At 46.6% G+C, this 60,948-nt stretch overlaps 1 protein-coding gene across 1 annotated transcript; it reads right to left on the bottom strand.

The window, feature by feature from the left end:
* Nucleotides 1-8,100: 8,100 nt before the first annotated feature.
* On the bottom strand, nt 8,101-41,516 carry LOC142312258 (uncharacterized). Its single transcript, XM_075351190.1, has 5 exons — nt 41,449-41,516; nt 41,244-41,367; nt 41,062-41,159; nt 28,149-28,239; nt 8,101-11,236 (listed from the first exon to the last, which is right to left on the bottom strand). The coding sequence occupies exons 1-5, from the start codon at nt 41,470-41,472 to the stop codon at nt 10,194-10,196; spliced, it is 1,380 nt and encodes a 459-aa protein (XP_075207305.1). The 5' UTR covers nt 41,473-41,516; the 3' UTR covers nt 8,101-10,193.
* Nucleotides 41,517-60,948: the final 19,432 nt, after the last annotated feature.

Genomic DNA, 60,948 nt, shown 5'->3' with positions numbered 1-60,948 from the left:
AATCACCTAGAACAAATTAAATAAATTCATACAGGGTGGTATCTGTTTCTAGGCAAAATGGCTCACATGATCCCTGATTATTCCCTTTTCTGTTGGAGAGTCTGTCTTCAGAAAGGCACACTGGGGCATGTATGGTGGTTAGGTTGACTCGCCCACCCGAGGGCTATGAGACACCCAGTGTTGGGCCGGACTAGTCCGGGGGTAGTCAGTGGTGGCGGGGCCCGACTCCGTGACCCTGGCGGGTCAACTAATATGGCTTCAGTGGGGGTGGTGATTATTAAAGTTTGTATTCGTGACGCCACCTGTGGTTTGCGGCTATTAAGCCGCCGCTGCTGTATGGGGCCTCCGGGGCTGGTGGAATGGCAGCTTGGGTGGTCAACTCCCCACAGGTGGAGCGGTGCCCCGGGGCAACCGTTGGTGCTTATTACAGTTTATGGTGCTGGGAAAGGGTGCAGGGCTACTCAGGACAGTGAAAAGAACCGACACAAACGACAGTCTCTTTACCTTCTTTACTTTTACTTGGCAAAACAGTCCAGTCCTGGGAGACCGTCACAGGTGGTGAAGGGGATCCGGTCAGCCTGGAAGTAACTGGGGTGATCTTCTTGGCCAGTCGAGTATTGAGGCCTACTCCCTGTTCTTCCTTCACTTCTACAGGACCCTGCACTTTGAGTTTAGCAATGGCCCTCTCGCTGCTGGGACCGGTGGTTCGTCCCTTTCTCCTAGGATAGGCTGCGCAGGCCCTCTCTGATGCTCCCCTGCGGGGGTCCACACCGGGCCCTGGTGATGCAGCTGTACCTTCGGATGGTTTTGGTGGCCAGGAGACTTGCAGTCCTCCTGCCCTTCGGATTCGGCTACCAGGAAAGGGTTTTACACCCTGGCAACCACAGACTCCGATGTCTAATTCTTCTTCTGTGCCTCTTTACAGCTCTTGCTTTCCTGGGTTGAGCTAATCTAGCTCCATCCCCAGCTCACAAGACTGCACTACTCCACGTCCTCTCCAAACTTCCCTAACAGACTGAACACTAACTCCTCCCTCAGGTCAGACTTAAGGAAGTGCTCCCTGGAACTCCAGGTTTAGAGCTCCCTCTGCTGGCCTGAGAGAGGAACGGCGCTGGATGTTGGTACTTACTGGCCAATGGACTTCCCCAGTTACCTCCAGGCTCAGCATTAACCCTTTGGAGGGGCAATGCTGTTGTGGCAACCAGATCCTGGGGCGCCACACTGTCCAAACATTATGGTATTTTGGGAGCAGGTGTTTGATCTAATTTCATCTGTAACTGGTCTTCATTTAAAAATGGATCCTCCACTGGCAATCCTGAATATAGGACTTGATAACTTCCCTGAAAATGTGAAAACTGTTATTGCTGATATACTGTATTTTTTGCTTTATAAGACGCACTTTTGTTCCCCCAAATTTTGGGGGAAAGTAGGGGGTGCGTCTTATAATCCGAATATACGGGTCCAGGGGAGGTGGGGGCAACTCTGGAGCGGTGCTGGTGGAGGCTGGTAGAGGCTTGTGAAGGCTGCTGGAGTCAGCAGGAGATCTCCTGCTCCCACTCATATAATATGCACAGCCGCTGTCCATCAGCATGGTGCTGAAACCGCACCGCGGCGATGGGCTGGGGGAGCGGTGCATATTATATGCGCCTGCGTCCCCCTTTGATCGCACATGTTCACCCCCCCCTCCGTGTTAGATATGGCCCCCATCCTGCTGCCCATCCTAAAATAAAAGCAATAGCAGGAGCAGATACCCTGCTAATTTACTACTCCATTTGGGTATGTTAAAATGTAACCTTTAATAAATTTATATAAAAACAGGGGAAAAATTCACAGACAATAAACACATCAAGTGATGATCCAAAAATAGGAAGTTGTGCATACAGCAAGGGTCTATATCAGAAAATCACACCAGAAGCCTGCTGACAATGTAAATTTGCAGTGGCTGGCAAAAAACCTATTAATATAAGGCATATAAAATGGAAAGGTCTCACCGGTATATCTTTTGTTCAACACCCTGGTGATGAAAGGTTCGCAGAGGGGGAGCTATTTAGTGCCTAGCTACCACAAACCCCTCAAGTTGAGATCCATTGAAGGCGTGCTCCAGTCTCCCTACGCGTTTCTTTATATTAATCTCATCAGGGGAGCTTTTCTGGAATATAGAGCCAAGGGTAAAACACCTCTTGTGCAGAGGTAGACGCCTGACCAGATTGAAGTGACTCAAAAGTTTAAATAGAGGCGGGGAACACCAATTGTGCTCTCATTGGCTGATAAGTCATGTGACCTCATCGGACACAAGGCATGTACTACGCATGCGCCCTCAGCGGATGTGTAAAGCTAAGGGAAATAGCAAAATCAAGACATATCCAAGATGTGGCGTGCAGGAGTGTATTGTATGCTCTATTTGGGAACTGTTGTGCACACAATAAGGCTAGATGAAAAACGGGGCTAATCGCGCGTGCGCACCCGGCCAGAGGGACGGGACGCAACAGCGCATGCTTACCCGATTAGTAATGGAATACATAGACAGCAGGGCCCGTGACAACACAAACACGTGGGACAATCACGTGAGAAAACAGCCCGTCCCATTGGGAGGTCCTACAAGGAAGACAATCACATAGTAAGCAGGAGGTACAGCGCATGCGCGCCCCACTCATCTGGTACTGCAATAGAGCAAAAAGAGGCAACCAAAATGTCATTACAACGTGAAGCGATCACGTGAATAAACATAAGACTTCTTGCAAAACAAGAAATGTACTATAATGTGCACAATGTGGTGCTGTAAAACCAAAGGGGTCACATAACAAGCAAATTGAATCACCCCTAGAAGGAAAAGACAGGCTAGCAAAAACAATATTTATATCAAAAACGGGTAAAAATCATGCCCGGTGATAACAATTGTTTATGGCCTGAGATGAACCAAAACAGAATTGGAACATAGTTGGAGCTCATGGGTATTATGGCAGGAAAAACAGGCAAAAGGGGGAGGGAAACCGAAGCGATATGATCGGTGTGAATATGGACCATGACATCAGGGAGACCTACAGTAGATGGGTCTGATAATACTACAAATAATGAGGAGGGTGAGAAAAGGCCCTAAGAAACAAACTATACTGGGCCCTAAAAAATACCCTATCTAACAACAGTGTTGACACATCCAAAAGTTAGCGATGCCCCCGTTCCGCGACGGCTCTCCCTAACTATACTAACACTGTCCCTAAATTAAAGGAAACAGCTATAGGTGAGGGTCTCATTGAGACCCAGTGGGGCCTGGGTCTTAAGTGTAAAGATCCACCTACTCTCTTTTTGCAACACCCTCTGGTCCCAGTTGCCTCCACGTAAGGGGCGCTTCACGAGGTCTATCCCCATGAAGCTGAGACCAGAGACGTCGCCGTTATGTATGGTATTCATGTGTGTCGCCAGAGGTGTGTCCCTTTTATTGGCTATATCTCTGAGATGTTCACCTACCCTTCTCCTCATCTCTCTGATGGTTTTACCAATATATTCCAAATTGCACTGGCATCTTGCTTGGTAAATTACACCTTTGGAGCGACAATTTATAAACGATCGTATATTGTATTGTCGTACTGTGATGGAGCTGAAAAGGGTTTTACCAGTCAAGATGCGGGAACAGGCAACACAGCCAGAGCATCTAAAACAGCCCTTAGGGCTACAGGGGATCTAAGTGGAGGGAGGGGGGGTGACGAAATGGCTATGCACCAAACGATCTCCAATCGACCTCCCTTTTCTAAAAGTACACAGGGGTCGATGGCCGATTGTATCTCTGATGTCATCATCCATCTGCAGCACCGACCAATGTTTAGTAAATATTGATCTGATGGTTGACGAGCTGTTAGAATAGGTTGTAATGAAGCAAGTACATAGTTGTTCCAACTTAGGTTTCGATGGATCAAGAAGACTCGATCTCTCTCTCAGGTTGGCTTTCCTGAAGGCTTTTTTGAGAACCCCATCCGGGTAACCTCTGTCCTTAAACCGACCTCTCAAGTGTCTCGCTTGGATGTTGAAATCAATAGGATCTGAGCAATTGCGTTTGATCCGCAAATACTGACCCTTTAAGATTCCACTTATCAGGGATTTGGGATGATTACTGTCCCATCTAAGAAGTGCGTTCGTTGCAGTCAGTTTTCTGAATGTTTTAGTTGACAGGGTACCATCGCTGTTCCTATTCACCAAAATGTCAAGGAATGACAATTCCTGTTGGCTACATTGGGACGTAAACCCAAGTCCAAGGGGATTGTCATTCAAAAGGTTCACAAAGTTGGTAAAGCTACTAGAGTCACCTCTCCAAATCACGAATACATCATCAATGAATCTGGTCCAGAAGACCACCCTATCCACTTCAAATTTGGAATCATCACAAAAAAACATCGTCTCCTCCCACCAGCCCAGGAGCAAGTTGGCGTAAGAAGACGCACATGGACTGCCCATGGCTGTGCCCCTGAGCTGGTGGTAAAAAGAGTCATCAAAAAGAAAAACATTTTTAGTTAGACAAAAATTGAGAAGTTGCAGGACCCAGTCACTGTGATTTCTAAATTGACACCCCCTTCCTTTGAGGAAAAAATGTGTTGCCTCAAGGCCATCCCTATGAGATATGAAGGAGTTTAGTGCTTACACATCGATACTCTCCATGATCATGTCATCTTCAAGGGATATACCCTCCAACTTCCTAAGAAAATCCAGAGTCTCGGGTATATGCGTTCAGAGCCAGAACAAAGGGTTGAAGGACCTCATCAATATAAATTCCAATGTTCTGACTCAGACTCCCAACTCCCGACACTATTGCTCTTCCCTTCAAGGGCCTCAGCCCTTTATGAATTTTTGGGAGACAGTAGAAAGTGGCTAGGGTTGGATGAAGGGGTAACAAGAAATCAAATTCCGTTTTGTCAATAAGTTTGTTGTTAAGACCTACGGTCAAAATGGACTTTAATTCCTTCTTGAATTCCGACAAGGGGTTGGAGCTCAACCTGCTATAGTTAGAATTGACCTGCAAGATGTCCAAACACAGTTGGCGATAGTGTTCCCTATCAAGTAACTCTATATTTCCCCCCTTGTCGGAACTCTTAACTACAATACTTGAATCTTGTGCCAATGACTGTAGGGCCTGCATTTCTTCTCTTGAGAGGTTATGTTTATGCGACTTGGTTTGCCCCAAATTCTCCAGGTCCCTAGTAACCAGACCAACAAAAACGTCAATAGCCGAAACATCTCCCTGCACTGGTGGCAATCGTGTGCTCTTATTTCTAAGGGAAGTGAATGGACCCTCCCCTACCAAATTAGGATCTTCATCTGACAAATGGTATAAAAACCGAATGTCTGGCAACAAGTCATCAGGGACACCCAAATCATGACTGAGGCGCTTTTGTTCTTGCTGATGAAATTTGTGCCATCTAAGCTTTCTGGCAAAAAGCTGGAGATCTTTAACTCCATCAAACACGTCCAGGTTAGAGGTGGGGACGAAGGAGAGGCCCTTACTGAGAAGGCACATTTCGACAGATGAGAGTGGTCGAGATGATAAGTTTATGATCTGTAACTCTCTGTCTGGTTGTGTGCCTGCTGGGGAACTAGTCTGTTCCTGAGTGAGTAACCCTGGTCTAAAAAACGAGGGTTATTAGTATTCTCAGTAAATCGTCCTCTGCCTCGCCCTCTACCCCTTTGTTTGCCCTTTCTTGCTTTGCATGACTCGTTATCTGAAATGTCAGTGTCGGTAGTGGAAAGATCAAAATCACAATTCGGTTGGGGAATAGAAGTGGTTGAAAAACAGTAAACATTTTAGTCCTTAAAATCTTGTGTGCCCCTCACAAAATACCTGTTCAATTTGATTTTGCAATGATGCCTCTTTGGAACTAAATTCTGTCTCACCAGAAAACTTTTTAGTGATCTCTATTTGTTCCTTCAGGCTATTGGTGAGGGAAACAAGAGTCTGTTTTTCTTCCTCGAAGAGAAATTTCATCAACCGCAGGGAACTAGCAGTCGCCTCTCTTTCCCAATTTTCCAAAAATGTCACACTTTTATAACGTACTCCTGGAGAAAGGGCAATATGCAAATAGCGGGGGACGATCTCTGCCTTAATATAATTCTCCAGGCTTTGTACCTCCCACCAGGATGTGATTTGATTTTTATAAATACGGGTAAGTTCTTTAAATGCTCCGTTAAACGTGGGAGTATATTTAGGTTCAACGAATGCCGTCAGAAAATACGTCCCTAGCCTCTGTAGTCCACCTCTCAGTGTCCAAACCAGTCGCAAGAAAACCTGCCATACCCAATTAAATCAAACAACAGCAATAGCAGGAGCAGATACCCAAATGGAATAGTGAATTAGCAGGGTATGTTAAAATGTAACCTTTCTTGCGAGTGAGATGGGAATATACAGTCATATGAAAAAGTTTGGGCACCCCTATTAATGTTAACCTTTTTTCTTTATAACAATTTGGGTTTTTGCAACAGTTATTTTAGTTTCATATATGTAATAAATGATGGACTCAGTAATATTTCTGGACTGAAATGAAGTATATTGTACAAACAGAAAATGTGCAATCCGCATTTTATCAAAATTTGACCGGTGCAAAAGTATGGGCACCCTTATCAATTTCTTGATTTGAACACTCCTAACTACTTTTTACTGACTTACTAAAGCACTAAATTGGTTTTGTAACCTCATTGAGCTTTGAACTTCATAGGCAGGTGTATCCAATCATGAGAAAAGGTATTTAAGGTGGCCACTTGCTAGTTGTTCTCCTATTTTAATCTCCTATGAAGAGTGGCATCATGGGCTCCTCAAAACAACTCTCCAATGATCTGAAAACAAAGATTATTCAACATAGTTGTTCAGGGGAAGGATACAAAAAGTTGTCTCAGAGATTTAAACTGTCAGTTTCCACTGTGAGGAACATAGTAAGGAAATGAAGAACACAGGTACAGTTCTTGTTAAGCCCAGAAGTGGCTGGCCAAGAAAAATATCAGAAAGGCAGAGAAGAATGGTGAGAACAGTCAAGGACAATCCACAGACCACCTCCAAAGACCTGCAGCATCATCTTGCTGCAGATAGTGTCAATGTGCATCGGTCAACAATACAGCGCACGTTGCACAAGGAGAAGTTGTATGGGAGAGTGATGCGAAAGAAGCCGTTTCTGCAAGCACGCCACAAACAGTCGCCTGAGGTATGCAAAAGCACATTTGGACAAGCCAGTTACATTTTGGAAGAAGGTCCTGTGGACTGATGAAACAGAGATTGAGTTGTTTGGTCATACAAAAAGGCGTTATGCATAAAGGCAAAAAAACACGGCATTCCAAGAAAAGCACTTGCTACCCACAGTAAAATTTGTTGGAGGTTCCATCATGCTTTGGGGCTGTGTGACCAATGCCGGCACCGGGAATCTTGTTAAAGTTGAGGGTCGCATGGATTCAACTCAGTATTAGCAGATTCTTGACAATAATGTGCAAGAATCAGTGACGAAGTTGAAGTTACGCAGGGGTTGGATATTTCAGCAAGACAATGATCCAAAACATTGCTCCAAATCTACTCAGGCATTCATACAGAGGAACAATTACAATGTTCTGGAATAGCCATCCCAGTCCCTAGACCTGAATATCATTGAAAATCTGTGGGATGATTTGAAGCGTGCAGTCCATGCTCGGCGACCATCAAACTTAACTGAACTGGAATTGTTTTGTAAACAGGAATGGTAAAATATACCTTCATCCAGGATCCAGGAACTCATTAAAAGCTACAGGAAGCGACTAGAGGCTGTTATTTTTGCAAAAGGAGGATCTACAAAATATTAATGTCACTTTTATGTTGAGGTGCCCATACTTTTGCACCGGTCAAATTTAGTTTAAATGCGGATTGCACATTTTCTGTTAGTGCAATAAACCTCATTTCAATCTAGAAATATTACTGAGTCCATCAGTTATTAGATATATGAAACTGAAATAGCTGTTGCAAAAACCCAAATTGTTATAAAGAAAAAAGGTTAACATTAATAGGGGTGCCCAAACGTTTTCATATGACTGTATTTGGTTTTTATTAAGTTGCGTAATAAATCTGCACAGTAATAGTTACCTGCACAAACAGATATCCTCCTAAGATAGCCAAATCTAAAAAACCCCACTCCAACTTCCAACAATATTAAGCTTTAATATTTATGAGTCTTTTGGGTTGATTGAGAACATAGTTGTTGATCAATAATAAAAAAATCCTCTAAATACAACTTGTCTAATAATTCTGCACACGGTATATGTTGAACTATGTTTGGGATTACTGACTGACCGTCAGCGTTATGAAGTTGTTTCAACTAATCCCACTAAAACATACCTTCACGAGCTAAAAGAGATTCTTGACAATGGTCTAGAAACAGGTGTCATAAATAAGTTTGAATATGATTTCCTCTATTGGAAAGATCCAGTAATAGCGACCTCCTATCATCTCCTTAAAGTGCACAAGGGCCTCCACCCTTTATAGGGGAGACCCTTTGTTTCAGGGATCAATAGTTTGACTTAAAATTGTGGGTGGAATTTACTTGGACCAGGTCCTGAGGCCATTTGTGATAGCATTGCAAACTTACGTTAGGGTCATCCCTGACCTTTTATGCTCCCTCTTATGCTAATTTATTCCTGGGCTGGTGGGAGAAGACCACAATATTCACCCATGAGATGGAAAAGGTTACTCAACAATTTTAGATTTGGGCCTGCTACATAGATGACATCCTAGTGGTATGGAATGGCCCTAAAGAGGAGTTGTCCAACTATGCAGCGGGCCTTGAACACAACAATATAGGTCATTTATGTCAGTATTAGAAGACAACACTCTTCTCTTTCTTGACATTTTGATACACAAAAACAATGCTGGAGGATTAAAAACATCGACATATCAGAAACCAACAGCATCTAACTCTTTGTTAATATGGGAAAGCAGCCACCCTATATATCTAAAGAGGGGAATCCCTAAAAGACAGTTCCTCCGCATTAGGAGGAACTGTTCCAAAAAAGGTAATTTAGAGACCCAAGCAAGGGAGTTACGTGATAAATTCAGAGAACGGGATTACCCAAATGATGTTCTAAAGAGAGCTTATCACAATGCCAGAAAGACCCCGAGGTCAAAATTACTGATCCCAAAAGCTAGGACATCAGTACAGGATGGAGTAACTAGGTTTGTCATGTTTTCTTCATGTAATAATACACAACTGACCACTGTCACTGTGTGATATATTTAATTCAGTGTATTATGTTTTTCTTATCCTTTTTTATGGGCAGAGGACCATTGTCCAGCTCCATGAGAGAGAACATATACTCATTGTTTTCTGTCTTTTGTGTTTGTATATTGTGTTTTTTGTATGAACATTATTAGTGGCTTCTCTAGTGACCCGTCGTCAATTATTATTCTGGACATAACAAATGGGATTTAATGCCTAGTTGATCTCTGTCTGCTAATTAGTGGGGGTCACTTTAAGAGCTTTATGGTGTTTTACTATTTGGAGGTATTGCTTACCTTTTTAATGCATATTTATTAAAGGTTAAATGTTAGTCATTTTTTTCTTTACTCCCTGATTGTAATGACTATTGGATACACTGATTGGTATCTGTGCTATTATAATATTCTGTGAATACATAACAATGTGAAATGTTCGATGCACATGCAATATTGCTTTTTATTTCATTTTTAGAAAACAAACGTCTATTAGTAACTGTATAGATTATAATTCCAATGTAACTATTAACATGTTTTCCCTTTCTTGTTCACTTAGTTGCCTTTACTTTTATTGTCTCTTTTATGTTTTCTATATTGTCTCTTATGTTTTCTTGTTCAGTTTGTCAAATGTATTGTTTCTCCAAATGTGAATTTTTCTAAGTGGTCAACAAATATTCAAGTTAAACATTTCTCACCTTCTAAGTCAGATGCCATTTGTGTATAAAATTTTTACCTCATTCTGAACATGACAAAGGTTTCTCCACCACGTAAATTCTTTGGTGTATAACAAGACTTGATTTATATGCAAAATATTTCCCACAATCCGATCATGAAAAGGGCTTATCCCATGTGTAAATGCTTTGGTGTATAACAAGTTGTGATTTTTGATTAAAATGTTTCCCACATTCTGAACATGTATATGGCTTCTTCCCAGTGTGAGTTTTCTGATGTGAAATAAAATGTGATTTCTGTGCAAAACATTTCCCACATTCTAACATGAAAAAGATTTCTCCTCTGTGTGAGTTTTCTTGTGTCTATCAAGATGTGATTTTTGGTTAAAATGTTTCCCACATACTGAACAGGAATACGGCTTCTCTCCTGTGTGAGTTCTCTCATGTATAACAAAATGAGATTTATGTGCAAAACATTTCCCACATTCTGAACATGAAAAAGATTTCTCTCCTATGTGAAATTTCTGATGTTCAACAAGAATTATCTTATTTATAAAACATTTCCCACATTCTGAACATGAAAAAGATTTCTCCTCTGTGTGAGTTTTCTTGTGTCTATCAAGATGTGATTTTCCGTTAAAATGTTTCCCACATACTGAACATGAGTACGGCTTCTCTCCTGTGTGAGTTCTCTGATGTATAACAAAATGCGATTTATGTGCAAAACATTTCCCACATTCTGAACATGAAAAAGGCTTCTCCCCTGTGTGAGTTCTCAGATGTGAAACTAAATGCGATTTATGTGCAAAACATTTCCCACATTCTGAACATAAAAAAGGCTTCTCCCCTGTGTGAGTTTTCTGGTGACTAACAAGATTTGATTTCTGGTTAAAATGCTTCCCACATTCTGAACATGAAAAAGGCTTCTCCCCTGTGTGTTTTCTTTGATGTGTAACAAGAAATAATTTACGTGTAAAACATTTCCCACATTCTGAACATGAAAATGGCTTCTCCCCTGTGTGAGTTTTTTGGTAACTAACAGACTCTGAAGAAAATCTTTTCTCCCCAGTATGAATATTTTGATGGATGTTTTCATATTCTGAATTAGAAAATGGCTTCTTTACTGTAAGAGCACTTCGATTTTTAATGCCTCTTCTGTGACTTTTAGTTTTCATAATAGTCTGTGATGAATCAGGAGGTATGACTTGTTTAATAGAATCAGATGATGAATCTTTGCTGTAAAGGGATGATGGTATATCTGGAAAAGTGGCATTCACTTCAATTATATCTTGTGTAATATCAAGGACGTCTGATTTAGAAATTGAAGATTTCAGTTGTTTCTCTAATGTCCTGGTACAGTCATCTGCCAAGAAAAAAAAATATTTTTAATTTATACAAATTTAAGGATCGAATTTATAAAATAGCTAAATAAATTGCAAGTTATGTCGGAAAATTCATTTTCTAAACCAAAGACTGTACACAATCTAACAGTAGCCCTCAGAGCAGGAACTAGTAGACCATGGCATTCAATCCTCTCTGTATATTTTGCCTCCAAAATATTGGAAGAATAAAGCACTAAATAATGTTTTATAAGCCAAAATAATACCCCCAAAAATCTACTCCATCAAAGAAAAAACGGAGCATCCACATCTTTGGCATTGCCACAGGTAAGAACTTACATAATTCACGGTTTGCGCGTCTTCTGGAACACAAGCTAGGCACTATGTGTTGGACAATAAAATGGCAGATTTGCAATTTTCACTATACACCGTGTGGAGAATTATTAAGCAAGTTGTATGTTAGAGGATTTTTTTTATTATTGATCAACAATTATGTTCTCAATCAACCCAAAAGACTCATAAATATCAAAGCTTAATATTTTTGGAAGTTGGAGTGTTTTTTTTTTAGATTTGGCTATCTTACGAGGATATTTATTTTTGCAGGTAACTATTACTGTGCAGAATTATTAGGCAACTTTTTTCTTTAAACTCTTTATTTTAAAGATAAACTCGTAGCAAAACAAGGTATCTCCTGCTCCACACGGAAAATAGGGAGGGGGGGATGGGGGAAGAAGGGGGGCAAAGAAGTGGGGGGGTGGGAAAGAAAAAAAAAAGGGGGGGGGAAGGGAAGGTGGGAGTTTCTCCTAGAGCATCATGACCCCTGTGGAACAGAGAGCAGTCTATCATATTCCATTATTAGGCAACTTAATAAAAATCAAATACAGTTAGGTCCAGAAATATTTGGACAGTGACACAAGTTTTGTTATTTTAGCTGTTTACAAAAACATGTTCAGAAATACAATTATATATATAATATGGGCTGAAAGTGCACACTCCCAGCTGCAATATGAGAGTTTTCACATCCAAATCGGAGAAAGGGTTTAGGAATCATAGCTCTGTAATGCATAGCCTCCTCTTTTTCAAGGGACCAAAAGTAATTGGACAAGGGACTCTAAGGGCTGCAATTAACTCTGAAGGCGTCTCCCTCGTTAACCTGTAATCAATGAAGTAGTTAAAAGGTCTGGGGTTGATTACAGGTGTGTGGTTTTGCATTTGGAAGCTGTTGCTGTGACCAGACAACATGCGGTCTAAGGAACTCTCAATTGAGGTGAAGCAGAACATCCTGAGGCTGAAAAAAAAAGAAAAAATCCATCAGAGAGATAGCAGACATGCTTGGAGTAGCAAAATCAACAGTCGGGTACATTCTGAGAAAAAAGGAATTGACTGGTGAGCTTGGGAACTCAAAAAGGCCTGGGCGTCCACGGATGACAACAGTGGTGGATGATCGCCGCATACTTTCTTTGGTGAAGAAGAACCCGTTCACAACATCAACTGAAGTCCAGAACACTCTCAGTGAAGTAGGTGTATCTGTCTCTAAGTCAAAAGTAAAGAGAAGACTCCATGAAAGTAAATACAAAGGGTTCACATCTAGATGCAAACCATTCATCAATTCCAAAAATAGACAGGCCAGAGTTAAATTTGCAGAAAAACACCTCATGAAGCCAGCTCAGTTCTGGAAAAGTATTCTATGGACAGATGAGACAAAGATCAACCTGTACCAGAATGATGGTTAGAAAAAAGTTTGGAGAAGAAAGGGAACGGCACATGATCCAAGGCACACCACATCCTCTGTAAAACATGGTGGAGGCAACGTGATGGCATGGGCATGCATGGCTTTCAATGGCACTGGGTCACTTGTGTTTATTGATGACATAACAGCAGACAAGAGTAGCCGGATGAATTCTGAAGTGTACCGGGATATACTTTCAGCCCAGATTCAGCCAAATGCCGCAAAGTTGATCGGACGGCGCTTCATAGTACAGATGGACAATGACCCCAAGCATACAGCCAAAGCTACCCAGGAGTTCATGAGTGCAAAAAAGTGGAACATTCTGCAATGGCCAAGTCAATCACCAGATCTTAACCCAATTGAGCATGCATTTCACTTGCTCAAATTCAGACTTAAGACGGAAAGACCCACAAACAAGCAAGACCTGAAGGCTGCGGCTGTAAAGGCCTGGCAAAGCATTAAGAAGGAGGAAACCCAGCGTTTGGTGATGTCCATGGGTTCCAGACTTAAGGCAGTGATTTCCTCCAAAGGATTCGCAACAAAATATTGAAAATAAAAATATTTTGTTTGGGTTTGGTTTATTTGTCCAATTACTTTTGACCTCCTAAAATGTGGAGTGTTTGTAAAGAAATGTGTACAATTCCTACAATTTCTATCAGATATTTTTGTTCAAACCTTCAAATTAAACGTTACAATCTGCACTTGAATTCTGTTGTAGAGGTTTCATTTCAAATCCAATGTGGTGGCATGCAGAGCCCAACTCGCGAAAATTGTGTCACTGTCCAAATATTTCTGGACCTAACTGTATATTCCCATCTCACTTGTATATTTTCACCAGGTAAACCGATATAACAAAATTTAGAAATAAACACTTCTGACATGCAAAAACAAAACACAAAAATTAGTGACCAATATAGCCACCTTTCTTTATGATGACACTCAACAGCCTACCTTCCATAGATTCTGTCAGTTGCTTGATCTGTTTACGATCAATATTACGTGCAGAAGCCACCACAGCCTCCCAGACACCGTTTTCCCTCCCTGTAGATCTTACATTTTATGAGGGACCACTTATTCTCTATGGGGTACAGATCAGGTGAACAAGGGGGCCATGTCATTATTTTTTCATCTTTTAGACCTTTACTGGCCAGCCACGCTGTGGAGTAGTTGGATGTATGGGATGGAGCATTGTCCTGCATGAAAATCATGTTTTTCTTGAACAATACCAACTTCTTCCTGTACCACTGCTTGATGAAGTTGTCTTCCAGAAACTGGCAGTAGGTCTGGGACTTGAGCTTCACTCCATTCTCAACCCGAAAAGGTCCCACAAGTTCATCTTTGATGATACCAGCCCATACCAGTACCCCACCTCCACCTTGCTGGCGTCTGAGTCGGAGTGAAGCTCTCTGCCGTTTACTGATCCAGCCTCTGGCCCATCTATCTGGCCCATCGAGTCACTCATTTCATCAGTCCATAAAACCTTTGAAAAATCAATATTAAGATATTTCTTGGCCCAGTCATGATGTTTTATCTTATGTTTCTTGTTCAAAGGTGGTCATTTTTTAGCCTTCCTTACCTTGGCCATATCCCTGAGTATGGCACACCTTGTGCTTTTTGATACTCCAGTAAGGTGTCAGCTCTGAAATATGGCCAAACTGGTGGCAAATGGCATCTTGGTAGCTTCACGCTTGATTTTCCTCAATTCATTGGCAGTTATTTTGCGCCTTTTTTGCCCAACACACTTCTTGCGACCCTGTTGGCTACTTGCCATGAAACGCTTGATTGTTCGGTGATCACGCTTCAAAAATTTGGCAATTTCAAGACTGCTGCATCCCTCTGCAAGACCTTTCACAATTTTGGACTTTTCAGAGCCCATCATATTTCTCTTCTGACCCATTTTGCCAAAGGAAAGGAAGTTGCCTAATAATTAAGCACACCTTATATAGGGTGTTGATGTCATTACACCACACCCCTCCTCATTACAGAGATACACATCACCTGATTTACTTAATTGGTAGTTGGCTCTCAAGCCTGTACAGATTGGAGTAGGACAACATGTATAAAAATTATCATGTGATTAAAATACTCATTTGCCTAATAACAGTAAATTTGACTAAAGCAGAATACGGTAAATGCTATTTATTGACTATATGTTGTGGTATCACTATTTGTTTTAAGAGCTTCCAAATGCAATGTTTGAACACCCCTAAGGCCATGTGCGCACGTTGCGTTGCTTCTTGCTTTTTGGTTGCTTTTTAAACTGCACTGTGTCAATGACAAAATGCATGCGTTGTGCTTCCCCAGCAAAATCTATGAAGAATCAGAATTTCCATCTGCACGTTGCTTTTTTTTTTGTAGGCTGCGTTTTGTTTGACAAATATTTGACAAAATCGTTAGCTAAAAATAAAGCAGCATGTCAGTTCTTCCTTGCGTTGACTTCTCAATATCAAAACGCACTGTTTAAAACACGGCAAAAATGCATTGAAATTGCATGCGTTTTTACTGCGGTTTTTTTTGTTAAATGCAGTGTTACATTTGTCAAAATGCTGCAGTTTAGTTGTCAATAAACAAAAACTCCTAAAAGTTACACATTTTATTTAATATAGTTAAAAACTCAATAAGTAGATGTGAATAGAGCACTCCAAAAAAAAAAGAGGCGAAAAGGACAAAAAAAAAGTGAGATAAGCAAGGATCTCAGTACACCTGAAGGGCCGTACCGTTGTCCCTACAATCTTACCCTACTTTGCCGCGAAGTTTGACATCCTAATAAAGCGCAATTGGCGCCCCCGCTCACCGATGACTCACCCTTAAGGACCCCGATGAGTCCCTAAACTGGGTCCTATCAGAAATTATCCACAAAACCAAATCTGATCAAATAAGTTTTAATAACCAGGCTCAAAAGAGATAACAACAGTGGTGAACACTGTTAATATGCCATGCTAGATCCTAATGCGGGCGTCACACGGTACGATCTATCGTGCGATCGCACGAGCGATCGTACCTGCCCCCGTTGTTTGTGCGTCACGGGCAAAATCGCGGCCCGTGGCGCACAAAGTCGTTAAACCCCGTCACACGCACTTACCTGCTGAGCGACGTCGCTGTAGGCGGCGAACATCCACTTCCTGAAGGGGGAGAGACGTTCGGCGTCACTGCGGCGTCACACAGCGGCCAGCCAATAGAAGCGGAGGGATGGAGATGAGCGGGACGTAAACATCCCGCCCACCTCCTTCCTTCCGCATAGCCGGCGGGACGCAGGTAAGCTGTGTTCATCGTTCCCGGGGTGTCACACGGAGCGATGTGTGCTACCCCGGGTACGATGAACAACCAGCGCAAACAAGAATAAACGATTTTTTCAAAAATTAACGACGTGTCAACGATACACGATTTGTAACCGATTTGTGAACGTTCTGAGTCACTCGTAGGTGTCACACGGGATGATGTCGCAAACGATGCCGGATGTGCGTCAAGAAAACCGCGATCCCCGACAACATATCGCATGATAGATAGTCGTGTGATGCCCGCATAATAGATACCGCATGCAACAACAAATCAAAATGCCAGGGCTACTGGTATACACCACAGTTCCCCAAAAAATGAATTAAAGAGCCCACAATATAGGTTATAAAACAAAACAAAGATCAGAAAAAATGAAGAGAAAAGCCAAAAAACACTTCCCTTGTAGATGTCATCATTCACAAGTCAATTGAGAGCGAATATGTCTGACTCACTCTGTATATATAGTAGGTGCCCAGAAAAAAGTAAGAATCAATCAAACAGAAATAGCTCTGGCACATTGAAATAATTGATAGCATGGAGAAAAATTCTTAGAATGCTGAATATATTTATTTGTGCAAAGGATAAGTGATAATTCATCCGACGTTTCGACCATATAACTTAGGTCATTATCAAGGACAAAGTTATCTATATGGACAATGGGAAGGTATGTGTTCCATTGCATATGGACTTCGCCAATAGGTAATAGAAGGACAAGTATGAGATCCTTATGCACTTGAGAATGGTAGTAGAAACGGTAGCAGAGGTCTTTATCCAGAACTGGAAACGATATATAATTGTGGTTGATTCTGAAATACTATGTTGTGGTCAAAGGTAGATTTTTAGGAGATGGAAAGGAACGATGTGGTTCCCTGGGGCCTATACCCTATACCAGCGCCATAAGATCCATATCACCATACTCTGCATGACGGTGTTCTTTTATTCACATTAGTACCTTCCAGGTTTCTCATAGAGTCCTGCAGGGACACTTGCTCCCTTATTTATGGCATCAGTGGCTGTTGGTTTCTCCCTTATGCTACATAAAGCATCTATGTCTCTTGGAGGCAACTGAGAACCATTCAGTGAGGGAACCACATCGTTCCTTTCCATCTCCTAAAAATCTACCTAATGGACCTGATGCCACAGTGAAGGGCTGTCACTGCAGGCACCTATTGCCTAGAGATCCTTCCTGGTACCATTATGTGGAAGGAGCTTTCATTGTAACTCCAGAACTTAATGGGGGGCACAGAGTATCAACTGGACCCACATAAGGACCACACAGGATTTTCATCTTATGGAGAATATAAACAACGAGGAGATTGATGGCCTAAACAGATTAGAGATAATTTGATATATCTATATCCCCTGATGAACCCCAAGACGTTGGGGGGAAACGCGTCGGGATCAAGTTAGTCCTGGCAGGATAAGTACTAGGACCACAGGTCCATCATCTTTTGTGTAGACCCCTTTTTCTCATGTATCTTCCCAGTTTCATAGCCATACAGGCAATTTAAAACTGTGATTTGAAATCCCTAATTTGCACATGAGATCTGGGTTTATTATTGTAATTGGTATGACTTTTGACACATGACTGTTATGCACCACTGCACAATCCACTTGGTGGTGGGTTAGGGTCAGGAGTAGTAACAGGGGCAGTTAGGGCTAGCCGCCGAGGAACGGGGGGCACCCAAAAAAATTAAGGTGCTTACCGTGGTTAGGTAGGGAATAACATCAGGGATTATCAGACCCCCTATCCCACCTCATAACTATCAGCATATTAATTGAATTTAGAAGGCGGTGCACACCCCTTGTCCCCTGTCCACCTTCAAGACCCCACTTAGTTATCACTAAGCACGACTTGTTGATGTCTTTACTTCTGGATATTATTCCAGAATTCAGTATTAATTTAGTATTTTAATAGTATTAATAAAAGTGACGTTTTAGAGAGGATTTTTTTCTGGTTTGCATAAGGGAGAAACCAACAGCCACTGATGCCATAAATAAGGGAGCAAGTGTCCCTGCAGGACTCTATGAGAAACCTGGAAGGTACTAATGTGAATAAAAGAACACCGTCATGCAGAGTATGGTGATATGGATCTTATGGCGCTGGTATAGGGTATAGGCCCCAGGGAACCACATCGTTCCTTTCCATCTCCTAAAAATCTACCTTTGACCACAACATAGTATTTCAGAATCAACCACAATTATATATCGTTTCCAGTTCTGGATAAAGACCTCTGCTACCTTTTCTACTACCATTCTCAAGTGCATAAGGATCTCATACTTGTCCTTCTATTACCTATTGGCGAAGTCCATATGCAATAGAACACATACCTTCCCATTGTCCATATAGATAACTTTGTCCTTGATAATGACCTAAGTTATATGGTCGAAACGTCGGATGAATTATCACTTATCCTTTGCACAAATAAATATATTCAGCATTCTAAGAATTTTTCTCCATGCTATCAATTATTTCAGTGTGCCAGAGCTATTTCTATTTAATCATTCACAAGTCAGCCCCATTTAGTTGTCAAGCCAGAATGCAGACATGCAGACATATCCTTATTGTGAATTTTTGACAAATTTCTGATTTTTTTTAAATAAGCGGAAAACAAATTAACCTAAAGTTACAATGAACATTTTCATCCAGTGTCTCACTCCAGGGTCTTTTTATTAAAACATAGCTTGTATTTGGCAAAATTTAAAATTAGCCATCATGCACGTGTCCGACGGACAAAAAGATGCCTTATTAAAACTTAAAAGCCTCAGACCACGCGTCTCAACGTATAGAACATCTTCATCATGGTCTAAATAAAAAGTGATCCACCACTATTTTAAAAAGGTATCTAGACCAGAAAGTCTAGTTGTGAAATTAACTAATTAAGTGTGGGTGTATCAGGTAAAAGCTGAGAAAAGGAAAAAGGGTAGGATAATATCAGTTGGAGTAGTGGCTATTAGTTCAAATGAACATCTACACACATAATGGTTGGTCTATGTACTATCATCAAGATGTTTAAGGGTTAGTTAAGTTATATTACTATCAAGATATTATTTTGTACAATATTAATATATAGTAACATAGAAAATGTATATTAAAAAACAATGGAAAAAATACACATTAATAGATTCTTGATTGGGGTAATCAATGTCGGAAGCAGTAAAAATGAGATAGTGTTTTATTTTAGTTTTAGGATCCCCAAAAAAGAAGACTATGGGAAAAGAAAGAAAAGTAAATAAATAGAAATTTTTTATAATGACATTAAAGTTTTCTAGATTTTTGAAGACAAAGGTGTGACAATTTCAAATGGAAAACCAGGATATTTAGACTTGTTATAGTCATTCAGAAAATATGAATATGAAGGGGTTAATAAATAGATAATTCTAATAATTCATATCAATAGACATTTATATTGTCTTAAAACAGGCTGTTATCAAGAATTAATATTGAGTAGTAAGATCTTGTCTGTGGTTTAGCACTTCGCTAATATGCATGGTGGGGATCTATCCAGCTGATCTTTTGCGGGAATTGAAAAGAGTTTTAGACCTGTCCATGGAGGAGATCACCAGAGAAAGCTCTTACACAGAGGAAGTAAATGGATCGTCACTCTGGAGACCAGGACACCATTAGTGGCCACGTATGACACGGGCGTCATGTGCTGCCCCTGCCTACACGCTTGTCAGTTGCCGACATGCCAGCGTCGCAGGAGGACGCTGGGGGAGCGCAGGGTAGGTGAGTACCTGGCCACTAGTCGCACAGGGCCCCTTCCGGCAGACAGCAGATGGGGGGCCGCAGGGAGCAGCAGTTCACGGTCAGTTGCTGCTCCTCCTCTGCACAGGCTCCAGCCCCGGACGCCCTAGCCTCCTGTGTGCTCTGTGTCCTGTCTGCTCCCATCTTCACCACACAGAGCGGGTGGAGGGGCACCTGTACTGCTGCGGCCGGAGAAGCTGCTTGTCAAGACCCTCTGAACTCCAGGAGGTGAGTATAATGTGAATAATGTGTTATGTGCTGTCTGTATGTGTCATGTATAAGATATGTTTGTCCTGTATAGTGTGCAATATGTAGCTGTCTGTGTATAGACTGTCTATCTGTGTATACTATTTGTTTGTCTGTGTATACTGTCTGTGTATACCGTCTGTCTGTACATTATCTATACATCCATCTTAGCTCTCTATACAAAATCCCATATGTCTCATTATGAAAGTGAACACATAGTACAAGTCGTTTATTTTTTTTACTGCGTGTGGTGCGGTACTGGGCGATATATGGCATAGTGGGGGCTATATACCAGGAAGAGGGGGCTATATACCAGGATGGGGCCATGATGGTGCCATATATACAAGGATGGGCAATGATGGGGACATATATACCAGGGTGGGGCCATATATACCAGGCTCTAGCCATGATCGGGGTCATACACCAGGATGGGGCCAAGATAGGGATATATATACCTGGATGGGGCCATGATAGTGGACATATTTACCAGGATATAGCCATGATAGGGTTGTACACCAGAATGGGGCCATGATGTGGACATATTTACCAGGAAGTGACCCAGGATGGGGGACATTACTACACAATAAAAGGGGGAGGGGTGGGGCAACCTGCATGTCTTTATAGGATTTAGAATGCTACAATGGCCCATACATTTGACAAGGGGGGTGTTACGGTTGCTGTGGCACTGGAGACTATGTTCGGATTTCTTGCTACTGCACATGTGCAAGCGCTGGAGACTAAGTCCTATCTTGCAGCCATTGCACAAGTGCGGGTGACATCATCGCTGACACAAGGTCACATGTCTCTGACACCTTCTAAGCTGATTGGCCGCTGGTCATGTGCTTGTGACACGTGGTCACATGTCTCTGACACCTTCTATGCCGATTGGTCGCTGGTCATGTGCTTGTGACGCTTTGCTCGGTGATAGTCCAGCGTGATGTCATTGCTGTCATTCTAGCAGCGGATTGGCTCTGGTGTCCTCCATCTTGGATGAGGCACAGAGTCTGTATAAGACCCTGACGCACGCCGCCCTGCGCTCAGTCCTCTTGGTTCATGCATGAGAGTAGACGCTCTGTGCACGTCCCTCTAGGCATCTCTCTGTCTATGCTAGGTGAGCGCTACCGGCAGGGTAGCGTTCTTATACCTTACAGCTTCGGCTGCGGTCCGTATCCTTACCTCTTAGTGGAGCGGACATAGGCAGGTGCCTGAGGCACATGGTCCGGCTGGGCCTTGTGATTCTACTCGTAGGTGGACATTGCCGCTAGGGTAACGTTCCTTATACTGCGTCTGGCAGTTGTTCGTATCCTCGCACACTAGGGGAGCGAACATAGGTAGGAGCTTTGTGCGGCTTATGCTGCTGTCCGTCTCTTTTGCACCACTAGTGGAGCGGACCTAGGCAGGTGCCATATCTAGTGGTTCGTGTCCTCGCACACTAGTGGAGCGAACGCAGGTAGGAGCTTTGTGCGGCTTACGCTGCTGTCCGTCTCCTGGCACCGCTAGAGGAACGGACCTAGGTAGGTGCCATTTCACACTCACTGCTTTTGTCTCTGTGACCATTAACAGAGACCATACCACACACCCTCCAAGTAAGGGAGGAATTGCTTTATTTTCTAATTATATTCCTCTGTGAGTTTAACAGAGGTATTGCACTCTGCACTTGTGCTATTACTATTTACAGTGGCACACTTATATACCCCTTATCCTCAGCCATAGTCTGCAGCAGAGTCTTTGCACGGTGGACCCTGACTGTCTGATATTCCTTTGGGTTTTATTATCAGACAGCCCCCCGTAACATTAGGACTGAGCCAAGGGTCTGGCAGTTATGGCAGAATATCAGCAGTTACACCGTTACATACAAGTACTTGAGTCGCGGCTCAAGACTATTGAGGATAAACCTCAGACCATGGTGACATATGCACATGATCCTCGACTTGCTCTGCCAAACAGGTATTCTGGTGATGCCAGATCATGTCGTGGTTTCATTAGTCAGTGTCAGATACACCTAGAGGTCAACTCTTCTTGCTTCTCTACGGAGAGGTCCAGAGTAGGCTTTATCATATCCTTACTTCAGGACAAAGCCTTAGAATGGGCGACTCCCATACGGGAGCGCTCTGATGTGATTACGCTGAGACATCAAGACTTTCTTGAAGCTCTTAAAGCGGTATTCATGGGTCCGCAGGTTACCCATGATGCGGCCCTGAGACTGTTAGATCTATCTCAGGGTTCGTTATCCACTAGTTCTTATGCCATTGCTTTTAGAACTCTGGTGGCAGAACTAGATTGACCAGAAAAGGTGTTGATTCCTATCCTCTGGAGAGGGTTGGCAGGCTATGTCAAGGATGCCCTTGCTACTCGTGAGGTCCCTGCTTCTCTGGAGGACTTAATCACTGTAGCAACAAGGATCGACGTACGCCATAAGGAACGTAGACTCGAGGTCTCTTCCTCACGCCCTAAGCATCGGGCTATTCCAGTTGTTGAGGGTCCACTACCATCTTCCTCAGCATCTGAGACCTCTACCACTCCTATGGAGTTAGGTCATACGTCCTCCAGACTACGCAAGTCTGGTCCTCCTATATGTTACGTATGTCGTCAGGCTGGGCACTATGCCAACAAGTGTCCTAGCCGTCAGGGAAACTCCCAGGCCTAGTAACCATTAGAGGCGGGTTACTAGAGACGTCTTCTGCACCCTCTAAGTGTAGTATCCCAGGTCGGCTCTCATTCTCTGAGAATATATGGCCTATTATGGCTTTTGTGGATTCCGGAGCTGACGGGACTTTTGTGTCCTCAGGATTTGTAAAGAGACACAATATTCCCTCTATCATGTTAGAGGCGCCTATTCCTGTCCGTGTTGTTAATGGGACTATGTTGTCTGACCCCATTACATTGAGGACAGTTCCCTTGCGCCTTTCCCTGTCTCAGGGTCACATAGAGGAGATTTCTGTTCTTGTTTTGACTGAGGGTATAGACGACGTTCTTCTGGGTCTCCCATGGCTTTGGACCCATGCTCCTCTAATTGACTGGGAGTCCGACAGAATTATTAGTTGGGGTTCGAAATGTCAGTCCCGATGTCTTCCCTTACCACCTAAGGTCGTTGCGGTTGCATCAACTGATCTCTCTCCCATACCTACACCCTATTTGGATTTCACTGACGTGTTCTCCAAACAAGGTGCTGAGGTTATTCCACCCCATAGGCCGTATGACTGCGCCATAGACCTTATCCCAGGTTCGGTTCCACCTAAGGGCAGGGTTTACCCCCTGTCAATACCTGAGTCGGAGGACATGTCGACCTATATAAGAGAGAGTTTAGAGAAGGGGTTCATTCATAAGTCTGTCTCTCCCGCGGGAGCTGGGTTTTTCTTTGTTCGGAAGAAAGAGGGTGATTTGCGTCCCTGCATAGATTACAGGGGTCTCAACGCAATCACAATAAAGAACAAATACCCGTTACCTTTAATTTCGGAGCTCTTTGACAGACTGAGGGGAGCTCAGGTTTTTACGAAGTTGGATCTGCGGGGTGCGTATAACTTGGTACGAATTCGAGAGGGTGACGAATGGAAGACCGCTTTTAACACCCGAGACGGTCACTATGAATACCTCGTCATGCCTTTTGGTTTATGTAATGCACCCGCAGTATTTCAGGACTTCGTAAACGATGTGTTCAGGGATTTACTGTTATCCTCCGTCCTGGTGTATCTGGACGACATCCTGATTTTTTCTCCTGACCTGGAGACTCATCGTCAGGATGTCGTTCGTGTCCTTTCCCGTTTAAGGGAGCATTCATTGTTTGCTAAACTCGAAAAGTGTGTATTCGAGCAGTCATCCTTGCCTTTTTTGGGTTACATTATCTCACAAGAGGGTCTGGCTATGGATCCTGCAAAGCTCTCTGCTGTCCTGGAATGGTCCGAACCTCATTCCTTGAAGGCGGTGCAACGCTTCTTAGGATTCATAAATTATTACCGGCAGTTCATACCCCATTTCTCCACTTTGGTGGCCCCTTTGGTGGCCTTGACTAAGAAAGGTGCTAATCCAAAAGTCTGGTCTACTGAGACATCCCAGGCTTTTGAGGCAGTAAAAAGACACTTTTCAAATGCTCCCGTTCTTCAAAGACCCGATGAGAATAAGTCCTTCCTCTTGGAGGTTGATGCCTCTTCAGTGGGTGCTGGTGCGGTCTTGTATCAAAAGAAAGGTGTAGGTAGAAAAAGGCCGTGTTTCTTCTTTGCTAAAACCTTTTCACTGGCAGAGAGAAACTATACCATTGGGGATAGGGAACTGCTCGCCCTGAGATTAGCCTTAGAGGAGTGGCGTCACTTGCTAGAAGGAGCGAAACATCCTTTCCAGGTCTATACAGACCATAAGAATCTGACGTACTTACAAACCGCTCAGCGTCTGAATCCTCGCCAAGCCCGCTGGTCCTTGTTTTTCTCTCGCTTTCACTTCTCCATCAACTATCTGTCTGGGAGTGAGAATAACAAGGCAGACGCCCTGTCTCGCTCTATGGTTTCTACCCAGGAAGAGATTGATGAACCTAGTCTTATCCTTCCCTCCAGGGTTTTTCATACGCTCTCCCCTGTGACGTTAGACCAAATCCCACCGGGCAAGACCTTTGTTCCGCCGGATCGACAGAATGATATACTGTCGTGGGCCCACACCTCAAAGGTGGGTGGGCATTTTGGTATTAGACGGACACGAGAGTTACTCGAGAGGTGGTATTGGTGGCCACACTTAGCCAGCCACGTCAAGAGATATGTCGGTTCCTGCTACTCGTGTGCTCGTAACCGTCCGTTACGGCAAAGACCGTCTGGGCTCTTGCATCCTTTACCAGTGCCAGATAGACCATGGGAGGTGGTAGGCATGGACTTTGTGGGTGATCTTCCGTGTTCACAGGGACATAGATTTGTGTGGGTCATTACGGACCATTTCTCCCGGATGGTTCATCTCGTACCGTTATCGAGAATCCCATCTTCCAGGGTACTAGCCAAACTATTCCTCAAGCATGTCTTTAGGCTTCACGGGACGCCAGATCGTATCATTTGTGATCGAGGCTCGCAATTTGCTTCCCGTTTCTGGCGAGATCTTTGTAGCCTTCTGCAAATTGAGTTGAATCTCTCTTCGGCATACCATCCGGAGACCAATGGTTTGGTTGAGCGTACCAATCAATCCATGATTATATACCTTCGACACTTTGTTGCTGAGAACCACGATAACTGGTCCTCCCTCCTACCCTGGGCAGAATTTGCCCTTAACAATTCGCTGGCTGAGGCCACTGGGCAGACACCATTCGTACTCAATAATGGGCAACACCCTAGGGTACCGGTACAGTTTCCCGCTGCTGCAACTCCTCCTCTTGTGGCCGACTGGGCAACTAATGCCAGAGAGGTTTGGGATCGGACTCAAGAGTCGATCCAAGCAGCTAAGGACCGTATGAAGACAGTGTCCGATCGGTTTCGTCGCCCGGCTCCTGTCTTTTCTCCAGGGGACTTTGTGTGGCTCTCTGCAAAACACGTGAAACTTAGAGTGAGCTCTGTCAAATTTGCTCCTCGCTTCCTGGGTCCTTATGAGGTTCTTCGACAGGTAAATTCTGTAGTCTACCAATTGAAGTTACCCGTCCATCTTAGGATCCATGACAAATTCCATGTTTCACTGCTAAAGCCGGCTATTTTACCTCACGCTCATGAAGTGCACTCTCCTGCCTCTGATTCCTCTCGCTCTAGCTATGAGGTACGAGCCATAGTTGGTTCTAAGATGGTTAGAGGGCGCAGGTTCTTCTTGATAGATTGGGAGGGCTACGGCCCGGAACATCGCTCTTGGGAGCCTGAGGAGGCTGTCCATGCTCCTGACTTATTTGCTGATTACCTGCGTCGCCGGGAGGGGGGCCCTAGAGGGGGAGGTACTGTTACGGTTGCTGTGGCACTGGAGACTATGTTCGGATTTCTTGCTACTGCACATGTGCAAGCGCTGGAGACTAAGTCCTATCTTGGAGCCATTGCACATGTGCGGGTGACATCATTGCTGACACGAGGTCACATGTCTCTGACACCTTCTAAGCTGATTGGCCGCTGGTCATGTGCTTGTGACACGTGGTCACATGTCTTTGACACCTTCTATGCCGATTGGTCGCTGGTCATGTGCTTGTGACGCTTTGCTCGGTGATAGGCCAGCGTGACATCATTGCTGTCATTCTGGCAGCGGATTGGCTCTGGTGTCCTCCATCTTGGATGAGGCACAGAGTCTGTATAAGACCCTGACGCACGCCGCCCGGCGCTCAGTCCTCTTGGTTCATGCATGAGAGTAGACGCTCTGTGCACGTCCCTCTAGGCATCTCTCTGTCTATGCTAGGTGAGCGCTACCGGCAGGGTAGCGTTCTTATACCTTACAGCTTCGGCTGCGGTCCGTATCCTTACCTCTTAGTGGAGCGGACATAGGCAGGTGCCTGAGGCACATGGTCCGGCTGGGCCTTGTGATTCTACTCGTAGGTGGACGTTGCCGCTAGGGTAACGTTCCTTATACTGCGTCTGGCAGTTGTTCGTATCATCGCACACTAGGGGAGCGAACATAGGTAGGAACTTTGTTCGGCTTATGCTGCTGTCCGTCTCTTTTGCACCACTAGTGAAGCGGACCTAGGCAGGTGCCATATCTAGTGGTTCGTGTCCTCGCACACTAGTGGAGCGAACGCAGGTAGGAGCTTTGTGCGGCTTACGCTGCTGTCCGTCTCCTGGCACCGCTAGAGGAACGGACCTAGGTAGGTGCCATTTCACACTCACTGCTTTTGTCTCTGTGACCATTAACAGAGACTAAACCACACACCCTCCAAGTAAGGGAGGAATTGCTTTATTTTCTAATTATATTCCTCTGTGAGTTTAACAGAGGTATTGCACTCTGCACTTGTGCTATTACTATTTACAGTGGCACACTTATATACCCCTTATCCTCAGCCATAGTCTGCAGCAAAGTCTTTGCACGGTGGACCCTGACTGTCTGATATTCCTTTGGGTTTTATTATCAGACAGCCCCCCGTAACAAGGGGAGGGGGGGCCCAGGCTCAAACTCTGCACCAGGCCCATCAGACTGTATTGCGCCACTGCTCATAAGATCTCCATATCTTGTCATATTGAAGAGACGAACTATAAGGTGGTTTAGAACTCCCAAGCGTATTCAGCACATGTTCCCTGGTACATCTGATAAGTGTTGGAGATGTGATTCAGCTGTGGCAATATGATCAATATTTGGTGGCCAACTTTGGGACTCAATTTTTGACCTCTTTAATAAACCCTTTGGTACAACACTACAGAACTCTCCAGAAGCAGTGCTACTGTCGGTATTTCCAATTTCGTCCATCAAGAAAGGTCTCTTCCTAATATTTTTGACAGCACTGAGGCAAGTCATCCCTAGACACAGGAGATCATCCTCTCCCCTCTAAGCTGGATTGGGTTGCATCTGTGGACTTTTTTTATCTAGATGGAAGATTTAATAATTTCTGATGATTGTCTCCGTTCTGAGCCTTATTAAAAAGGAGGACATGGTTACCCCGCTCTTCCTTTAGCTCTCCTGACTTTGCGACTTTGTAATGACCCGATCAGCACATTTAGCAAAACAGAAGGGAAGGAAGGAAGATTCATCAATAAGATGCCGAAATTCTAGGAGGTCACCAGCATCATTACCGTCCGCTTTCTCTTAGGGGTCCACCAAACAGATGATATTTTTCTTCCCATGATTTTATAAGTTGTCTGCACAGTCTACATATGCGCTCATTTGGCTTTGCAGATTAGAGATCTGGGCAGCTAAGGGTCATCATTTTCTAATTTCAGGTGATAGGATGGATCTTATCTGTAAGATCTGGCTGAAACAAATCTCACTGCAACAGAAGGGCGTCCAATGCCCAAAATAAGCCGGAGACTGAGAAGTATCTGTGACTTCTCTGCATTTAGTGGTCACTACTCACCTGGGCGGTCATCTGTAGGAATCTCCTCTTTACACCACTCATAACCCCTCACATATATCTCTGTAGTATTAATATGGGTCAGATCTTCTCCCTGAAACAAATATTGTAAAAGTCACAGACAGATGGAGAAATCACATCTATAATCAGCTCTAATCCTGCCATCTCCACCGCTCTCATTACACAAGTATAAAACATATAATACTGGTGGATAAAAATCTAAGTTATTTACTGGTAATGGTTTTTTTTCCAGAACCCATTACAGCACCACTAGAGAAAGAGTTCCACTCATCTTAGGAAAACCCACTGAAATAAAAAGGGCGGCACCTCTCCTCCGCATCAGTTAGGTTACAGAGCCAGAGAGTAATACCAGAAAGCATATTCATTCATACCATCGAGAACACACTACACTACCACTAAACTTTGGCCTACAAATACCCAAGTGTAAGTCCTCGGAGGGGGGAGAGGTATAGTGGTGCTGTCAAGGGCAACCCATTACCGGTGTCTCTAACCATGGATGATTGTTTCCTGAACCCTGTGATTATCTTTCTCCCCCTTGCCTCCAGATGAACAGAATACAGGTGGGGAAATGCATTGAGGCCATGCTAGCAAGATTTTCATCACTTTGCAAAAAAACTATTGGTGCATTAAATCTGCTATGTTTGCACATTCTGTATTTGAGTCCTTCTGACATATTTTTGTCTGTAATTTGAAAGTTGACTATTTGAACCCTACTTAGTAGAGATGTGCTTTTTTATCTCCATTTGCAGCTTATAGGATTCTTTGGATATTTAATCTTTCCTAATCCAATAACAGGGAGTACACCACTGAGTTATCTAAATTTGTACTTTATTAGGTTACATGTGTACAGTTCCTTATTAGGATAATATGATGTAGGTACATTTTTTGTTAGAATAAGTGGTTTGCACTTTATCTTTGGTTGTTTCATTTGACCAATTTTGCAATAGGCACTTTATGGGTGTGATTATATCTTTTGACTTTTATCGGGCAAAGTGTAGTATTCTCTCTCCCCTCAGTTCATAGTCAACATCTCAAAATACTGTTGCTATGCATCCAGTAACAATTGTATTAGGTAGGGTATGTGAAAAAGTTTTCATCTTACCTAGAGTGGGTGCCCCAGGACTTCACAGATGGTGCACAGAAAGCCTCCAGTCCGGCCAAGTCTGGTGTAGCGGTTAAACAGGAAAAGGAAAAAATGGATCCAGCACCAGAGTTTAAGTATAAAATATAAAACAAAAATGTATTGATACATTAAAAAAATGGCATCCCAAGATGTAACGACATCAGGCATACAGGACACTAACACGTTTCGGACAACACACACTAAGGACGTTTTTTAATGTGTGTTGTCCGAAACGCGTTAGTTGTCCTGTATGCCTGATTTCGTTACATCTTGAGATGCTATTTTTTTTAATGTATCAATAATTTTTTTTTCTATTTTTACACTTAAACACTGGTGCTGGATCAATTTTTTCCTTTTCCTGTTTAACCTATATTAGATTATACCAAGGTAAGCCGTTGAGAAACGTTGCCAATTTACATCAAGCTGTCATACCCTCCAATGGTAGGAAAATAATCAGTTATAGGGCAGTATCAGGGTCATTATTATCACGTTTAGTCATCCTTGGTGTTTGGCCTGTATTTCCTGGTTATAATATATATTATATGGTATACATATTGTGAGATGCCGAGGGGAGAAGTACTAGAGAACAGGTATGTTTCCCCTCGGTTCATTTCATATGCCTCCATGTACTGACTGTGGAGCAGTCAGCCCATGCAAATGGACTGGGAAAAGCTGGGAAAGTTATATCTGGCTCAGCAATAAGTTAGTCACTGAAGCCTGTTTATTTCAGTGTATTTTGGGCTCGTTTTTTTCTGGAGTAATCAGTAGGAATAGCAGTGGGACTGGTTGCTCCCTTCTCCACATTCAATCCAGGTTTTGATTCCTCACTAGATCAGCTGAAATAATCAGGAGGCATTCAGTACAAGGAGACTGCTGAGGAGAGCAGTACAGGCTCATGGCTGCTGGTGCTGAGGCTCCATACCTCCACTTGCTGTGCTGAGGAACCGACACAGTAAGAGAATACTGTTTTGTTTGTTACATAGGTTTATTTTGTAGTTAGCATTCTGTTAGTTAGTGGCCAGACGGCCTTAGACGTTTATTTTCCTGTTTTTGCATGTGTAACACTGAGAGATAAGTGTACAATAAACACGGCAGTGGCCGTATCTGTGTGGAACCTGCCAGTATGCCGCTGTCATCTGTGAATCCATAGCCACTCGCTTGGACCAAAGCAAAGATCCCAGCTGAGCTATATCCCCTGTCTCACAATACACACACCTGGGATCCATGAAAGGTCTTGGCCACTTTAGGCAAATAAGCCGGGTCTATTCTTAGGACTATTCTATCGTGTAAGATCCGGGTGTATTGAGGATTGACTGATATAGCCTGCAGATCACACATCCGTCTAGTCGAGGTTACTGGTATCAGCAGGACTACTTTAAGGGTAAGGTTTTTTACTGAAACCAGAGAAAGGGGTTCAAAGGGGGACCCTGTCAGAGAACCTTGTACTAGATTCAGATCCCAGAGGGAATCCTTAGGGAAGGGACAGGAGGTGGCTCTCCGACATGATGTAATGACTGCCTCCTGACCCACCTGTCCCCTGCCAGGATGTAATTATAAAGTGCTCCTAAGGCTGAACCTGCATATTCAGTGTATTGACCACCAGGCCTAAAGCCCGCTTTACACGCTACAATATATCTTACGATGTGTCGGCGGGGTCACGTCGTAAGTGACGTACATCCGGCATCGTAAGATACATTGTAGTGTGTGACAGGTACGTGCAATTGCGATTAAACGTTAAAACGTTCATCGCATACACGTTGTTGAATCCTGGCAAATTGCACGTCGGGTTGTTTAATGTTCCCGAGGCAGCACGCATCGCAGTGTGTGACACCCCGGGAACATTGAACAGATCTTACCTGCGTCCTGCGGGACCAGCCGGCAATGCGGAAGGAAGTAGGTGGGCGGGATGTTTACGTCCCGCTCATCTCCGCCCCTCCGCTTCTATTGGCCGGCTGCCGCGTGACGTCTATGTGACGCCGAACGTCCCTCCCACTCCAGGAAGTGGATGTTCGCCGCCCACATCGAGGTCGTATGGACGGGTAAGTACGTGTGACGGGGGTTAATCGTTTGTGCGGCACATTCAACAAATTGAACATGCCACACATACGATGGGGGCGTTGCAAATCGTATACGATATCGTATGTGAAATTGCAACGTGTAAAGCAGGCTTAACTCTAACCCCTTCTGAAGGAACTCAAGGATGGGACCTACTGGGACCCTCCCCCCACCGGCCTTTCCCCGAAGAAGAGAGACATTTTTTCCAGCTCCTCCCATAAATCTTTGTGGTTGCTGGGTTCCGGCTCTGCAGCAGGGTAGAAAGTAGATTATTAGAAAAACCATACCCTGCTAACAATTCCATCTCAAATTCAAGGCCATCAAATGCCAGCCTGAAACCTGAGAGTGAAGAACTGGTTGCTGGGAGAGATGGTCCGGAATCTCTAGCAAGATCCACGAGTCTCACAAAGACATTTTCCTTAGTCAGTAAAACCGAGGTCTTTTGGGCCAGAATGGGGCAATGAATATTATCCTTGCCTGAGCCTCCTGGAATCTTCCTTAAAGAAGTTGTCCAGTTACCAAAACTGATTTTTTTTTTTCTGATAAATCTTGCTAATATGTGCCCCTCAACACATCTATTATGTTTTTTCAGCAAAATTACCTTTTATTGTGCACCAGCAGCACATGCTCATTTCTGGCTCCAGCTCTGATGGGGTTAATCTCTCCTCTGACTTCCTGTGTTCAGTTCCTACAAGTCCCAGAATTCTTTGTGGCTCTAGGGCGGTGTCTAGCTTATCTAACACACCCACTGTGTCTAATACACCCACTCTGCTCCCACCCAAACCCTCCTCCCTGCCTCTTCCCAGTGGATGCACTGAGAGCAATCACACAGAGACAGCAGCAGCTCTAGACAGCCAGGGGAAGAAAGTGTGTGTGCGCGTATATACAGTGTATGTGTATGTGTGCGCGTATATACAGTGTGTGTGTGTGTATATACAGTGTGTGTGCGTATATACAGTGTGTGTGTATATACAGTGTGTGTGTGTGTATATATACAGTGTATGTGCGTATATACAGTGTGTGTGTATATACAGTGTGTGTGTGTGTATATATACAGTGTGTGTGTGCGTATATACAGTGTGTGTGTATATACAGTGTGTGTGTGAGTGTGTATGTGTGTGTGTATGTCATACTCACCTGTCTGCAGGGTCCCGGTGCCATGCCTGCTTCCAGCCCCTGTCTCGGTCCCGCCGCTCTGGCTGTGTGCAGTCTCCCCGGGGCACGTACGAAGCTTGCAGGACCTGGCGGTGGATCACCTGATGCAGTCACCTGACGCATCAGCTGATCGTAATTCTCGCGGTGTTGCTGGCTTTTTCGCGCCCGGCCGGCTATCAGCTGATCCTGCCGTTAGGGGACTTCATCAGCTGATTACCGGCAGCTCCTGCAGTGATGGGCCAGGATCAGACTCTCATCCGATCGCTGCAGGAGCTGCCGGTAATCAGCACAGACGTGAGTATTTATTTATTTATTTATTTTTTTCTACTGATGCATCAGCTGATTGTATAATCGGCTTTTATACAATCAGCTGATGTGTGATGTGATTCACGTCCTTTAACCTGACACATCATCTGATCGCTTTGCCTTCCAGCAAACCGATCAGATGATATTGGATCCGGATTGGACAGCGCGGGACCCTGACCCAGGATTACTGCGGAGGGGGGTTTATTTCAATAAAGATGGAGTCACTAATTGTGTTGTGTTTTATTTCTAATAAAAATATTTTTCTGTGTGTTGTGTTTTTTTTTTTATCATTACTAGAAATTCATGGTGGCCATGTCTAATATTGGCGTGACACCATGAATTTCGGGCTTAGGGCTAGCTGATAATATACAGCTAGCCCTAACTCCATTATTACCCAGCTAGCCACCCGGCATCAGGGCAGCTGGAAGAGTTGGATACAGCGCCAGAAGATGGCGCTTCTATGAAAGCGCCATTTTCTGGGGTGGCTGCGGACTGCAATTCGCAGTGGGGGTGCCCAGAAAGCATGGGCACCCTGCACTGTGTATTCCAATCCCAAGCTGCCTAGTTGTACCCAGCTGGACACCAAAATTAGGCGAAGCTCACATCATTTTTTTTTTTAATTATTTCATGAAATTCATGAAATAATTAAAAAAAAAAAAGGGCTTCTCTATATTTTTGGTTCCCAGCCGGGTACAAATAGGCAGCTGGGGGTTGGGGGCAGCCCGTACCTGCCTGCTGTACCCGGCTAGCATACAAAAATATGGCGAAGCCCATGTCATTTTTTTTTTCTTTTTGGGTAAAAAACTGCATACAGTCCTGGATGGAGGATGCTGAGCCTTGTAGTTCTGCAGCTGCTGTCTGCTCTCCTGCATACACTAGTTCTGCAGCTGCTGTCTGCTCTCCTGCATACAATGAACATTTTGAATAAGGAAATGACATCAGACCTTTTTTTTTTTTCATCAACAATCTTTAATGGCATTGTGCACTGATTAAAAACGCAGTGAGCAAAAGCGCAGCAAAAAACGCACCAAATCGCGGCAAAAACGTGACATGCAGCACCGCAGGTGACAGAGCAGAGCAAGTTGGTGACATGCTCTGCTCTGACACATAGTGTGCTGCATGTCACTGTATCCACTCTGGGACTTGTGCAGGTGACCGGATGCTACATGTCACTAACTGTCTCCACTATGGGACTTGTTGTGCAGGTGACCGGATGCTACATGTCACTAACTGTCTCCACTATGGGACTTGTTGTGCAGGTGACAGAGTGGAGCAGATTGGTCCCATGCAGCGTCCGGTCACCTGTGCTGCTGGTGGGAATATATGATCACACTGCCGACACCGCCCGCTCTCCTGCCAGCTGAGCACAGCGGGCGGATGGACAGTGTGATCACATACTTGCGTGACAGGGGGGATTTCAGTGGAGGAAACCCCCCTGTACTCCACACTGGAGCCCGTACTTCCCACAGCTGACGGAGGGTAAGAGCGCACTCTGCCTTCACCGCTCCACACTGGCGTCCTCCGGCTCCTCCCCTCGATGCTGTGCTGTGACGTGCGGTAGTCACCGCCCACAGCCCAGTCAATCAGTGAGAGTGGCGCCGGCATCCTGTGACGTACCCGTCTAGTTTGAGAGCCCGGAAATGCCGGGACGTCAGAGGATGCCGGCGGCCACAGCTCCAGGCGGTCATGTGACAGGCACTGAGCGTGCAGGATAGCGCCGCTCAGTGCCAGAACTGGAAACAGAAGACAATGGAGAAGATGTATACAATGGTAAGTGATAATCATTGGGGAAAAAAAAAAAATGGGTGAACCACCCCTTTAAGACTGCTGGAATTAATACCAGAGGGGGTAAGGCGTAAAGCAGACCTGAATCACAGGGGATCTGGAAGGAGACTACTGACCATGGATTCTCGAGGGGGTTTAGGGAGCAGAACCTGTCCACCTTTTTATTCTCCTTGTTGGCAAAGAGGTCCAACACCGGAGATCCCCAAAAACCCACTATCTGGTCGAAGATGTCCATTTCCCCTGCCGTATCTGGTACCGACTCAGGAAGTTTTCCGTAGTGTTCTCCACCCCCATATGTGTAGTGCAGAGAGGGAAGAGAGATGGCTCTGTGCTCGGATAAAGATGTTCCAGGCTGTGCTCATCAGAGAGGGAGATCTCGTGCCCCCCTGGTGATTTAGGTGCGCTACAGAAACCCTGTTGTCCACGAGAATGCAAAGTTGACGTCTGACTATCAGTGGTAGAAAAGAGTTCAAGCCTCTTCCAATCGCCTATAGCTCTCTTAAGCGGGCTTTACACGCTACTAGATTTCTACAGCGATCTCATTGGGGTCACGGATTTTGTGACGCACATCCGGTCGCTGTAGCGATCTCGTTGTGTGTGACTCCTAGGAGCGATTTTGGATCGTTGCAAAGAAAAAAAAAAAAAAAAAAAAAAAAAAAAAAAAAAAAAATCGCTCCTCGTTGACATGGGGGTCCTCTCCCAATTATCGCTGCTGTCGCGTGGGCGAAGTTGATCCTCGTCCCTGCGGCAGCACACATCGCTACGTGTGACGCCGCAGGAACAAGGAACCTCTCCTTACCTGCCACACGCCAGTAATGAGGAAGGAAGAAGGTGGGCGGGATGTTCGTCCCGCTCATTTCCGCCCCTCCACTTTGATTGGGCGGCCGCTTAGTGACGTCGCTGTGACACCGAGCAAACCGCCCCCTTAGAAAGGAGGCGGTTCGCCGGTCACAGCGACGTCGCCGAGCAGGTAAGTACGTGTGACGCTGCCGTAGAGATAATGTTCGCAACGGCAGCGATCTTCACATATCGCTAAAACGATAGGGGCGGGTGCTTTCACGATCGCCATCGCTAGCATCGGCTAGCGATGTCGCAGCGTGTAAAGCCACCCTTAGGCTTGGAAGAGCTCCGTTTCTCCTGGGAATTCCATACCCCTGGGCCATGTGCTTCCTTAGGTAAGTCCCCCAGTCTGACATGCTTACATCTGTAGTGATTATATCTGTTTCAGGTGAAGTCCAAGGAACCCCCACTGACAGAGTCCATGTGTCCTACCACCACTGAAGGGAGTCTAGCACCAGTGAGGAAAGTTCTACTCTTTCTTCCAAAAACCCTCTTAACTGTTTTTTGCACTTCCAGCACCTCCCACTGTATTGACTGTGTATGGATTTGCATCCAGAGAACTGAGGAAATACATAATGCCAGGGACCCCCAACACGTACATGGCTTTCCTGAGGGTCTAAAACGGATTGTTTGTTGTGGAGGATACTAAGGCCCTTACACTGCAGACCTTCTCTGATGGTAGTAGACACAGTTGGGATTGTGAATCTAAGGGGTACTTTGCACGCTGCGACATCGCAAGCCGATGCTGCGATGTCTAGCGCGATAGTCCCCGCCCCTGTCGCACATGCGATATCTTGGTATTGATGGCGTAGCGAACATCACAGCTTCACATGCACTCACCTGTCCTGCGACGTCGCTCTGGCCGGCGACCCGCCTCCTTCCTAAGGGGGCGGGTCGTGCGGCGTCATAGCGACGTCACACGGCAGGCGGCCAATAGCAGCGGAGGGGCGGAGATGAGCGGGACATAAACATCCCGCCCACCTCCGTCCTTCCGCATTGCAGCCGAGACGCAGGTAGGAGATGTTCCTCGCTCCTGCAGCTTCACACACAGCGATGTGTGCGGCCGCAGGAACGAGAAACAACATCGTACCTGTCGCTGCACCGGCATTATGGAAATGTCGGACCCTACACCGATGATACGATAACGACACTTTTGCGCTCGTTAATCGTATCAAAAAAGGATTTGCACACTACGATATCGACTGCGACGCCGTGTGTGCGTCACTTTCGATTTGACCCCACCGACATCGCACCTGCGATGTCATAGTGTGCAAAGCCCGCCTAAGTCAAGGCCTAAAATGATCTGTCTTGTTGAAGGCTGTAACCTTGACTTTTTCAGGTTTAACATCCAACCTAGGATCTGGGAATTGCAGTGTTCCTCTGACGTCTCCACTATCAGAAAGTCATCCAAGTATGGGACTATACATGAGAAGGAGATTCTCATGTGGGCCATCATTTTCACAATCACCTTGGTAAAGACTCTTGACACCATAGCAAGTCCAAATGGAAAAGCCCTGAATTGGAAATGCATTATTACTCCTCCCATAGGAAGGACTACCCTCAAGAATCACTGAAGCGAGGCGTGGATCAGGAAATGGTAGTAGGTATACTTGAGGCCCAGTACCCCCATGTAGCAGTTTGGGAATAACAATCTTATCACTGATCTTACGGATTTCATCTTGAAATTCCGATGTATTAAATATTTGCTCAGACCCTTCAGGTTAACGATAGTCCCCAAAATCCAGCTGCTGGACGAGATGCTTTTCCAGGCGTGGAAAAAAGAAGAGAGTCTTCCTCTCACCTGGATACTGATTTCATTGGTCTGGTCTCTTCCCCTACTTGGAAGAACCACTCTCTTCCCCTCCATGGAAGGACCTCTGAACATAAATCCATGCTGTCTTTTCTTCCAAGCTTCTTGCTCCTTGGGGGCTTCTTACTGGTATATCGTCTCCTCCGGAAGGGATGAATCCTGAATGGGGTAGATGGAAAAGAACAGAAACCTTTCTTCCTATTCCCCGCTTTCTCCAACATATCATCCAAGGTTTTACCAAAGAGGAATTTCCCTTCCCACGGGATGGAATACCGCTTCAATTTTGACTGGGAATCGCCCTGGCAGCCCTTAAGCCACAGGACTTTCCTGGAGGCATTGGATAATTCTGCCAACTTCATGGTCATTGTCATGGTGCCTGCTGAAGCATCTGCCAGAAAGGCTGCTGCGCCCTGTGCCAGGGGTAGGGTTGAAAGGATCTTCTCCCTGGGGGCATCCAACTTCAACTGCCTCATCTTGCTGGAGCCACAGCATAAAGGACTGTTCTACACATGTGCCCACAATGGCCAATCCCAATACCCCCGCCAACGTTTCACAGGTAGCTGTCCGCTCTCCTGTCTAGTTGGTCCTTGAGGCTACCTAGGCCCTCAAAGGGCAGGGAAGATCTTTTTGCCACATTAGCTACTGCTATATCAATCTTGGGGCTTCCATCCAAGAGTAAAGTGTCCTCATAATCAAATGATGAGGGTAGGGTAGTCTTTTTGTCCAGCTTCCTCCATTGCTCTTCCACCAGTCTCCTGACCCGGTCATTACCGGAAACGAGTGCCTCATTTTCTGTTCTAGCCCCTTGAACATAAGGTCTTCTAGGGATTCGAGACCCTTGGTGTCCACTAGCCCCATGGTAGCTCTGACCGCTTTGACTAGGCGGTTGACTTCAGCTCCAGGAATACAAGGCCTGCCTCTGGGTCCTCATCTGATGAGGTAGATGGAGAGGAAGAGGTCCCTGAACCTGAGTCCAATATTTCCCCAGAATCTCAGTCTTGCTCCCTGGCCCTACTCTTCTCTTCTTAACCTCTGGTTAGGAGAGGCCTTTGAAAGACTCCCTAATCTCTGCCCTGATTATTGCCCTAAGGCTGGTAGCGAAGTTGGGGGTCTCCTCCCTAATCGTCCTTTGGATGCAATTACTGCACAACTTTTTCTGTGACCCAGTTGGTAATGGGGACTAAAGCGGGCTTTACACGCTACGATATATCAAACGATATGTCGTCGGGGTCACGTTGTTAGTGACGCACATCCGGCCTCGTTTGACATATCGTAGCGTGTAACACAAATGAGCGACTGTAAACGAGCAAAAATACTGACCTTATCGTTGCTCGTTGACACAATGCTCATTTTCAAAAAATCTAACGTCCTTCTGTGCTCCGGTTGTTCATCGTTCCCGAGGCAGCACACGTCGCTCCGTGTGACACCCTGGGAACGATGAACTGCAGCTTACCTGCGGCCGCCGGCAATGCAGAAGGAAGGAGGTGGGCGAGATGTTTACGTCCCGCTCATCTCCGCCCCTCCGCTTCTAATGGCCGGCCGCTTAGTGACGTCGCAGTGACACCGTACGTCCCCCCACCTTCAGGAAGTAAATGTTCGCCGCCCACAGCGAGGTCGTTCGGGAGGTAAGTACGTGTGACGGGGGTTACTGACTTTGTGCGACATGGGCAACAAATTGCCCGTACCGCACAAACGATGGGGGCGGGTGCGATCGCAAATGCGATCGCACGAGATATCAACATGTGTAAAGCAGCCTTTACACAGAGCACATTCTTTGTTCTTTCGTTTCGCCGTCCTCTTACTAGGCCTCTCCGAGAGAGTGCCACATTCTCTTCTTAATTGATTACAGGGTTGGACCCTCTCCGAGCACCAATTATAAGGACGGGAGTGCCGTATTTCTACAATAATAATCCATTTCATAGAGAATACAGAATATAAGGAAACATCTATTAGTGAGTATACAACGGAGATCACTAACCGCTCCGCAGTCAGTGGAGGTACCGAATGTGGTGCCTGGACGGTCTCACAGAGCTAACTCCTCCGAGAATCCCTGGAACTTTGGCCAGTCCGACCGTCACTCATACTTAAATGACTGCCTCGACTGCCATATTGCTGCTGATGATTTTGCTGCTGCTGGTGTCACTCTGGGATCGGATGATCCTACTGGTCCATCATAGCTGGAGCAGGGCATGAGTGTCCATTACCTCACCATGCGCTCCTTTATGGCTCTGGTCCTCCAGGTCGCATTCTAGTGATGGGCAGTGTCATCTTGTGGGCCCCGCACATGCGCCATGTCTCTCACTCCACTTCCAGTTGCATAGTGCTGACGTCATATGGCTGAGACTGCAGATGCCGGCACATGCTTCTGGATCTTCGTCCGGAGTGCTCAACTGCAGGGACAGCGAAGGCCGCTGAGCACATACACAGAACCGGACAGCGCTAGGCAGAGGATGCAGAAGCCTCCTGGAATCCACCACTCTCGAAGCCCGCGCTCGCCACTGCAGGGAACCACAGCCCTGGGTAGACGCATCGAAGGGGAGCTACGACACCACGACAGGTAAGCTGTTCTTCTGGGCGCCGATTCAGCCTTGTGATAAGCCACCTTCACCATGGCCATACCACCACCGGTGTCATCTGGGTTTCCCATCTTGGGACAGGAAACCAAACTGATGCAGAGGAGAGGTGTCATTCTTTTATTTCAGTGGGTTTCCTGTCCTAAGATGGATGGACCTAGTGGCGTAACTAGCGTTTGATGGGCCCTGTTGCAAAGTTTGGACCTGGGCCCCCCACTCCATGTACACTGACACAGCATGCAGCCAGCCCCCCCAGGCCTCCATGTATCATGCAGCCAGCCCCCCCCCAGGCCTCATGTATCATGCAGCCAGCCCCCCCCAGGCCTCCATGATTCATGCAGGCAGCCCCCCAGGCCTCCATGTATCATGCAGCCAGTCCCCCCCAGGCCTCCATGTATCATGCAGCCAGCCCCCCCCAGGCCTCCATGTATCATGCAGCCAGCCCCCCCCCCCAGGCCTCCATGTATCATGCAGACAGCCCCCCCAGGCCTCCAAAATTCATGTAACCAGCCCCCCCAGGCCTCCAAGATTCATGCAGCCAGGCCTCCAAGCCTCCATGTATGATGCAGGCCCCCCCAAGCCTCCATGTATCATGCAGTTTCCCAGGCCTCTGGCTACCGTGTACTCACTGATTTATAAAAATAAAAAAGTACTCACCTCTCTACTCCTTCCACCGCTACTCTGTCCTCACCTCTCCTTGTTTCACCGCTGTTCTGTCCTCACCTCTGTCCTCGTTCCCCCGTTGCTCCGGTCACCGGTCAGTGTCCTCCTGTCCTGCACTCTGTGCTCTCAGCACAGCAGTTGCACAGGAGTGACGTCACCGCACAGGCACAGGGGGAGAATGATAAAGTATGGAACGGCGCGGGCCACTCGTTGCTTTATCATTGCTGTGTGCGATGACGGGGGACGGGGGCCCTGTGCTGCCACCACGGACATTGAGCAGGGGGGCCAGGTGTCAGCGGCGGAGGCACCTGGTCACACAGCGGCCGTGTGGTCTGCGATAGAACAGCGCACCTCCTGTCTCACAGAAAGGAGTTGGCTGCTGAGCTTCAGGGTGGCCGTGGGCCCCTAACCTGCTGAGCCCGGTCGCAATGGTGATCTCTGCGACCGCGGTAGTTATGCCCCTGGGTGGACCTCTCTCTCTCTGATGGTGCTGCCATGGGGGGAGGGAAAACAATAATGAGCACAAGACATTTACAGCCGTCTACACATCATAGGGAGATTTCATGGCACCTTCTCTCCATCTACCTGATGATCCTGAGGAACGTCGGGATCTTCTTGTTTACAGTCCTGTGGGAGAAGAGGACGGGGACATCTCTCTGGTGTTGTCCTCTTACTGTATAGAACTGGAAAAAAACACATATAGGGACTGAATTCATTCCTTACATACAGATAATTATAGGCAGTGTGTATTTAGTCCTGTCTATTACCTGGTGATGTGAGGGGCTGGGGAACCTCCATCATGACGTCCTTGTACAGATCTTTGTGTCCTTCTAAATACTCCCACTCCTCCATGGAGAAATAGACGGTGACGTCCTGACACCTTATAGGAACCTGACACATACAATGATACCGTCACCCCCGATCCCTTCATAGCGTTACTGTATAATGTCCCAGCATTCCCAGCAGTGTCACCTCTCCAGTCAGCAGCTCAATCATCTTGTAGGTGAGTTCTAGGATCTTCTGGTCACTGATGTCCTCATGTATCGGGGGGTGAGGTGGAGGCCCCGTGATTGGGCTCAGGAGTCTTCCCCATCCCTCAGACACAGGGGCCTGACAGCGCTCACTAGAGGTCTTCTTCACTACTGTGTAATCCTGGTTATGGAGAGACACAGTAAGAAATCTCACTCCAGACATTTCCAGAGTCCTCACCTCTCCAGTTCTGTCCATCTGTTATTCCCATAGATAAGAATGGTGTAATGTGACGTCATCAGAATCTCTCACCTCTCCAGTAAGCCGGAAGAGGATCTCTAGGGTGAGGTGTAATATCCTCTCCGCCATCTTGTCCCTGTCCATATCCATCCTTCACGGGGCAATCAGGAGAATTCTCTTCTATAGAAGATCTCCACTGAGAGGATCCGATATTGTAGGGACCTGAATGGGGAGAAGATGACGATGTAACATCATAGAGAATCCGCTGTAATAATACAATTACTGGAGAGAATAAGGAGAAACATGAGAACATTCTGGGGGAACATTATACTGTGTGGGTGACAGAAAGGGGCCAAGGACCTTCGGTGACGGCTTTTTTGATGGGCGTGACGATGTTTCCTTCCGTCCACTATACTCATGCAGGCTCCGCCCCCATCTGCAGCTCTTACCCCCAGACCCCGCTTCTATTATAATCAACTCTATTGCGATGTAGACTTAGGCTATGTTCACACTAGAAAAATGATTTTTCTTAAGAAATTTCTTAAGAAATTTCTTATGCATCTTCTTGGTATGAGCAATGTCGTGGAGGCCACGCCCCTTTCTGGTCACATGGGCGTGACGTCAGCAGAGGTCCCTCTGGCCACTGGGATTTAGACTCTACCCAAATATATATATTTGGCAGCTCTGTGCTTCCAGGACCTGTGATGATGTCACATGGAGGGGAGGAGTCAGGGGTCACATGATCAGCTCCTCAGTGTATGCAGGACTCTGCTGTGCTGGGTGTCAGGTGCTGGATGAGGGGAAGGTTATGTGTGGGGTCAGGAGGGGTTTACAGTGTGGATGTAGCAGAGCCGTGTGTGTATGAGGCGTACGGAGCGGAGCCGTGTGTGTACGAGGTATACGGAGCGGAGCCGTGTGTGTACGAGGTGTAGGGAGCGGAGCCGTGCGTGTACGAGGTGTACGGAGCGGAGCCGTGCGTGTACGAGGTGTACGGAGCGGAGCCGTGCGTGTACGAGGTGTACGGAGCGGAGCCGTGCGTGTACGAGGTGTACGGAGCGGAGCCGAGCGTGTACGAGGTGTAGGGAGCGGAGCCGTGCGTGTACGAGGTGTAGGGAGCGGAGCCGTGCGTGTACGAGGTGTAGGGAGCGGAGCCGTGCGTGTACGAGGTGTACGGAGCGGAGCCGAGCGTGTACGAGGTGTAGGGAGCGGAGCCGTGCGTGTACGAGGTGTAGGGAGCGGAGCCGTGCGTGTACGAGGTGTAGGGAGCGGAGTCGTGCGTGTACGAGGTGTAGGGAGCGGAGCCGTGCGTGTACGAGGTGTAGGGAGCGGAGCCGTGCGTGTACGAGGTGTAGGGAGCGGAGCCGTGTGTGTACGAGGTGTAGGGAGCGGAGCCGTGCGTGTACGAGGTGTAGGGAGCGGAGCCGTGCGTGTACGAGGTGTACGGAGCGGAGCCGTGCGTGTACGAGGTGTAGGGAGCGGAGCCGTGCGTGTATGAGGTGTACGGAGCGGAGCCGCGCGTGTAGGAGGTGTAGGGAGCGGAGCCGCGCGTGTAGGAGGTGTAGGGAGCGGAGCCGCGCGTGTAGGAGGTGTAGGGAGCGGAGCCGCGCGTGTAGGAGGTGTAGGGAGCGGAGCCGCGCGTGTAGGAGGTGTAGGGAGCGGAGCCGCGCGTGTACGCTCCCTACACCTCGGAGCCGAGCGTGTACGAGGTGTAGGGAGCAAAGCCGAGCGTGTACGAGGTGTAGGGAGCGGAGCCGAGCGTGTACGAGGTGTAGGGAGCGGAGCCGTGCGCGTACGAGGTGTAGGGAGCGGAGCCGCGCGCGTACGAGGTGTAGGGAGCGGAGCCGCGCGCGTACGAGGTGTAGGGAGCGGAGCCGCGCGCGTACGAGGTGTAGGGAGCGGAGCCGCGCGCGTACGAGGTGTAGGGAGCGGAGCCGCGCGCGTACGAGGTGTAGGGAGCGGAGCCGCGCGCGTACGAGGTGTAGGGAGCGGAGCCGCGCGCGTACGAGGTGTAGGGAGCGGAGCCGCGCGCGTACGAGGTGTAGGGAGCGGAGCCGAGCGCGTACGAGGTGTAGGGAGCGGAGCCGAGCGCGTACGAGGTGTAGGGAGCAAAGCCGAGCGCGTACGAGGTGTAGGGAGCGGAGCCGAGCGCGTACGAGGTGTACGGAGCGGAGCCGTGCGCGTACGAGGTGTAGGGAGCGGAGCCGTGCGCGTACGAGGTGTAGGGAGCGGAGCCGTGCGTGTACTAGGTGTACGGAGCCGAGCCGTGCGTGTACGAGGTGTACGGAGCGAAGCCGTGTGTGTACGGAGCGGGGTTTTTGGCCATTGGTGCTGGATACCTCATTAAGTGGTTTGTACAGACAGGAAGGGACTGCAGACGTGGAGCGGGGTCACTACTATCCTCAGGGTGTAACCCCCGCTGGTGAGTGGTGTCAGTGAGGACACGTTATATCCTCTACCCCTCACTGGTTGGGTCTATTACGCCTCTCTGCCCTGGGCTTCCCCTTCCTGTATAGACACACCCGAGGTGACAGGCAATGCTTCACAATAGAGAGGATCTCTGGAGATTTGTGTTGGGAGCTGAGGCGCTGTTAGGCTATGTGCGCACGTGTGCGTATTACATGCAGTTATGCTGCGATCTGCACCGCAGCGTAACTGCATGCGTCCTGCGTCCCCTGCACAGTCTATGGAGATTATGCAGGAGCCGTGCGCACGTGGCGTATTAGAACGCAGCGATTCGGCTGCTGCCCGAAGCGCTGTGTTCTAAGAAGTGACATGTCACTTCTTCCGTGCGGTTTGCATGCTGTCTATAGGGAGAGGCAGCATTCAGAGCACACGTTCTCTGCCGGCACCATGCGCTTCAGAACGGAGCTTTTCAGCTGTGCTCTGAAGCGCACCTTTTAGGTGCGGTGCAGAGCGCACATGTGCGCACATAGCCTCAGGGTTAAATGACAGAAATGAAACTGCTCTATTATTACAATTGTTTTTTTTAATTTTCTTTATGATCTATATTCTGTAATATGTTGTATCTCATGTCCTCCATAATTACTCTTCTCAAGCCTTAGACTATTTTATTGGTGTTTTTAATTTGTCTCGGAGAATTAATTTATTAACCCTTTCATGACTGCACCTATTGTGCGGCCTGTCAGGTGTTTTGATTTTTAAATTAACTATTTCTCTATTTAACTGTCCAACTTATGTTATAAGTCCCCTTACAAACAGCTAGACTAGACTGGCTTGCAAAGTCTCCATAAGGAGTTATATGTAAAGGATTGTTAAAAATCCACATTTAACTTTTAGGATCTCTACTTCCAACAGGTAGCGCTGCGCAGCCTGCGCTAGAGTTTGTCTCCTGTCCTGGAGAGACAATTTCAACCTATGTTAATATTTAAACTTCAGTTGGTCCGGGGAGCTCACAGGGAGTGGTCGTTTTCTGTGGCTGTTCCCTGTGTCAGCTTCCAATGTAGCAGAGCTGAAAGCGTCGTGGGACCTCATGTGGATTATGTCAGACCTAGAGGGGTGTTTGGGGATTAATAAAGTGGTGAAAGAGGGCGTTTTTTTTGTCTTTTTTTTCCAAATAAAGGATTTTTTGGGTGTATGTGTTTATTTTCACTTACAGATTAATCATGGGGGGTGTCTCATAGACACCTGCCATGATTAACCTAGGACTTAGTGGCAGCTATGGTCTGCCATTAACTCCTTATTACCCCAATTGACAATGCACCAGGGCAATTCGGGAAGAGGCAGGTAAGGTCCAGGGACTGTCGCATCTAATGGATGTGGCAATTCCGGGCGACTGCTGGCTGATATTTTTAGGCTGGGGGGTAGCCTAAAAACGATAGGCCTCCCCAGTCTGAGAATACCAGCCCCCAGCCGTGTGGCTTTATCTTGGCTGGGTATTTTTTGGTGGGAGACCGCACGTCGGTTTTTTTCCTTCAAATTATTGATTTATTTATTTTACTGCCCGATCTTGACCTACCGGTGGCTGTGCTTGGTTGCAGTGAGACAGCTGTCACTCAGCGTAGGGGCGTCAGTGGGTGGGGGAAGCAGTGAATAGGAGCTGCCGGCATTTTCAAAAGCTGGAGAAGCCGCCAGAGCTTTGTGACAGCCGTGCAGCGTCACGCCGGTGATCGGTGAGTATGCAAGAGAGGGAGAGACCGAGAGAGACCGAAAGACCTGCGTTTTGTTTGTCAAAAAATCATGCAGAACACAACAAAATGCAGTGCAAACACACAGCTAAACAATTTGGTTTCATTTTGACACACCTCATTCATTTCGATGGGTGCAAAATGCAACCAAAACGCACAAAAGAAATGACATGCTGCTTTTTTAATGCATCGATTTTGTCAAATATTTGGCATCCAAAATGCTGCCTAAAACAATGCAACGTGCGCATGGAATTTGCTGACTTCTCATAGACTTTGCTGGGGAAGCACAACACATGTATTTTGACAATGACACGCTGCAGTTTTAAACGCAGCTAAAATGCATGAAAAAACAAACACAACGTGCGCACACAGCCTTACACTTTAACACAGTTTTTCACAGTTGATGGACTAATGGTGTATTGTAACTGTGAATGGCCTCTTTGAAGAACTGAATCAAGAGTATTTTGTTGCAGATTGGTGGTTGTTGACCAACTCCTCCCATAGAAATGTGAAAGCAGTGTTGCTTCACAATGGAAATATGAAACCATCAATCCCTATTGCTCGCTCCTGTCATCTAAAGGAAAGTTATGAAAATGTGTCAGTTGTTTTGGATGCTATATAATATAAGCATCATTTGTGGAGGTTTGAAAGTGATTGGTCTGCTAATGGGAATGCAAGGAGATTTCATAAAATATTGTTGCTCCTTGTCTTTATGGGACAGTAGAAATACAGTAGAGCATTGTTCATCGTGATTGGGGGCAGAGAAATATCTATGCTCCAAGTAGAGACAATCTTTAGTATAATCCTTTAGTTGCTCCAACAAAAATCTTTTTTCCTCCACTACATATAAAGTTGGGATTGATTAAAAACTTTGTAAAAGCCATGGCAAAGACAAATTCACAAGGGTTCCAGTACATTTCTCAGACATTCTCCAGCATTTCACCAGCAAAACTGAAGGAAGGGTATTTGTTCGTCCTCCGATCAGAGAGCTTGTACTGTATGTCACAACCTCACTACCAGCAGATCCAGGAAGGCGGAGAGTGTCCGAGAGAAGAGTGGAGCCACTGGACCACAGGGGGAACCCGGACGTACCCTATAGCAGATGGAGGGGTTTGACTAAGCGCCCGCCGCAACGCGGGAAACCATGTGCCACTACCAGGGCAAGAGACCGGGACTCTGGCGGATGAGCAGGCCAGGGTGACAGTCGGACTGGGGAAGCAGAAGACAGAGCAGGGACCTGAACAGGAATGAGCAAGGTAAGCACCAGCAGACATCAGGCACGAGACACCATGAGTAGGATGTCAGGCATGGGTCCACAGGCATAGGTCATGGACTTCGGGTCAGGCTCCAAACATCGAGCAGAGGTCATCAGACACCGCACATCAAGTACAGCAAGCACAGACACCAACAGGGCAGTGGAGGCATGGGCATGGACCACAGCAGAGTGATGTCGGCACAGCAGGTACAACCAGACTCCAGGTTATATAAAACACCACTTTATTCACACGACATAGGACTTCAGATACACCACACGGCAGGATAACAGGTAACACGGCAGGATATCAGGGTACATCACATGGTAGAAACAGAAATATAGGTCACAGGACCAGGCTGGAGTCTAGGGGAGAATGCCAATAACCTGATACGCCAGTCCCTGAATATGTACACTGTGTTCCAAATTATTATGCAAAAAGAGTTTAGGAGTGATAAGGTCAGAAATTTTTTTGTTTGTCATTTAAACTCATTGATGATGTGGTGTGTTAGGGCTCTTTATATCACTGAAAGCAATTGCAAATACCTGTGCAAATTAGTTTGGAAGGTGTGTCCAAATAAAGGCAAGACTACTGAAGAAGGCTGTTCCACATTATTAAGCAGCCTACATTTTTGCCAAAATGGGAAAGAAAAAGGATGTGTCGGCTGCTGAGAAGCAACAAATTGTGGAGTATTTAGGTCAAGGCATGACTACAATCAACATTGCCAAGACACTTCATCGTGATTATCGCACAATCAAGAACTATGTAGCTGATTCACAGCACACACGTGTGGGTGCTGATAAGAAGAAATTGAGGACTCTTTCCAACACGCAATTGCGTCAGGTTAAAAGAGCAGCTGCTGGGGCGTGGCCTGGACCTCATGTAGGGAGGACGCAGCAAGGGAGAGCTCTTGCCTGGATCCTCTCAAAATCCTGAATACCGGCCCTGTTAATAGGCATCACTAACCTGGATGGCTGCAATATTCACCCAGGCATCTGGAGAGGGGAGGATACTAGCACCATACCGATCCGTATCAGCAAGAAAGATAAGGATAAAGAGGCACAGGAATGTGTCCCTATAGTGGCCAAGATGGCGCCGGCAAAAACCAGGCTGTCCTGTAGTGCAGCAGTGGGGGCTGCGAGCAGACTGGAGAGATATGCCGGAGTGGCTCCTGTTCCTGATCTGTCTGTGATTGAAGGTTGGGGAGGGAGAGATATGGAGCAGCCTGCTGAAGCTTTACCCACACTGGGAGAAATCCTGGCAGCAGTTAATGCTTGCAACACCACACTGGCCACTTTAAGTAACCAAATGGGAACTGTCACTCTGGATATAGCCTGTAAAAAAAGAACTGCGGGGGGGGTGTGACTACCAGAGTGGCGGAGCTAGAAGAACGTGTGAGTGCAGTGGGGGATAAATTGCCACCAATGACATGGGAGCTGCGAAAAGCCACGCAAAATGTCACAATACTGCTGAACAAGGTGGACGATTTAGAGAACCGCTCCCGTAGAAGTAATCTGCGCCTGGTGGGGGTCCCGGAGAGGGCAAACGGGAATGATTCCCTGGGCTTTTTTGAAAAATGGCTAATGGACACCTTTTGGCAAAGATGTTTTATCTCCATTCTTTAGTATTGAGAGAGCGCACAGGGTCCCTACAAGTGCCCCCACCCCCCCGCCAGCAGCACCTCCATGTCCTATCTTGCTTAAACTCCTGTATTTTAAAAGACAGGGATGCCATTCTGCGCAGATCCAGAGATATTAAGGAACTTGCTATTAATGGGAGGAAGATCTCTATTTTCCCTGATTTTTCCATGGAGGTACAACGTAAAAGGGCGCAATTTATGGAGATTAAACAACGCCTGCGCGGATTACAAGTGCCATACTCCATGATGTATCCTGCTAGACTGCGAATTGCGGTGAATGGAGAAATTCACTTTTTTTATTTTCAAATCTGTTTTATTATTAAGTTTATAAATCAAGCATACATCTTGAACATTTATAAAGATTATAAAACATAAACAGTGATCTCTCAGTTTCGGAATGACAAAAATAACATCACATTGTAGATTTCATTGGAACTCTATAAGCTATCCTTATGCTAACACTCCATGACAAACCATACACTAGAAATCAGAGTTCCAGCTAAACATGTCTTCCTGATAATTGACAAGACCACTCTCAGCATAAAACAATCCCCTTTTAAGTTATTGAATAAACATTTAAGAAAAAGTAGAAAACTAGAAGAAAAAAAAAGAACAGATATAAGCTTAGAAAAGAAGGAATCAAATAGAGTGAAGAAAGTAGGGTAAAGAGGGGGTGGGGGAAAAAAGTGTGTGGGGAGAGGGGAAGACAAGGTATGTCACCATTTCTCATCCCAAATAATCTGCCAGACTCACCGTGAACTCAGGAGACTCCATGAACGTAATCCACGGTCCCCACACTGTGATAAATTTTTCCGTGAGCCCATTAAGTTCAGCTGTGAGTTCCTCCATTCTCTGGAGGTTTGCCATCTCCTCCACCCAGTCAGCTAACGTGGGGCATCTAGTCTGTTTCCAGTATCTGGGAATAATTATACGGGCTGCTGCTAAACAAAATCGCAGCAGGTCCCTCTTTTGTGACTTGAATGAACCTGGGAGGATAGAGAGGAGGGCCACCTGGGGAGATCTCTCCACCTCACCCCCACTCATCTTTTTATACAGAGAAAACACTGAGTCCCAGAATGGTTGCAATTTAGCACAGCTCCACCATATATGTAACATAGACCCTTTTTCTGTACCACATCTCCAGCACATGTCGGACACTGAGGGAAAGATAGCATGCAATTTGGTCGGGTATTGGTACCACCTTGTGAGAATTTTATAGTTTTTCTCTTGGGCGGCACAAGCCAGAGAAAGTTTGTGGGTCCACAGAAACGCCCTGCTCCATCTGTCCTCCGAAATGTCCTCTCCCAGTTCCTCTCCCCATCTATAGACAAATTTGGGTTTGTCCGACATGTCTCTCTGGTTCAGCATTTTATAAATAAGAGAGATGACATGCCCAGGTGACGAACCCTGCAAGAACAATTTCTCAAATGGAGTAGGGGGGGTCCTCAACTTCCTCTCCCTGTCCTGGTTGGATAGAAACGATTTCAGCTGCATATATTCTATCCAGGAAACCTCTCTCCCTGTGGCCCGTAGAGATGCATAAGGGGGCAGGGTATTTCCCTGGAGCACATGAAAAAAACGAGTTTCCTCCACCCGAGCATATCCCAGAAATTTATTGGAATGAAGCCCCGGAGGGAACTCCTGGTTGCCAAAGAGGGGGGTAAGTGGACCCCTCCCCTGTGAGAGAGAACCCCTCTTAACCTCACCGTCCCACGTCCCCATCACTGTCCAAATAAACTCCATTCCCTTCTCTATCTGTGACCTACTCTCCTTTCCCATCCATGAGAGGAAGTGCAAAGGGACTCCCAATCCGTCCTGTTCGATCGCGACCCATTGTTTCGAGTTCCTATGGAAGTGCCAATCCATTATCCTCGTTAGAATAGTTGCCCTGTAGTATAACTGGAAATTTGGGAGCCCTGCCCCTCCATTATTTTTGTGTCTGGTAAGAGTTTTTATGCTTGTCCGAGGTCTCCTATTCCCCCAAACGAACCTTGACAAAGCCGTCCGAATTTTGGAAAAGTAACTCCCCGGCAGCTGAATAGGTACCGTTTGGAACAAGAAAAGAAACCTAGGAAGAACATCCATTTTAATAGCGTTGATACGCCCAAACCACGATAGTCTTTTTTTGTCGTACTTCTTTAAATCCTTAATTGTCCTCTCTAACAGGGGTAGAAAATTATGATGCATAATTTTTGTTGGATCCCGAGGTACAACTACCCCCAGATATTTTATAGCTGACGGTTGCCACTTAAAGGGAAAATTTTGGGTTGTACGGGCTAGATCTTCCGCCGACAGGGTCACATTCATAGCCTCTGATTTAGAGAAGTTCACTTTAAAATTACTTAAGTTACCAAACTGCTCGAACTCTTTGAGCAAAGACGGGAAGGATATGTGTGGCTGGGAAATAAACATGAGAAGGTCGTCAGCAAATAAAGCTAGCTTGCGATTCCCTCCCCCGGCCTCTATCCCATGGATACTAGCATTATTTCTTATGGCGACCGCGAGATGCTCCATGACAATGACGCAGAGCAGAGGTGACAATGGACATCCTTGCCTTGTTCCATTGTGGACCTGAAACGATGACGACAGAAACCCATCCGTCCTAACTTTTGCTGAGGGTCTCGAATAAAGGGACGCAATCCTATCTAAAAATTTTTTGCCCAAACCCACCTGCTTTAGAGCGGCCATCATGAAATTCCAACTGACCCGGTCAAAGGCCTTCTCCGCATCCACTGAGAGTAAACACATGGGAAGAGAATGAGCCCTCGACCGGGTCATCAGGAGGAACAGTTTGTTGGTATTATCACGCGCCTCCCGACCTTGTACGAACCCCACTTGATCTGTGTGTATTATCCCGGGCAAGGAAGGAGCAAGTCTGTTGGCTAAGGCTTTGGAAAAAAGTTTTAGGTCTAGATTGATCAGTGAAATGGGTCTGTAATTTGTAACTAACATGTGATCCTTCCCCGGTTTGGGGATAACACATATATGGGCTTCGAGAGATTGCGCCACCCATTGGGAATTTTCTGAGATGGAATTAAATACTTTAGTCAAGAACGGGGATAGCTGAGTTTGGAATATTTTATAAAATTTAGGGGTGAACCCATCTGGACCCGGACTTTTGCCTGAGGGAGATTCTTTAATGATAGATGCCACTTCTGCTTCTGTAAAGTCCGTCTCTAAATTTTCAACCTCAGCGCTGGGTATAACCGGTAGGGCCGTTCTGGATACGTAGTCGTTTATTTTATTTTCTAATGCGTCATGTGGCATGTCTCCAAATTTGCCCTTTATGTTATATAGGTCTCTATAATACTTTTGGAACTGTTCCGCGATGAGAGTTGGGTTCTGAGTCGAAGAGCCGTCTGCTTGTTTAATCATGGGAATGTGGCTGGGGTCTCCCCTAGGGTGTAGAATCCTAGCTAGTGGTCTACCACATTTATCTGCATACTCATAGAGGAATCTTTTTATTCTAGTCCTATGTCGCTCATACTGTCGGTCGAGAATCGATTTAAGCTCCTCTCTATTTTTGACTAGCTCCGCCAGTGTCAAAGGTGATAATGTCTTCTTATGGGCCCTTTCCAGATCTGAAATATTCTGAAGTAGGGACAAAATGGTTTGGGCTCTCTCTCTCTTAAGCCTAGCCCCATGTTTGATCAAAACCCCTCTCAACACACATTTAAGTGCCTCCCACTGCACGGGAAGGGCTGTGGGGTCTTCTGAGTGTATTGCTAAAAATTCATCAATCATGTTCTGTAGATCCTTCATGCACCCCTGATCCCCAAGCAGACTATCGTTCAGCCGCCAAGACCACGGCCTCCCTGCCCCATCTGGGATAGTAAGGCTCAGGAATATAGGAGCGTGGTCAGACCAGGATATACTGCCTATAGAGGCCTGTATCTGCCAAGTCAGAGCCTTTTGGCTCACAAGAAACAGGTCTATGCGGCTGTACGAGGAGTGAGCCCGGGAGAAGTATGTGTAGTCACGCTCCACTGGGTGTAACGTTCTCCACACATCTACCAATCGAAGCTCTTGTATTGAGCGTTTAACTTTTGTTAGCTTTCTGAGAGAGAGAAAATTGTGTCCCGAAGTTGTATCTACCTTAGGGTCCAAAGTGAAGTTTAAATCGCCACCCACGATCACGGTCCCTTCTGCGAATTCATCCAATGATGACAGGAGAGAGGAGCAGGACGTCGCCGGATCTCTGTTTGGTAAATACTAATTGACAATGGTAAAGATAGATGAATTAACATTAATTTTCAGAAAAATGAATCTTCCCTCAGTGTCCACTCTCGTGTCCAGAACCGTGTGCACCAGGGCTTTATGGATGCCTATAGACACCCCTTTTGATTTTGACTCTGGGTTGGTGCTATGGACCCATTTGGTGTAATATCTGTCTTTAAAGTTAGGGAGGTGACCAGTTTTGAAATGTGTTTCCTGAATCAATAATATATGGACTCGTTTCTTATGCATGTCAAAGAATACCTGAGACCGTTTTTGCGGGACATTGAGGCCTCTCACATTCAATGAGCCAAAGGTAATCTGCGTCATTCTGAGGAGGAGGAACGGTGAGTAGCCGGGAAGGAGGGTCAGAGGATGGGGATGGGAAGAGAGGTGTGGGTGGAGAGAATAGAGAAGGTTAGGAGAGGGGGAGAGAAAGGAAAAAAAAAAAAAAAAGAGGGGGGGGGGTAGAAGGATTAAGTATATGAAGGAAACTACAAACAAAGAGAGAGTACCGTAGGCAAAAAGGTCAAAGCACCTCTTGCCTGTAGGGTCGTAGCGTGACCCTTATACTTGGTCAAATAGACTAGAGGTAAATGCAGAAAAATAAGAATCTCTATATACCAGGGATGTTAATCCTACGCCACTACCCTGTGGCGTGTTATCCCAATCAAGGAGGGAACTTTCCACAAAGGAGCCCCCTTCCCTGGACTAAAAAACAACTTTTAACTATATATATTTTGATTTGCAACTAAAGCTCTGTATAAAGAAGGGAGAAGGGGCTTTGAGAGGGTATTGTACCTTATAATGTTGAGGGGCGCCCCCCATTACACCCAGGATGGAAGGAGGGAACCCCCCACCCCCCTGTCCAGGGCGATACAATAACCCCACAACGCGAAATTCCCATCAGGACCAGGGGATAGACTCCATCGTACTGTGATCCTATAACCAAAAACATACTAGAACAATTTAATCCACCATTCTCTTATACCTCAGACCGGCCTCCCTCCTCTTTCTCTACGAGAGCCACGCATCCGATCACCGGCTGGGACGGTGACTCCCCCCCCATTGGAAAGTCCGGCCAGTCCTCTATAGGCACTAATGGAATGTCCAAGGCCGCGGTGAACGAGGGTAAATCCGCCGTAGACCGAAGAACATGCATTCGTCCCGCGTGCCGAACCTGCAGGCGGAAGGGGAACCCCCAGCTATATGGAAACTTGTATGAGCGGAGAATGTCCAGCAGAGGTTTAAGAGCTCTTCTCCTTTGTAAGGTAAAACGGGATAGATCTTGTAGAATCTGGATTTGGCTCCCCTCATACGATGGTGATACTCCACTGCGGAGCTTAAACAGAATGGCCTCCTTAATAACATAGCGGTGGACCCTACAGATCACATCCCGAGGTCGGTCGTTCTGGGCTGGTTTGGGGCCCAACGCTCTATGCGCTCTATCCAATTCCAGGGGTTGGCTTGATGGTTCACCCAGAATATTATTGAAGATCACTTGAAGGGTGCCATGTAAGTCCTTGGACTCGACAGACTCAGGCAGGCCGCGCACTCTGAGATTGTTTCTTCGGCCCCTATTTTCAGCATCATCCATTGCTTCAACCACGTATTGTATTTGGCGGGAGTGTTCTAATAGTGCCCCGTGGGCCTGTGAAGTGTCCTCCATATTCTGAATTTTAGCTGCCTGCACTTGACTCTGGGTGTCCACTCTCTCCACCTCCCCCTTCAGGGCTGACAGCTCTGTGCGGTACGCCTGCTCCAGCCTGGTTATATATGCCTCCATATCTTCCCTGGTGGGTATAGCTGAGAAACGTGCCCGCATCTCATTAAGCTCTGTCAGAACTCCTGACTCTTGTGTTGTTGTTATGGCTGGCCCTGACCCTGCATGCTTGTCTGCATCTGGTAACTTTAGATTTATGTTGTGCTTCTCCCTGGGTACAGTCTCACTTCTGTCAGGGACCTGTAACTCATTTGCAGTGCAGTGTCCCCCCTCCTGAAATTCCTCACACTCCTGCATGTGTGTTATAGGAGAGGACGTTACTTCCCCCTCCAGAGGCCTCCAGGCTTCAGGGCTACTGTTTGTATCAGCAGGCACTTCCCCCGTGCTTCTCACTCCGGGTTTCCCCTGTACCTGTAATCTTGGGCTGTCTGGCCTTATCTTCTGTATCTCCTTCACTCCGGGTGGTCTCTCCTCTCAGTCGCGTCAGCTGCTGAGCCTTTCCCTGCATCTCCATAGCTGACATCTCACTGCTGCACGCTGAGCTCACCTCGTGTGTAGCCTTAGCAGCCATCTTGGGTGCCACCTGTGAAGCTTCTCTCTGCCCCGGCCTGGATAAAAAGTGCTTGATCCCTCTCTCCTCCGATTGTGAAGCTCTGCTGCTGCACCCCTGGGATCTCCCTCGTCTCCTCCGCTGCATAGCCTGTGTTGCAGAGTCCTCTGTTGCGTGGATCATCAGTTATAAAGTCCAGTGGCAGGAGCTAAGACAAGTCACGTCCTCACTCCTTCATAGCCAGGACACGCCCCCGAAATTCACTTTTTTGATACGGCGGGAGCGGCGCTATCTTGGCTGGATATTAATGAGAGGTGCATGAGGAGGAAGAATACTTGAAGATCACCCTTTCTACCGCCAGGTGCTGCGGTTTCTTTTTGTCTGAGACGCTATGCTGGTATAATTACTACTGATCATTTCATTTTGGATCCAGGGTGGGAGATGACCAGTTCACTGTGGACACTCGTTACGGTAACAAGCTGTGGACCCTTCTCCCTGCATGGACTCTGGGCGAGTTTTCTAGCCCTGATTCTCTCTATCTGAGAGAAATGTGCAAGTTACTCTTGTTTTTGAGGGCGGGGGCACTGTACACTGGTGTGCAGGGCTCTATTTCCCTCCTTGTTTTTTTTTCGTTTTATTGTTGTATTTTGCAATTAATATGTGGGGTGTGGTGTTCCTCAGTCGTGTCGCTCAACCTAATGCTAACAGGAATTGGTGGAGATTGCCTCTCTCCTCCAGGAATGGAGTATGCTCCGGTTTATTATTTTTTAACCTGCTCTTATGGAGACATCACTTAATATTGTAGCGTGGAATGTTAGGGGGCTCAGGGATGTGAATAAGAGGTGTGCTATATTTACTCATTTGCAAAAGTTTCTCCCAGCTATTCTATGTTTATCTGAGACCCACATGGTAAGAGATAATGTTCATTGGCTGAGGAAGGGATGGATCACACATGAATATCATTCCACATACTCAACCCATGCACGGGGTGTCAGTGTGTTGGTGCACAAATCCATCCCGTTTTCATGTACAAAATCAGTGGTTGACCCTGGGGGCAGATTTGTTTGTTTACTTTGCACGCTGTATGGTATACAATTTATTCTAGTTGCGGTATACATCCCTCCACTGTACTCAGTCGAACCAGTAAAAAGAATCTTGTCTGTTTTAGACTCCTTCCCCCCTGCGTCGACTCTTTTGATAGGAGATTTTAACACATATTTACATCCTTATCTAGATAAGCTACATTCGGGGAACATATCAGAGGACGCAGCCTCAACTTCGTTTGCTAGAATGCTGACAGAGCTGGGTTTGGTAGACCTTTGGCGCGTCCAAAACCCCACATCCAAACAGTTTTCCTGCTACTCAAGCTCCCACCACACTATCTCACAAATATACCTGGCTATTGGGAACACAATTATGACCTCATATGTACAAATGGTGGCCTATCTACCTAGAAGCGTATCTGATCACTCACCACTCCATGTTACACTTTCATGGGGAAACCCCCTCACCCTGTCTAGGCCTATCTGGAAACTTAATCCCTTCTGGATCCAGCTTATAGGGGGATCTTTACATGATGCTATTTTAGAATATTTCCAACTTAATGAGTGCTCCTCACCATCACATATAGTCTGGGACTCTATGAAAGCCGTGGTGAGGGGCATCTATATCAGAGAAATATGCATATGTAAAATCCAAAACAGATGCTACACCCAAAGTCTGATTCAGGAAGTATCTGTTGCGGAGGCTGCGGTGGTGCTCAACCCGACAGAGGAAACTAAAAAAACACTACAAATGTCACTCAAAGAAAATCTCATGTCGGGGGCAGCAAATAAACGTTTTTTCCTCAAACAGAAATATTTCATAGAGGGGGAGGGAGTAGGGCATCTACTAGCCACGGTCATTAGGGCGCAGGAAGGATCTTTATATATAAATATTAAACAGATGGTAATAATTGCAAGCTTTCGAGACTACTCAGGTCTCTTCGAAGAGACCTGAGTAGTCTCGAAAGCTTGCAATTATTACCATCTTTTCAGTTAGCCATTAAAAGGTATCAACCACTGAGGACTCTCAGTTCTTTTAAACAATTTTTTTATCCCTACTGGCTAACACGGTACAAAGATATATTTTACTTGTATATATAAATAGGCTGAAGACGGAGTCGGGTGATCTTGTAATGGAAAGTGAGGATATAGTGAGGGAGATAAACGGATTTTTGTGTACTCACCGTAAAATCGTTTTCTCTTAGCCATCATTGGGGGACACAGGACCATGGGTGTTATGCTGCTTATCCATAGGAGGACACTAAGTAGATGCAAAGATGTTAGCTCCTCCCCTGCAGTATACACCCCTGGCCCAGCCAGGCTACTTTAGTTTTAGTTCCCAAGCAGTAGGAGAACAAGTAACAAAAAACTCATAACAAAAAAGTACTGAGAGAGAAAAAAAGCTGAGGCCCAACAGGGAGGGTGCTGTGTCCCCCAATGATGGCTAAGAGAAAACGATTTTACGGTGAGTACACAAAAATCCGTTTTTCTCTGACGCCTCATTGGGGGACACAGGACCATGGGACGTCCTAAAGCAGTCCCTGGGTGGGTAAACAAACAACGCAACCCAAGGACTAGGAACCAGTCCCAGATAGCCAGGAGCGCCTACTGAGATAGGTGCTCCACTATCGCTTGCAGAATTTTCCTACCTAGGTTCGCCTCAGCCTCAGCCTGGGTATGGACTCGGTAATGCTTTGAAACAGTACGTAGGCAAGACCAGGTCGCAGCCTTACACCCCTGTTCCACTGAAGCCTGATGCCCAAGAGGCGCCAACTGCTCGCGTGGAATGAGTCCGCAGCCCACTAGGAATGGGCTTGAGTTTCAAGTGGTAGACCTCCTGGATCGCAGAGCGAATCCAGCGAGCCAGCGTTGCTTATGAAGCTGCCTCTCCTTTCTTAGGCCTATCAGGAATGACGAACAAGGAGTCCATGTTCCTAAAGGGGCTGTCCTGGGTACGTAATATATGAGAGCGCTCACAAGGTCTAGCGAATATAGGAACCTTTCCACCCTATGGACTGGGTTGACAAAAGGAAGGCAGAACAATGTCCTCGTTCATATGAAACGGGGAAGTAACCTTCGGAAGAAAATCCGGAAGGGGGCGTAGAACCACCTTGTCCTGATGAAAGATCAGAAAGGGTTCGTGGCAAGAGAGTGCTGCCAGTTCCGAAATGTGTCTGATGGACGTAATCACCACTAAGAATGTTACCTTCCAGGAGAGAAGAGCAAGAGAAGATTCCTTAAGAGGTTCAAAGGGGGACCTCTGGATACCGTCCAAAACGAGATTGAGGTCCCATGGGTCCAGCGACCGTTTGTACGGGGGAACTAGATGGGAAACGCCCTTGAGGAAAGTCTAGACTTGCGGATTGCAAGCTAGGCGGTATTGATAGAATATTGAGAGAGATGAAACCAGCCCCTTAAGGGAGATGAGGGCCAACCCCTTTTGCAACCTGACTGCAAAAATAAAATCAAGAATTCTGGGGATCGCCAGAGGCATAGGTTGGACATTAGATTCCCTGCACTGGGAAAGGAAAGTTTTCCACGTACGGTGGTAAATACGGGATGAAGACCGGCTTTCGGGCACTGTACATGGTGGAGATGACCACGGGAGAGAATCTCGCTCTTGTTAAAGTCCAGGTCTCAATGGCAAGACCGTCAGCTTCAGGGCTCTGGAGTTCTGATGGGAAATGGGCCCTTGGGTCAGCAGGTCTGGGATGCTTACGAGGCGCCATAAGCAATTGTACAAATTCAGCATACCAGGCGCACCAGGGCTAGTCCGGTGCTATTAGTATCACCGGGACTCCTTCTGCCTTGATCTTCCTGATTACTCGCGGCAGCAGGGGCAAAGGCGAAAAACATGTAAGGTAGACGGAAGCGACTTCAGGAGACTAGAGCATCCGCGCCGATGGACTGTGGATCACGTGACCTGGCTAAGAACGCAGGTACCTTTGTGTTCAACCTTGAGGCCATTAGATCCACGTCTGGTGTACCCCAGTGAGTGCAGATGTGTGGGAACACTTCTGGGTGGAGAAAACACTCTCCGGCGGCCAGGCCTTGGCGACTTAGAAGGTCCGCCGCCCAGTTCTCTACTCCTGGTATGTGTAACGCTGAAAACACAGACCCCCGTCGATTCGGCCCAGGTGAGGATCCTGAGGACCTCGAGATAAGCTGTCTTGCTGCTGGTACTTCCCTGCAGATTGATCTAGGCCACAGCTGTTGCATTGTCCAATTGGACCCGAATCAAACGACCTGCTAGCAGAAGGGGGGAATGACCTGAGCGCGAGAAAGAGCGCGCTGATTTTCAGGATGATTTCTGGGAAGGGAACACTCCTGGGGCGTCCAACGTCCCCAAGCAGTGTGGAACCAGTGCGCTGCTCCCCAGACTAAGAGGCTGGCATCCGTAGTCAGGAGTAGCCAGTCCACTTGGGGGACAAAAACTCCCTCTCGATATGGAAGAGGACTGAAACCACCAGCAAAGCGCATACCTGACTGAAGGTGTCAGGTGAAAAGTTCGTCCAAGGAAAAGGGGCTCTTGTCCCAGGCAGCTAGAAGTGCAAGCTGCAGTGGGCAGTGGTGTGGCTAAGCGAGCAGCACTGACTCTATAGCCACCAATATCCTACCTAGCACTCTCATACTGAATCGTATGGAGCGAGAGGAGTATGTAGAAGGCAGTGTACCGTTTGTTGTAGAGCGGTCGCCTTGTCTTGAGGGAGAAATATCAAGCCCCGAAGGGTGTCCAGGGACATACCCAGGGAGGTGACGGATTTTGACGGGACCGGGGATGATTTGACTGGAGTCAGAAGCCTCCCTACGCGGGATAGGGTGCCCACAGAGATCCGGACACTGGTTGAGCCCTTGATGAGGAGGTCATCCAAGCAAGGCAGAACAGCCACTCTCTTGGCGTGAAGGGTACTCATGGCGGCCGCCATGACCTTTGTTAAGACCCTTGGTGCTGTGGCAGGGCCGAGGGTAGGGCCACAAATGAAAAAAAAAAAAGAAGTCCTGAACAGCGAAGTGGAGGAACGTTTGGTGAGCTGGAGCGATGGGTATGTGCAGGTACGCGTCCCTGATAGCTAGGGAGGCAAGGAATTCTCCTTCAACCATAAAGGTAAAAATGGACCATAGGAATTCCATTCTGAATCTCCTTACGTGCACATGTTTGTTCAGGTGTTAGAGGTCCAGGATGGGTCGAACTGACCCGTCCTTTTTTGGGGACCACGAGAGGTTGGAATAGAAGGCCTTGAACCTCTCGCTGTCCGGAACAGGAACCATCACCCCCGCCGTTTGGAGGGAGTGGATCGCTGAGGAGAAGGCCTCGCGGTGTTTTGGAGCCTTTGGGGGGGGTTTGAGAGAAAAAAACTGACCAGGGGGATCGGGTTCGGAATTCAATGTGGTAACCAGAAGGCACAAGGTATCGCACCCATTTGGGTTCTGAGGCGGCAGCCCAGATGGAAGAGGACGAGACTCCTCGGTCTTTGTCTAGACTGCCAGGACTCGGTGGACTCGGGGAGGGCTGAGAAGGTCGGGCCCTGCATGTCTAGTAAAAAACATCCTGGGCTAGAGTTGGGGGAGGGAGGTACTCTTTTCCTCCCGTGGCGTCAGACAAAAAAAGAGCCTGTACAGACGATCGGCAAACCATCGGTCTGGAAAGGAGTACTGTTAGAGGCTTCTTAGAGACCGAGTCCGCTCTCCATTATC

The sequence above is a fragment of the Anomaloglossus baeobatrachus genome, chromosome 5 (assembly GCF_048569485.1).
Source record: "Anomaloglossus baeobatrachus isolate aAnoBae1 chromosome 5, aAnoBae1.hap1, whole genome shotgun sequence".
Lineage (NCBI taxonomy): Eukaryota > Metazoa > Chordata > Amphibia > Anura > Aromobatidae > Anomaloglossus > Anomaloglossus baeobatrachus.
The sequence above is the reverse complement of the archived record's forward strand: the minus strand, read 5'-3'. Positions and strand labels throughout refer to the sequence as shown.

Excerpts from the sequence above, each read along its gene's own strand:
- LOC142312258 (XM_075351190.1), bottom strand. The coding sequence starts at position 41,472 with ATGATTGAGCTGCTGACTGGAGAG. Across the intron at positions 41,368-41,448 it reads TTGAGCTGCTGACTGGAGAG|GTTCCTATAAGGTGTCAGGA; the intron begins GTGACACTGCTG and ends TGTATGTGTCAG. Across the intron at positions 28,240-41,061 it reads ACGTTCCTCAGGATCATCAG|GGAGAAGATCTGACCCATAT; the intron begins GTAGATGGAGAG and ends TATTTGTTTCAG.